This window comes from Artibeus jamaicensis, unplaced genomic scaffold, assembly GCF_021234435.1.
Source record: "Artibeus jamaicensis isolate MK-2021 breed Jamaican fruit bat unplaced genomic scaffold, CSHL_Jam_final contig_466, whole genome shotgun sequence".
Taxonomy (NCBI): domain Eukaryota; kingdom Metazoa; phylum Chordata; class Mammalia; order Chiroptera; family Phyllostomidae; genus Artibeus; species Artibeus jamaicensis.
The window spans coordinates 1,908,530-1,980,618 of record NW_026521844.1 but is presented as its reverse complement, the minus strand read 5'-3'; the positions used below and the strand labels follow the sequence as shown (position 1 = coordinate 1,980,618).

The 72,089-nt window shown below is 34.9% G+C and overlaps 1 non-coding gene and 1 pseudogene across 1 annotated transcript; both read right to left on the bottom strand.

The window, feature by feature from the left end:
* Window positions 1-20,122: 20,122 nt before the first annotated feature.
* Window positions 20,123-21,131, bottom strand: LOC119034559 (glyceraldehyde-3-phosphate dehydrogenase-like; annotated as a pseudogene).
* Window positions 21,132-52,864: 31,733 nt separating this feature from the next.
* Window positions 52,865-52,971, bottom strand: LOC119034563 (U6 spliceosomal RNA). Its single transcript, XR_005079583.2, has one exon. It is a non-coding gene; the product is annotated as a U6 spliceosomal RNA (small nuclear RNA).
* Window positions 52,972-72,089: the final 19,118 nt, after the last annotated feature.

Sequence of the window (72,089 nt, the reverse complement as noted above, 5' to 3'; positions counted from 1 at the left end):
ATTTTTCCCAATTTCATTATTCTGGAATGCTCATCAAACACACAGAATAAATTAAAAATGAATTAGGCTGTCCTCATTAGTATAATGGTGAGTAACCCCGCCTGTCATGTGGGAGACCAGGGTTCAATTTCCCCACAGGAAGGCAACATTAGCCTTTGTCCTGGCTGGTATAGCTCAGTGGATTGAGCATGGGCTGTGAACCAAAGGGTGGCTGGTTCGATTCCCAGTCAGGGCACATGCCTGGGTTGCAGGCCAGGTCCCCAGTGGGGGCTACAGAAGAGGCAACCACACACGGATGTTTCTCCCCTCTCTTTCTACCTCCCTTCCCCTCTCTCTAAATGAAAATAAATTTTAAAAATTTTAAAAAAGAAAAAAATGAGTTAAAAACTTAAAAATTAGACAAGAAACATAAGAAGCTTGGAGGAAAATATAGGCAGTAAAATATCAGACATTTGCTATAGCAATATTTTTTCTCCTATATTGCTATGGGCAAGGGAAACAAAAGAAAATAAATAAAAATGTAATACATCAATTAAACTGTTTAATTTGATGTACAGCTAAGGAGACCATCAACAAAATGAAAAACAACTCACCGAATAAGGGAATATATTTGCCAATGATACATCTGATAAGGGGTTAATAGACAAAATTTATGAAGAACTTAAAAACCTCAATAGCAAAAAACCCAAAGCCACTCAACTAAAAAATGGGCAATGGACCTGAATAGACGTTCCTCCAAAGAGGACATATGGATGGCCAATAGACATATAAAAAGATGTTCACTGTCACAAAGCATCAAAGAAATAAAAAGTGAACCACAGTAAAGCATTGCCTCACCTTTCAGAGTGGCTATCATCAATAAATCAACAAACAAGTGTGGTGAGGTTGTGGAGAAAGGGGAACCCTATTGTGCTGTTGGTGAGAATGTAGATTGTTGTAGCCACTGTGGAAAGCAGTATGGAGTTATCTCAAAAATTGAAAATGGAACTGCCTTTTGACCCAGCAATTTTACTTCTGGGAATATATCCATAGAAACCTGAAGTTCTAAAGTACATACATATCCTTATGTTTACTGCAGTAGTATTTACAACAGTCAAGACTTGGAAGCAGCCCAACTGTCCACCAGTAGATGAGAGGATAAAAAAGTTGTGGCGTATTTACACAATTGACTCCCTCTCATCTGTAAAAAATAATGAAATGTTATTCTTTGAGACAGGATGGCTGGACCTAAAGATTATTCTGCTAAGTAAAATAAGCCATATCAGAGAAAATTAATACTGTATAATTTTATTTACATGTGGAATATAATGAATAAAGTAACAAACAAAATGGAAACAGATTCATAGACATAAACAACAGACTGGCAGCTGTTAGAGGGGAGGGGTGTAGGGAGCTAGGTAAAAATGTGATGAAGAAAAAACATCATGGACAACAGTATGGTGATTACCAGAGGGACAGGTGGTGTGGGGAGGTAGAAGAGGGTTAAGAAGGGGTAAATGGTGATGGATGGAGATGACTTGTGGTGAACACTCAATACAGTTTATACAGAGAAGATGTATTATGGAATTTTACCCCTGAAACTAATATAATTTTACTAATTAATGCCACTACAATAAATTCAATGAAATAAAGTAATGAATTTAAAATCAATCTTTTATTAATGTATGGATTTATTTCTGGACTCTCTTACCTATTCCATTTAACAGTATTTCTGTTCTTACTCCACCATCACACTTTCTTGAGTACTATAAAAAAATTTTACTACGGGCCTGCAAACCACACTATCGCAGTTCGATTCCCAGTCAGGGCACATGTCTGGGTTGCAGGCCTGTCCCCTGCAGGCCAGTTCCCAGCAGGGGATGCACGAAAGGCAACCATACATTGATGTGTCTCTCCCTCTCTCCTTCCCTTCCCTTCTAAAGAAATAAATAAAATCTTAAAAAAAATTTTTACTATGTAATAAAATTTGAAATCAGATGTGAGAGTTTTCCAAATTTTGGGTTTTTTGAGATTATTTATTTGACTGTTTTCTGTCCCCACTATTTCTTTATACAATTTAGGGTCAGCTTGCCACTTCTATAAATAATTAACTTTGATAGAGAATGCATTGAATCTGTAGATTAGTTTGGACAGTGTTGTCATCTTAACAACATTAAGTTTCCTGATCTAAGAACATGTGACATTTTTCATTTACTAGGTGTTCTCTAAATTCTCTCAACAATGTACTGTCTTCAGCATACAAATTTTATACTTATTTTAATTTATTTCTAAGTATTTTATCCTTTTGCAAATGGAATTGACTTTATTTCTGGATTATCCTTTGCTAGTATACAGAATTGCAATTGATTTTTAAAGTTTAATATATAGCTAATAAACTTTCTGAATTCATTTACTAGTTTTAAAAAATAGTGAATTAAATTGAATTCTTGTACAGATTATAATATATGCAAAATGTGAATGTTTTACTTACTTGTTTCCCAAGTGGACTTTTTTTTTCTTTTCCTTGAGCAACTTACCTGGCTAGATATTCTAATACAATGCTATGAGAAGTGGTAAGGGTGGGCATCCTTTTAATTTTGTCTCTTGTGTTAAAAAGAAAGCATTTAGTTATTTATCATTCTGTATGACATTATCCTTTTTTGCTTCATATGTCTACCCCCCTTAACTTCCCTGACTTCAGAGTTGTCAGCCAGCTCTCTGTCTATAGTCCTGTCTCTATGTTGCTTCTTAATTCAGTTTGTTCATTAGATTCCACACACCAGTAAAATCATATGGTACTTGTCTTTCTCTGACTGGCTTCTTTCACTTAGCATAATATTCTTCAGATCCACCCATACTGTTCCTAAGGGTAAAATTTTCTTCTTTTTTATGGCCATGAATTATTCCACTGTGAAAGTATACCATAGCTGCTTTATCCACTCCTCTGCTGATGGACACTTGAGCTGCTTCCATATCTTGGCTATTGTAAATAATGCTGCAATCAAATAGGGGTGTATATATTATTTGTAATTAGTGTTTGGGGTTTTTAAGATGCATTCCCAAGAGTGGAATTGCTGAGTCATAAGGCAGTTCCATTTTCAATTTTAAGGAATGCTTTCCACAGTGACTGCGGTAATCCGCATTCCTAACAACAGTGCAGAAGGGTTCTCCTTTCTCCACACGTCCCCCACACTTTGTTGATTTACAATAGTCTTTCTGATAGATGTGGGGTGATATCTCATTGTGGTTTTAATTTGCATTTCTCTGATGATTAGGGCCATTGAGCGACTTTTCATATGTTTATTTACCATCTTTTTGTCTCCTTTGGAAAAGTGTCAATTCAGGTCTTTTGTCCACTTTTAATTGGATTATTCATGTTTTTTTGGTGTTGAGTTTTGCAAGTTCTTCATAAATTTTGGATATTAACCCCTTATTAGATATATAGGCAAATATGTTTTCCCTTTCAGTGGGTTGTCCTTTCATTTTGTTGATGGTTTATGCTGTAAAATGAGAACCGTTCCTTCTTCTTCTAATTTTTAGAAGAGTGTGGTTGTGAAGAATTGGTATTAATTCTTCTTAAATATTTGATAAGATTTACCAGTGAAGCCATCTTGGATAGGTATTCTTTAGGGGCTTTTAAAATTATTAATTTAGTCTCCCGTTACATTAAAGTTTATTCAGATTTTCCATTTCTTCTTGAGTCAATTATATTAGTTCGTGGTTTTAAAGAAATCTGTCTATTTCACTGAAGTTATCTACCTTTTTCTCATCTACTTGTTCATATTGTACTCATATCCCTTTAAAAAGAAGACTGTAATATCTGTAGTAGTGTGTCCTGTTCCTTTCATGGTTTCAGTAATCTAGTATACTCTTTCATTTGTCTTGGCAAATCAAGTTAAACTTTTTGTCAAACTGGCTTTTGTAAAACACCATAATTCAGTTTAGTTGATTTCTCTATTGTTTTTCATTATTTTTTGTTTTAACTTCTTTCTGATTTTTATTATGCCTCAGCTTCTGTCTGCTTTATTTTTAATTTGTTCTTCTTTTACCAGTGCTTTAAAGTAAAAGAGTAAGATAATAATTTGAGATATTTCTCATTTTTAACATAAACATTAACAGGTACACACTTTTCTCTAATCACTTTTATAACAATATCTTATATTTCTGTACATATTAAATTTATTTTCATTCAAGTCAAAGTATTTATAATTCCCTTGTTATTTTTGGTTGGCACCTTAATTTCCACATATTTATAAATATCTCTCTCTCTCTCTCTCTATATATATATATATCCATTCACTAGGCTATACTCTATAGATCTATCTTGGGTATCTACTATACTGAGACTCCTTTGGAGAGAAAACATCATATATCTTTTTTAGAGTAAACAAGAGCAGTGAAAATGAGCCTTCAGAGAGGTCTTCCAGTTACAAGAGCACTCAAAATATGTAATAAGTCCCTACTGCTTTCCACACTGTGAAAACTCCTGGACTAGGGCTGCCAGTACTCTATACTTACCTGTAAAGCCATCAAGAAAGAGAGCTTGTGAAGTTACACAGATTTTTTTTCACTGAAACAATTATAATAGTTCTGAACAAATTTCTGAGATGCTCTCTTTAAATAAAATGTGGTTTTGAGGGGTGAGATCATTGATAATGCAGTTTGCAGGCACAAGAAGAAATATTTTATACATACTAATTATTATCTGCATATCTCTAATAAATGGTTTAGGTATTGGTACTTTTGAAAATAGTGGGTGGTGCTTGAATATAACTTTCAAGTCCCAGAAAGTTTGATCTAAAAGACATGTAGAGAGACCTTAAACTGCCGATGAAATGGTAGTTGATAACAGAGATTACTGTAACACTTTACTAACTTTGCTGACTAGAAAAATCTATCCCTTATGGAAGAAGTTGCCAAAGAGGGGAAAGAGTTAAAAGGAAAGACTTTAAAAATGTGCCATTTCGTAGTAATATTAATGCTGACTACTTTGGTCTTAGGAATGGAAAGGCCTGCCTGTAGAGGTGGCAGATAAACTACAGCTGTAAGAAACTTGATTGCTTAGAGACTTCAGGTGTCAGACACTGTTAAGAAGGAGAAGGAAGATGAGTATGAGAAGAAGGAGTAAGTGGAGTCATTATCAGGAATGGGCACAGACACATGAAGAAACTAAGAATGTAGAGAAGGAATTTGGGTTTTTTACATCTGATACATTTTTTCCGTTTTAAAGGCCAAGCTTGTCACTTTCCCATATTTAGTTAGTTCTGAATCGTAAGAATCAGATGAAGTTTAAACTTCTCTGTCATCATTCCAAGGTTAGTTGTCTTGTCAGGACAGGGTACTCATCCATTTGCCATCATCTACGATTAAGCACTGCTAGTTTTACCTGTTTCCTACTGTCAGAATTAGTGGTAATGGCATAAGTATTATTTAACATTTGAGAAGTGTTTTCTTTTTTTTTTCTTTCCTGGAGAAATAAAATCTTGCTTGTTAAAGATTTTATTTTTAAAATTTGAGTTACTATGGTAATTTTATATCTTCCTACAGTTTCAACTCAATTTTAGTTTAAAATTGACATGAAGTAATTTAAGGAAAGATTTTAGAGCTGATTACATGAAAAAGAGTGTATCAAATTTTATACCCTTCTGAGGTTCATGTAAAGTATGTTAGGGGTGACTGGATAGTTTTAGTGTTCAAGTGAATTAATTTCTTTCATATATATATATACACATATATATATACATAAAATTATATATACACATAAAATTATATATACACATATATCATTTTAAGTCTTAATTTTTGAGATAGATTTTTTGCTATATTTTTTGCTTAATTTTTGCTATATTTAACTTTTTAAAATATACTTAATAAGGTATATTTAATGGTGCCAGTAGCATGAACATAGAAGTGCATAACATTTTTTTCATTAAAGGGAATATATAAAAGAGATATTACTTGGTCAAATAGTCTCACTATATTACCCTCCCCTTAAGATAGAGAATCATCCTCTGTATAAAATTTTTTCAGATATGTGAGTTAACTATTCTTGTGCAAAAATATCTATGTATTGATTTTTCCTTTTGTCTACAAACTTGCTTCAATTAGTAATCATATATTAAAAATATTAGATAACTCACTAAATTTTAAATCATATACACAGTTGGGCAAAATAGGTTTGCAGTTGTGAGCACATGAAACAGTTTATTTCTGCATTATTGTTTATTAATTATTGTATTCCTTTTATGCAAACTACTATAAACCTACTTTTGCCCCACCCAGTACATGTATATAGACATTTTCAAAGACAACTCTATGAATCAGTAAAGTATATACGTCATTACTACAAGTATTTCTGTGTGATTCACCTAATTATTATATGAAAGTTTGCATGTAAATGAACATGGGGTATACCTGAGTGTTTAAAGATTTAAAGGTTGTTTCATCAGAAGCAATGTGGCCAAGAAGTCAGAAAGTAGAGATGAGGCAGGAAACCAGGATTTTCAGCTCAGAGTATAATCGTTTCTTGTATTTCTAATAGTGGCTATCAGAAATATTTTAACCATAAACCTACCTGTCAAAAGAACACAAAATGAAAGCCTAATAAATAAAAGTAGAACTTTTCTAGCTAAAAGTATAGTGATTATTTTACTTATTCTTTCCACATATCCACAACACTCTTGTGGCATCTGGAGTTCCTTTAGGCTCCCTGAAGAACTTTCGAAATATTTTATTGCACCAGTTGATGATTCAGGAAGGATGAATTTTCAATTTATGTTGATCACAAATGTAATGCTTTAAAAATTAGTAATTCAGACTTCTCATAATTAATACACATATATAAGTGGATTCAGCAATCAGAATTTTTTTCATCAGTAAATAACAGAAACCAGACTAACACTGTTTTAAAAGAATAGAGGATTATTACTCTCTTCATATAGCAGAAGAACTGAAAATAGGTAGCTGATGATATTAGTTCAGTGGCCCAAGATTTCAAATGATTTCTTTAGCTCTTTTCCATGGTCACAAAATTTTCTCTGAATCTAAAACTTTTGTAACCATTTTGTAAGACAGAAAGAAACTTCCTTTATCAGAAAAAAGTCTTCCCCAGATGTCCCCCCAAAACTTCCACTTAAAACTGTGAATAAATGAAGTTAACTGAGTAAATTTAAAATCTAATTGGTTTTATTAAATGACTCATGAAACAGGCAGCATCTTATCTAGCAAGCAGAGATTCTCTGAAGGATTATATAAGGTGGAAGGCTTTTCTAGGAAGAAGGGTGAGACAAGGGAGTAATCAGCAAAAAAAGTTCATTGGAGCAAAGTAAGAAGATTTCAGGTGACAATGGCTTTTCAAAGGCTGAGCTGTTGCAATTCAAATGGGTGGGCTTGGTGTGGGCAAGAGGAAAATCTATCTCCACCCTCAGGTGGTTAAGTAGATGTGCTTTCTGTGTGGGACTGCAAGTATTTCTTTTCCTATTTGTGTTTGTAAATGAACTCTTCCTGTTTGGAGTAATTGACTTCAAGTGGTGGAGAGTGCGAGCTCCCTATACAAGCCCTCTACTCTCAAATTTTAGTTGAGATGTCCTTATTAATTTCGACATATAACATAAGTCCTATATGTTTTATATGGCAACAGGTATCTGAAAAATAGCACTTGACAACGTGCATACTTTGTTTTACCAGTACTGTAGGGGGCATTAAGCAGGGATGAGAAGTTAAAAACATGGGATTGAACAATGATATGCACACAATTCTGTCTTACACAGTGATATTCAAAACCAAATTAAAACTTAGCAGATAAGGTACTGGGGAGTGGGTGGGACTGTGGAGGGTGAGGGAGAAAAGTTGGAACAACTGTAATAGAACAACAAATAAAAACACTTACTAGATAATATAGACTTTTTCATTTAGAAGTTATTAATTTTTCTAGTTTTATAATGGTGAAAATGTTATTGGTGATTTCATTCCTATAATAATTTAAAATTGCTAAGATTTCTGAAAGTAAACTTTAAAACCTCAGAAACTTATTTATAGATGTTATTTCTTTTTTTCTCAGTTTTAAGGAAATCCAGAATTTTATTTCTGAAGAATAAATATGACCCTCATTTTAAAATTCAAATCATTTCTATAGTCTATCTACTTTTAGAAAATATATTTATACATTGTTTACAAATTCTCTATAGACAGATTTGTCAGACCCTGAAGGTTCCAAATCTCTGGAAATATAATTTTCTTACAGTTATTTTCCCCTTAGGTTGTTATGCAGCTTTCAAATCTGATAAGTGATAATGTCTCATAAGATATGTATATCTAAGACATATGTACAAATCTAAACTATTGTGCTGAAGAAAATAATAAATTTAACAGACAACTCCAGACGTCAGCCTAGTTTAGTATTTTAAAATTACATTACCTCTTCAGCACAAGATGATCTATAATCCCATTTCTTAGTCTTTATTTGTCTGATTAATATAGATTAAATAATGTAACTATGACATATACTTTCTCATAGAGCACACCAACCATATCTGAAATGCAGCAAACTCTAAATAATACTTTGGATAGCATCTAAACATAATCAATTCATTTTTGGCAAGCTGAAAAAAGTAATATTGTGAGACTCTCTTGGGTCTAGAAAAGGTTTTAAAAAGGCACAAAGCCAAGTGTACATTAACGGTCATTATGAGTGGCATAGTCAGCATACCAAATAAGTGGCCAGTGGTCAACCCAAGTGTTGCATTAAATCTTTGAAAGTTTTGAAGGAAGTTCAGCTGTATTAATGTTGTTGTTCTTAACAATGGCATAGAATGAACTGATCCTTTACTAAGAAGTCAAAAATCAATTTTTATAATAGTATATGTGTGGTGGGGGGCAGCAAAGCTGGTCCTCATAAAATGTTAATGACATATACTCGTGGAATAGTGAATCATAAACCAGGATATAAAAGGAAGTGCTGAAATTTTTTAATTGGAAGTTCAAACATCTAGTTGAATAATCAGAATTATCTTCTATAATATAAATATCAGTCAAATCTTTTATCAATTTTGGCATAATTGCATAGTGGTAAGATTTGTGTACATCTGAACAAGTGTTTTCTTAGATTTAAAATACCTAAACTTATACAAACGAGTCAATTAGAAATTAATGACAACTTTATAATTTGTTCACTACCTGGCGTGTAGTACATTTATGTCTTTGTAATTTGATATTGATAAATAAATATTTAACAAAAGTTTGGTTGTCTGCAATTTGGTGGATTACAGTGTCTAAGAGAATTTACCCTGAATCCTGGATTTGGAACTAAGGTACCTTCCTCCTTTTGTACTAATATTTTTGAGTATCCGCTGGGGTGTGAAGTAATAACCCTGTGTTTGCTGTTTTGTCTTCCACAGTTTTAGTTACTTGTGGTCAACCATGATCAGAAAATATTATATGGAAATTCAAGAAATAAAATTTACATATATATATTATAAATTATATGCTGTGCTGAGTAGCATGATGAAATCTTTTTTATTTCAACAGAAAAATATATTTTATTAGGAAATGGGGAAGAGCTCTGAAGAAAAGCCATATTAGATGGCAAATAAGCACATGAAAAGATCTTCAACATCATTAGTCATTCATGAAAAATAAAACAGTGATAACAGCATGATGAAATCTTGTATAGCCTGACTCTGTCTTGCAGAGACTCGAATCGTCCCTGTGTCCAGCATCTCTGTGCTGTACACATGCCACTCCTGTTGGTCATTTGGTAGCCATCTCAGTTATCAAATTGACTGTCATGATCATGGTGCTTGTTTTTAAGTAGCCCTTACTTTACTTAATAATGACTACAAAGCACAAGTGTAGTGATGCTGGCATTTTGAATATGCCAAGCAGAAGCTGTTAAGTGTTTTCTTTAAAAACAAAAGCTGAATGTTCTCTGCTTAATAAGAAAAGAAACAAATATATGCTGAGGATACTAAGAGCTACAATGAGAAACAAGCTTCTATCTGTGCAATGTCCTCATTTATATATTAAATTTTGTCATAGGTATGTATGCATAGGGAAAAGAACAGTGTACCAATTGGGTTTAGTACTATCCATAGTTTTAAGTATCCACTGGGGATCTCAGAATGTATCCTGTGTGGATAAGGGGGAGCTACTGTACACAGTTTAGGTACAGTATTCAGTACTATCCTCACAACAATATTGGGCATATTGGAATTGCTATTGTATAATCACTTAATAAATGAGTAAATTAAGGGCCACAGATTTTAAAGAACCTGCCAAATGGCACAAAGCTTATAAGCAGCAGAACTGGGATCTGAGCCTGTGTTCATCAGCTTCCAGAAATTGCAGCTATTTTCACTAGATGCCAGGGGAGGAAGAATAAGAAACCAAATGAGCATTCACCTTTTGTGAAATAAATAACTAAAAAACTAAATTAGATGAAAGCAGCATAGTATACATCAACCTCCCCCAAAGGTATACAGAAGGCATTAGAAATGATAAGGAGATTTCATTTGGCAAGGGGATCAGAACGTTGACAAGAAACAAAAAGACAAGATAGCTCACTAATATGTAGCTCCACTTCAGCAGCAGATCCTTAACACTAACGCATTTTTGTGCTATGGTTACTTTTGCTCCTCTCACTGTTTTAAGAAGAATGCTGGTTGATCTTGACATAATTGCTCATAACTAATGATTCTTGCAAGTAACATGACTTGAGTGTGAGCATGAGGAGCAGACTGAGATATTTTCAAAATGATAAAAAGATAAAATAATACTTTAGGTGTTATTGCATATTTAAAAATCATAACTCTTTTGCAAAAAGTAATTAGTTTTTAAAATGATGGAAAATATATTTCTCTTCACTGCATTAATTTTGGAGGAAAGAACACCATTATATGTAAAGCTCAGAAATCACCAACTATTTATTGTTCTTACTTTTTACTTCAGAAAACAGGGGTATAGAGAAATTTTTTTGTTTGCTCAATATTTAGCGGGTTCTTATCAGGAAGTATTTACTTTATAATAAAATGTTTTAAAGTGTTTCACCTTAAGCAACTATTTTAATTATGACTTTAATGTTATTAATTCAACATGAGTAATCCAATATGATACATAATTTATCAAACATCAATGTCCAAAAGATCTGAAACAAGACCTTTTAACCCCCAGTGCAGACTCCATAAAACATGCTGAAAGTTAAGCTGTACATCCCTGTTTTCCAAAAGATATGCCTCACGCATATTTGGCATGAAAATATCAAAAGCTTGACCTATTCACTGTTTATATAAAAGCTAATATTTAAGGTATATCTGTAAGGATTTTATAGTAGAATTAAAACAAGGGTACACATATGAGGAATATGAAGTAATACAAGTTGTAGGAAAATAAAATAGTTTAAAACGTAGGAAAATAAAATAGATAGTTTAAAATGTCACGGGCTAGGGTAGGTGTGAGGAATAATCAGTGTTTAATGAAAATAGAGTTTCAATTTTATAAGAGTAAAAAGTTCTAGAGATTCGTTGTATGGTATGGTGATATATTAAGTGTTACTGATCTACATACTTTAAAATGTTGAAGGTGGTAAATGCAGTATTATGTGTTTGTTACTAAAATTGAAAAGAAAATTTTAAAAATGGGGTCTAAAAAGGTAGAAAATATTTGATAAAAGAATATTATCATACCATCAAAATTCATACAAACAATATAGTCTTATTGAAACACAACATTGTTTGGGAAAAATGGAACACATTTTTTCTTTATTAAAATGACTAGACTAGCCCTGGCTGGTGTGATTCAGTGGATTGAGTGCCAGCCTGTGAACCAAAGCATGGCTGGTTTGATTCCCAGGGCGCATGCCTGGCTTGTGGGCCAGGTCCCCAGTAGGAAGCATGTGAGAGGCAAACAGACATTGATGTTTCTCTCCTTCCCTTTCTTCTCCCTCCCTTCTCCTCTCTCTAAAAATAAGTGAATAAAATCTTAAACAGATAAAGTAAAATAAAACAAAATGGCTAGAATAATTTAATTAATTATCTAAAATCAGCTTAACATTAAAGATCACATTATGAAAGCTATTATTTAATACTTCAAGTCACTATCAGTTATAAAGCCAAGTGTAGCTAATAAGACTGGAACTTGGTTCAACTGTACAAATGTCTTAAGAATAGCAAATTCCACTCTCAAAGGGAGCTAACAATTACCTATCTCCGATGATTGCATCCCACAAGATTTGATGCCTAATATACTTGGTTGATGAGAAATATGCAGCTAATATAAATCAATGAACCCATTTTTATTAACCTAAATGTACATGCTTGTAAGGTTAAATAATGGAGTTTTAAGATACCAGCAAATAAATGGACTATATGGTAAATAAAGGACTAAAAACAGACACTAAATCACATAAGCAAATGCCACTTTATAAAAACTGTGTTAACCATGCTAAACATTCAAATCATAGTAAAAATATCTTGTGAAACATAAGTTGACTTTCAGCATTAATCAGCCTGTCATTATTTGTTTCACTTCATAAATATTGCATGGGAAGACCTGCTTTTTATTTCATCAATTCACTCCTCAATTCAGTTACAGTTATACAATCTAGACTTTCACTGAAAGTGAGGACGATATTACCAACAATGCTGTGGCCATAAAAGGTTGAAAGTCCCTCTCATTGTATTTCTATTTTCCAAGAATGTCATGCTATATTTTAACAACCAATCACTAAACAGTTCAGAAACACTCTGTGAACTTACACATTAAATTGCTTAAAATAAAATTTAAAAGTGATAAGCATCCCTTCATTCATTGCATTATTTAAAAGGGCTAAGATTTGGAAGTAACCTAAGTGTTCAACAATAGAGAATGGATAAAGGTAGTACAATGAAATATTACTAAGGCATGAAAAACAGTGTACTCTTACCATTTCCAATAACATGGGTGTACCTGGAGGATATTATGCTAAGTGAAATACATCAAAGAAAGACAAATACCATATGATTTAATTTACATGTGAAATTTAAAAAAAGATAAAAAATTAAAAGATAAGAAATTAAAAAAAGATAAATCACAAACAAACTTATGGTCACCAGATGGGAGGGGAGTTGGAAGGACAGGCAAAAAAGATGAAGGGGATTAAGTACAAATTGCTAGTTATAAAAATAGTCCTGGAGTAGAACATATAGAATATAGTCAATAATATTGTAATAACTATGCATGATATCATATGGGTACTAGACTTACTGGGGTAAACATTTCATAAAGTCTATAAATGTCTAATCACTATGTTGTACACCTGAAACTAATATTGTATGTCAACCATAATTAAAAGTAAATTGTAAAATATATTATAAAGACATGTAAATCATTTTGTATCACAAGAGCAGACATAGTAGTCCATGATATAAAGAACTATAACTGTAGTTTCCTATGACTCCATTAAAAAGTACCACAAACCTGGTGGCTTAAAACAATATGCATTTATTTCCTCAGAGCTCTGGAAACTAATAGTCTGAATCAAGGTATCAGCAGCCCAAATCCTCTCTAATGGTTCTAGGGAGAATGTTTCTGTGCCTCTTCTAGCAGTTAAACGTATACTAACCTTACTACTTTGTAAAAACTGTATATCCAAATACAGTCACATTCTGAGGTATTAATGGTTATAACTTAAATATCTCTTTTTTTGTGGGGCACATATCAAATCATAACAATGTTTTTTCACTTAAACACTATAGTTATAGGATGTTGGAGCACAACCTCCCTGGAGGGAGCCTCCCAGGTGTAATCTAAAGTTGGCCCCGACTTCCGCCAAGATGGAGGTTTAAGGTGGATGTGCCTGCCTCCTCTCACAACCAAGTTTAAGGACAACTAAATATTAGCATCGGAGAACACAACCAGAACACGGAAAACTGAACTTTTCGGAAGTCCGCAAACAACAAATTCTTCACCCAGCGACCTGGGACTCCAAGGCACCGCTTCTCTCACTTAAAGGGCCAGAACAGACCAAAAATGTCGCAGGGGGTCCTCAAAGTCCCGGAGATAAATCTAAGTGACGAAGAAATAGCAAATCTCTCAGACGCACAGTTTAAAACACTGGTCGTCAGCTTCCTCACAGATCTGGTGGACTATAGCCACAAATTAGAGAAACATATGAAGGCTAAATTAAGGGAAATGAATGGAATTCCACAGGAAACCCATAGAGATGAAAAAAAAACTGGGACTCAACTCAATGGAGTGAACCAGAAGGAAGAAAAAAATGATCAATCAGAAAGGAATGAAGAAATAAGAATTCAGAAAAATGAGGAGAAGCTTAGGAACTTCCAGGACATCTATAAACGCTCCAATATCCGAATTATAGGGGTACCAGAAGGGGGAAAGACACAACCACCAGTGGAAAAACTATTTGAACAAATAATAAAAGAAAATTTCCCCAATCTGGCAAAGGAAACAGACTACCAAGAAATCCAAGAAGCCCAGAGAGTACCAAAAAAGTTGGACTCAAGAAGAAACACACCAAGGCATATCATAATTACATTAGCCAAAATTAAAACGAAGGAGAGAATCCTGGAAGCAGCAAGAGCTAAGGGGACAATCACCTACAAAGGAGTCCCCATCAGGCTGTCAGCAGATTTCTCAAAAGAGACCTTACAGGCAAGAAGGGGCTGGAAAGAAATATTCCAAGTCATGAAAACTAAAGACCTACAACGAAGATTGCTCTACCCAGCAAAACTTTCATTTAGAACGGAAGGACAGATAAGGTGCTTCTCAGATAAGACCAAATTCAAGGAGTTCATCATCACCAAGCCCTTATTATATGAAATGTTAAAGGGACTTATCTAAGAAAAAGAAGTTAAAGAAACATGAACAGTGAAAGGACAACTAGCTCACAGTTATTAACAACCACACCTAAAACGAAAGCAAACTAAAAGGACAGCTAGATCAGGAGTGGAAACATAGAAATGAAGATCTCAAGTAGGGTTAGCAACAGGGGAGTGGGAGGAGAAGACGGGGAGAGAAGGTACAGAAAACAAGTAGCATAGACAGTAGATAGAAAATAGATGGGGGGGGCAAGAATAGTATAGGAAATACAGAACCTAAAGGACTTGAGACACATGGACACAAGCTAAAGGGGGGGTAATGGGGGGTTGGGGGGGCAGGGTGGAGGGGAATGAAGGGGGGAATAGAACAACTGTAACAGCATAAACAATTCAAAAATAAATAAATAAATTTATTTAATTAAAAAAAATAAATAAAGTTGGCCCCCATACACAGATGGCAGAGAGAAAAACAAAGAAAAGGGCAGATCACTCAGGAATGGTAGATTGCAGGTGTAACAGCAAGGGAACTTGGGAGGTTTATGTTGAGTGACTGCAAGATAAATAGTTTTTACACTCATTCTCTGATATCTTGACTGGGGTCAGTCACATACCCAGAAAGCTTAATAGGGTTTAGTCACATATTCAGTGCAAGTGGTCTCATTACTACATTACTATCTCAATTCTATGTTTTGGAGTAGGTTCTAGTATTTGGAAGTTTAATGGAGATCACATTCCAAGAATAAGGGAGGGAATGTGTAGCCTCCCGTTGTCCAAGTCCCACTTACAAGTCAAATGAGCAGTCACATATGCTTGATAACCTACCCCAACAAAGGATTTTCAGTATTAAAATTATTTTTAAAAGCTTTTATAATTTGTTAAAACAGCCTTATTGAAGAAACTATGAGTGCACACAAAACCTTTAACTTGTATCAATAACAATTAAATGATTTACACACTGTATATCTTCTAAAATTATAGGTGTTCCTTTAAATAAATAAAATTCTTAAAATTTACATTTTGAAACTTTAAAATGAGTCTATCAGAGAGACAGAAAAATCAACTGTCAATCATAAAATATAGTTTAGTACCTTGTGGCATCTTGAATGGTTCCCAACAACATACGTATCTACCCAAAATCTTAGGGTGTAATTTTATTTAGAAATAGTCTTTGAAGATTACAGGAAAGATCCTATTGAGATGACGCTGTAATAAGACAAGCCTAACTTCAATAAAAGTGTCCTCATAAGAGATAAAAAGTACACTGACCTAGAGAAGGCATGGAGCACTGAGACAGGAATTGGAGTTAAGCTGCCACAAACTAAGTGACACTAAGGAGTCACCAGAAGGTGAAACAGACAAGGAACAATTCTCCCTCCAAAGCCTTTGGGGAAAAAGTGACCCTGCCAAAACCTTGAATTGGACTTTCATTCTCTACGGTGGTGAGAGAATGCATTTTTGTTGTCCTAAGCCACTAAGTTTATGGCACTTTTTTATGACCACCCTAATAATCTAGTAAATCCCATATGTCCTGATGCAAAAATGTCCTGATGCTATATGTATATATATGATGAGCGGTCAGGTTCTACTCATATGCTAGGAGTTGTTTCTCAAACGGTGACTCTATTTTTTCCCACAGAAATCATAATCTTGCTCTAGAATCTTAAACATCTATACTGACAAAAAATCTCCTATGGGAGTTTCCAAAGATGCCATATCACTAATATTTCTAGAACCATCATATCCTTTGCCCTAAAACTTGAGCAAGCTGTTCAGTTTGAACTACTGAACTGAATACAGCATATCAGTTTGAACAGCTTGATATGCTGTAGCATTTTGGGACACCCAAGAAGAAAGTAAGAGCAGTATTTGGAAATTTATATACATATTGCCTTCAGAATCTAAAATCAGTCTCCAAGCATGGTGACTATTTTTTAAAGGTAAAGGGTGTAAAATGTAATATCCTGCCTTTATTAAAGGGGAAGTTCCAAGAAATATCTAATATTTAGACTCCTTAAAGAATTTAAAATTTACTGGTACAACAAGCCCCTAAATTTGTAAAATACATATGTCCCTCCTTGTGTCACCTATATATCTTATGGAATACTCAAAATACTTGCCATTTTTCCCAAATTGTCCAATTAGCATGATGTCATTAAAATAGTCCAACATGATGTCCTTTTCTCTGTAATGTCAAGATTATCAAAGTCCCTGCAAGCTGTATTGTGACATATAAGTGAGTGACATCCCCTTGAGAAATGATTGTTTCATTGACTTGCACCCAAATGCAAGTGACTCGTGATTCTCTCTACTAGTAGAAATCGAGAAGAATTCATCCACCAGATCAGTAGTATCATAAAAAATATCAGGTGCAGTGTTGGCCTGTTCATGTAAATATGCATCATGTGGCATAACAGCTGTTAGGATTAAAACTACCCCTTATTATATCTACACTAGTCCATAAGCATCTACCATGCTCCACAATTTTTGCAGGAAACAAAGAGAGGAAGTAAATGGGGTTAGGATAGGGACAACCATTGCTACACTACATCTTTTAAGTTTTGATGTGGTACATTCCTCTCAAGATAATATATCGCATTTGGTTTACTATCTTGGCTGGAGAAGTAGGAAGTTTCAAGAGTTCCTCCTAGTCCCTCTTAGCACAATGGTTCTGCCATCATCCCACACGCAAACTTTAACTGAATATCCCAACAGCATATCAAAACTAGCATCAGGTCCATGAAAATACATAAATTGCTAAATCACAAGGAGTCAACAGTATCTCTACTATCCAGCCTTATATTCTACATTCTCTTGTACCTAACTTATACCCTGCAGTACTTCATAAATAACCTCCCAGATCAACTCCTATGTATTTTCACTCAAGACCTACCAGGGACATGCTGAGAAGGTTATGGAATTTGCTGGAATTGTACTACATTTCATGCTGTATTTTGATTTGACCCTAATTATTGATCTGGAGGCAACGAGCAGAAGTAAAGGAGAAACTTGAGGTGAACAAGCATCCATGTGTGAGCCCTTACAAGGTTCCTAGACAAATGAGGTATATATGAGGTGAGAGACTTCACTGTTTCAGTGATCAGGGGTTTATTCTATTACACAGAGGAAAATTAGGGACTCGTGGATCTTATGTCCATAATTCAAATATCCTCATCCCAGACAAATGTCAGTCTTAATTTCTTTTATATTGGGGAGCTGAATTAAATTAAGATACCTGTAAAGGTATTCATTCAGTATCCTATGTAACTCCACTACCCTTATAATTAATTCCTGGGCCCAATTTTCAGCCTAGTTAAGCCTGTAGGATATAATGTCTTTAAATACTGCTGTGGAAGCATTTTGACGTTTATATTATGCCCTGAATTTTAACTTCCATTATCTAAATGTGCCCTTTGCTTTTAAAAGGCTTTCAAGCCATTAACAAAAAATCATCTATATTCACAACCTTATAATTACCATCACCCAAATTTCCTTCAACAGCCCACTAAAACATATGCATATACTTTGAATAACACCTTCCTCTAAAGCCAAATCACTTCCAGGTGAAATATTGCTAATTGTGACACTAATATATTCCAGGAGTATCATCTCCCTAATTATCACTAATAATATGACCCATCTATAAATCTTGATTAAATCCTGGGGGTGGAGGGACAGATGGAAATGACATTATTGCTATAATTAGCCAAATTTAAATAAATACCTTATTTTAGTTGATATTATTGTACATATGATGATGGTATGTGATCATATAGGAGAATGCTCTTATTCTATACTCTTTATGCTGAAATGCCATTGGAGAAATGCCATGACATTTTAATTTACTTTTAGATATTTAGCACACAAATAATAGAAACTATGTATAAAGATGAATAGGCAAATTTTAAAAAGATTGGCAAATTTGGTGAAGGATATTTCATGGTTATTATATCACCCCTTCAATTTCCTATAGATTGGAATCTTTGAAAATAAAATAAATCAGGAAAAATATAACATCAAATAAATCCTAGAAATATTCTGAAAGTATTCAAAGAAGTGAGAGATAATTCCTAGAATGAGAAATTGAAGGAAATTTCAACAAAACTGACACATTTGTACTGGGTCTTGAAAACTGTAAAATTTTTGACAGGCAAACATGGAAAAGAAAGGCACTCCAAGTGGATAATGATATAAGCCAAACATAAAAAAGATAAGGTTCAATATTATTATTACTATTTATTATTAGCACTAATAGCTATACCTCATGACTATGAGGTATAAGACACCAAAGAATTCAAAGAAATTGAGATAAATTGGTCTATACCTTGAAAGAATTAGTAACCACTTTCTAAATTTCATTATGTGGAAATACTATGTAATTTAAAAACAGAAAAATAATTTAAACATCATCCAGGTAAACTATTTAACCCTCAAAAAACCCAAATATTTTATATATTAAGCCTGTGAAACTAGAAATAGTCTTGAAGATGTCAATTAGTACTATACCAATGAGACAAGAATTGTGTAGCTACCAGTGAAATATACTTTCTCAATTTTTAAAGCAGTAATGCTCCATCAAAATGTATACATTCTAATAAAAGCCTTTCAAATGTATTAGTGATAAGATCCTGAGGATCTTAAATCTTAGTTTTGAGGCCAAAGATGTTTAGTTCATTTTAAAGGACAGAAAAGCATAGTACTTGAAAATCCAAGTTCTAGAGTCCAGTGTATGTCAAATTCCTAGCTCAGCAAGATTTGTGCTATCTTATAAAGATGATTTCCATCTTTAAGATAAGGAAAACTCACACTAAATTCATGTAGTCATATAAACATTAAATATAATAAGACATAATTGCCATCTCAGAGCAAATACCCAATAAGTATTAGCAGTGTTTTATCATGTTTTATCAGCTAGTTAAATATATTGAGGGTAAAAAAAGCAGTGCTAAATTTAGTGACTTAAGAAGTAATTGTTAATTATTATAGCTCATATGTGATGAGGCTAGAAGTTGTCAAATCTCAAGTGGGTTTTGTTGATAATATATGAACTCATCTGGGGTGACTTGAGCAACTTGGCTCCATTCCTCACATCTTATCCTTCCATTGGGACCAGTGAGAAAAGAGCGGTATGTCTTCTTTTGTTTTGGCTGAGTACACTGAACTTTATATGTGCACAACAAGGTAGGGCTCCCTAAGTCCCTCTTTTTTTCAGGAGGTATAGGATAGAAACTGGAGGTCAAGATTTTCAGTGTGTTGGGGGATTAGTTTGGGGCAAGGTCTCCCCAGCAGCTGAGGGTCTCTCTTCCTGTCACTGGGGCTGATGGTGGAGGGGCCTTTTACTCCTTGGAGGCCATGTGGACCATGAGGTCCACCATCCTGTTGCTGTAGCCAAATTCATTGTCATACTGGGAAATGAGCTTCACAAAGTGGTCATTGAGGGCAATGCCAGCCCCATCATCAAAGGTGGAGGAGTGGGTGTCACTGTTAAAGTCACAGTAGACAACCTGGTCCTCAGTATAGCCCAGGATGCTCTTGAGGGAGACCTCTAATACCTGTTTTACTACCTTCTTGAGTCACGGTATTTGGTAGCTTTGTCCAGGCAACAGGTCAGATCCACAACTGACACACTGGGGGTGGGGACACAGAAGGACATGCCAGTGAGCTTCCCATTCAGCTTGGGGATGACCTTGCCCACAGCCTTGGCAGTGCCAGTAGAAGCAAGAATGGTGTCCTGGGCAGCCCCTTGGCCATCATGCCATAGATTCCCAGAGAGGCCATCCATGGTCTCCTAGGTGGCAGTGATGGCATGGACTGTGGTCATGAGCCCCTCCATGATTCCAAATTTGTCATTATTGTCATGCCCATGGATGATCTTGGCTGGGGGGCCAAACAGCTGGTGGTGCAGGAGGCATTTCTGACAATCTTCAGGGAGTTGTTACACTTGTCATGGTTTATACCTAGCACAAACTTGGAGGAATCCACAGAAGGGGCAGAGATGATCCTCTTGGTTCCACCCTTCAAATGAGCCCCAGCCTTCTCCATGGTAGTGAAGACACCAGTGGACTCCACAGGATATTCAGCACCAGCATCACCCCATTTGAAATTGGCAGAATCTCCTACTGGAAGATAGAAATGGACTTTCCATTGATGACAAGCTTCCTGTTCTCAGCCTTGACTGTGCCTTTGAACATGCCATGAGTAGAATCATATTGGAACACGTAGACCATGTATCTAGGTCAAAGAAACAATCACTGATGGTGACAAATCTACTTTGCCAGAGTAAAAAGCAGCCCTGGTGACCAGGCACCCAATTCGGCCAAATTCATTCACTCTGATCTTCACCATCATGTCTCAGGCTTGAAGCTGGAACTGTGAACAAAGATGTGGTTTTGTGTCAAACAGGAGGAGCAGAGAGCCAAGGTATGTCTTTTTTTAATAGAGATTAAAAAAAATCACAGAAGAAAAATCTAATTACATAAGCATTTTTCAAGCTTCTTTTTGAATCATGCTTGCTAGCATCCCAATGGCCAAATGAGATCACATGACTGAAATTAATCTATTGTCTAAATTAAATAACAAAGGTTAATAATATTGGGAGAAATATGAAATTGAGGGCATTTTTACAATCTACCAAAGAAAATAGAGACCTATTTATCTTGGGAGAACAGAACATTTTATGATAGAGTTGAAGTTTTTAAGTATATTAAAACCCCTCCCATAAGATTCCCAAAAGAATCACTATATGGTGATAAATATTAACTAGACTCATTGTTGTGATCTTTTGCAATACATGCAAATATCAAATCAATATATTGTATACCTGAAACAAACATAATGTTATATGAAAATTATACCTCAATAAAAATACATACATACATACATACATACATATGTAATGTTTTTACACCCCCCTAAAAATTATAAAGAGAGCTTAGCATAACAGTTCAGAGTCATGAAATAATGACATACTAATTTATTCTTAGCTGTTGTTTCATACTTCCATCAACACGGTATGTACTCTGAGAACCCTTTTGAAATATGTGCATCAAGTGCAAGAAAAGAATCTTCTAACAGTTGGTGAAGTTGTCTAATGCATGTCTCCAGCTCCTGCATGTGGTGGACACGGGGCTATTCTTCATCTCACTACATTAGCCTTTTGGTGGTGCAATTGTTCAGCTCTTAAAATTTCTAAAGAAAATTGTATTAGTCAACTTGGACTGCCATAAATACTAAAGGCTGGATAGCTTAAAAACAGAAATTTATTCTCTCACAGTCCTGGAAGTTCAAGTTCCATGATTAAGGGGCCAGAAAATTTCTTTTCTGGTAAGGGTTTTCCTTCTGTCTTACAGTGTGGTCTCATTCTTACTGTTTGTTTTTTAATCTAAAGAAAAAGGAGCAAGTCATCTATTTTTATTTTCATTCCAAAAGCATAAAATTTTGAAGTGTCCAAAACTGAATGGAATTGAACCACAATATTTCTTTCATGATAATTACTTTAAAAACAAAAAAAGTGTCACAGCCTCAGTAATAGCTAAAACTACTTCCCAGAAAATAATCAAATGACTATTTTTAATCTCTTTTTTAAAGCATTTTTATTTCATTATTGTTCAAGTACAGTTTTCTGTCTTTTACTCCCATCCCACTGTGTTCTCAAATGGCCCTTTCTCAGTGCATGCTTGGGAAGAGAGAGAGAGAGCCCTCTGGTGTCTCTTCACATGAGGAATCTATTTTATTGCATCAGGGCTCTACCTTTATGACCTCATTTAATCTGAATTATTTCTTCCTGGGCCCTATCTATAAATAAAGCTACACTGAGAGGTCATCAATACATGAGTTTTAGGGGACACAAACATTAAGTCTATAACAAAAATGAAATGGATAGTAGTGAAAATGGAGCAAGCCATTCATTAAATTTAAAGGATAATGAAGCACTAAACAATTCTCAGAAGAATGCAGACAGATGGATCTGCAACCAGACTGAGTAAAAGGAATCTGAATGTCAGCCTGCTTTTGCACAACCAGCAATCTAATGACGGTTTTGACATTTTTTTTAAGTTTTTAAAAACTGAAAGAAGAATACCATGTTGTGACATGTGATAGTTAAAATTTGAGTGTTCATAAATAAAGTTTTATTGTAGTACAGTAACTATTTGTAAATTTTATTTACAGTAAGTACAGGAAATATTTGTTCCCATATTGTCTCTGACTGTTTTGGCAGTGTAGCAGGGTTGAGTGATTTCAACAGGGATTATACGTGGGGCTCTCATCATTCCACATCGCTGCTCAGCTCACAACAAACTGCGGGGACACTGTTGTAAATGTACAATCTCAAGTGCCATGAAGAACACCATGCCACAATATTTTATTAGTAGTATTTTATCAGAATATGCCCATTATGTCAAAACAAAAAAAATAGAAAACTTAACTTTGAATGTCACATTTTTATAACTTTTTTTTAATATTTTAGAGAGAGAAAGGGAGGGAGAGAGGGAGATAAACATCAATGTGTGGTTTCTTCTCACGCACCCCTCACCCGGGACTTGGCCCACAATCCAGGCATGTACCCTACACTGGAATTCAAACCAGTGACCCTTTTGTTCACAGGCTGGCACTCAACCCACCGAGCCACATCACCCAGGACTAAATGTCACCTTTTTAAAGGAATGGTGCAGTGTGCCTTATTTTATCAAATTTGGCAGCATTAGATTCCTGAAGGATTACAATAATCCATATAAGATAGGTAAGTATTATTAAGTACTCCACACCAATTTTTGCTGTTGAAATAAGACCAAACAGCATTGTATTTATTACAAAATGATAGGGTAGCTGTGCTAAAAGTCAACATTACTAGACTAAACATCCATTACAATATCATCAATAGAAAAATAAATGGTCAGATAAATTAGAAAATTTAATATGGAATAGGTTAGCACTGCATAATTTCTTTACTGAAAAAAAGGAGAGGAGGAAGAAAATAAAGAAAAACAGGAAAAAAAGAGCAAAAGAGGGAAAGCAAAGAGAAGCACAAAACAAGAGGAAAAAGAAAATGAAGCTGCAAATGTTTCCAAGTGGCTCTCATAATTAATTAAGCCAGCTCCAACACACAATTGTTAATCCCATTAAAGATTATCAGCAGCAGAAACCTAAGAGTTGTAAATTATCTTTGAACTGGTAGGCTGGAGTTATAGCTAACTAGTATATATTTTCAAATTTGACTCGAAAAAACATCTATTTATTTTAGAGTCTGAAAAGAAAATATCAAAATATCACAATGATTTTCCCTTTGAAAATAATAACTAATATATTAGCAAATGATTCATCAAATATTAGATATTTTAGTTCTAAGGTATAAACCAGTATATAACATACCAAATTGAAGTCTTTGTAATTCTTGTTATATATACTGCACCTTTAAAATATATTATATTTAGCCATAGTTTTTTTCTTAGAAATATATTATTTATAGTGTGAATTTTCAAAAATGGATGTGTCGATAACCTTATTGTTTGTCTATGGTTGTGCAGAAGGTTTAGCATATTCTCTAAATAAATTCAAATGTGTTTTTAAGAGTGCTGTCTTGCATCATCACTAAGTATGTTATTTACATAAGAAAGACTGTATCATTGCACAGAAAAGCTGTTGCTTTTAGGCCTAGCTATAGGTGATGTCAAATGCAATGCCTAGGAATTTTGTTTGAATCATGAGGAATAAAGTACAGTATTAAAGGTAAGCACTAATTTTAGCAGACAGAAAGACAAAGGCAAACTATTGGAATAATTAACTGGAGGGTCTGAGTCAGCATCTGCCCCCTTTGATTACTTTGTCTGGGCTGATAGATTGCAGTCAAACATAATGTATGAAAAGTCTGAGGCTATGATTCTGAAAGTTTTCAATGATGATAATAATCTTAGGTGATCAGAAAGCAATTAAAATTAGTTAAATGTTTTCTTAAAAGTAAATATTTGTTATATATGGAGGACAAGGTCACAGAAAAGATTCTCTACAAAATCAAGACACAGAGAAGGTTAACAACAAGGCAAATCCAAGCAACCTTCATTACAAAATAATAATAAGAAGAAGAAGAATAAAAACAGAGAGTCTTCTTTACTCTTCTGAAACTTAAAACATTGTGTTCCCAAAATTTTATGCATTTATTACTTGAAATAATAAGCCCTACTAGCCTTCAGACTACCTATCTCCCTGACCTGATTTTAAAACTTGTGAGTGCAGTTTTATCAACATCAGAGTCCAAGACCTTAGCATAGGAACTAACACCAAATAGTACCTGAGTGTATTCAATTTATTCAGTCATACAATAAATATTTGATAGTCTCCCATGTTCCAAGAGCTGTGTCATGTGATGCAAATAAGACAATGAACAAAGGAGAGAAGATGTATGCTTATATTCTAGTTTAAGAAAACAGATCATGAAAAGTTAATGAACAATGTCTTGGCATCCCATAGTAAGTTCCAGAAGGCTGATAGGATACAGAATAATGCAGGTAGGCTGAGACTTGACTCGGTATTAGCAGTATACTCAAAGAATTGTTTTCTGAGGAATTAGAATATTCCATGCAAAGCAAGTAGGAATTAGTACCCCCCCCATTTATTCATCAAGGAAACAGGCCCAAAACCCCAATGGTAAAGTTCTGAAGAAGTTTCTGTTTTGAATGCTTTTGAAAAAGTTTCAGTCTTAGTTTAGCCCTTAGTTTATGCCAGTGCATATATTGGCATAAACTTTGGAAAGTATGATTAAAAACTGAAATTGAACTTGTAAAGTAAACAGAATTTATCAAATAAAATAGTACATGCACATACATGCATTAGAAAAAGTTCTGAGCTGTAATTCAGACACAGATGATGCCTTCTTTTGTCTACCAGGAAGTACATTTCTTATTACTGTAGGTAAATTCAATGATATCATTAGGCCCAGAAGAATATACAGGATTTATACTGCTGGAAGCTCCAACTATTTGGGAAATCATCTTTAAGAGAAGTAATTAAAAATTGCATGTATAAGATTACTACATATTGTCCCAGGGCCTCAGAAAAAATATTTCAAATTAGACGCACCAAACAATATGCTTTATTGGTTTCATGTGGAATTAAGATTATAACAACTAAATATAACAGATATAACAACTAAAATACATAATGCCCAGTTAAATTTGAATTTTATATAAGCAAGGAATACATTTTTAGTGCTTTTTATACAGCATGAGACATACCTCTACCAAAAAAAAAAGGGATGTACATCTGAAATTCAAGTTTAATTGGGTATCTAGTGTTTTATCTGCCAAACTTACAGTTAGATGATAAGTCTAATACTTCTTATTGGAAAGAGGACTGTACATAGAAAAGCAATATCCAAACCAGCTGAGTGGAAATAAAAGAGATTAAATCACTTTGTTTTGAGAGGCCATTCTCCAAGGGTCTCTCACCTTTCTGTACATCTACGCATTAACAACTAGTATCCTCCAGACTATGGTTTCAAAGTTGTTTGTGTGAACAAACAGTTTTGAAAGAGAGATGTTTCTTTCCCTGGAGCTTATTGACTTACATTCCCAGGCAATAAAGATGTATTTTTCTAGAAGGGGATAATGAGTAGGTTTTGATGGCATTCTCTTAGATAATATTGGACTTCCCAATTTCTAAGTTCCTCTTCTGCCACATACCCTTATTTACTAGCTACTGTTACTAGAGTCCTGAATGGATTCTGTTCGGCATAACAGGCAAAAGCCACTTAGCTCAACCTTTTAATTTTTTTTCTTAATACATTAATTTGTAATAAAAACAAACTGTGCAACACTAACATTACAAGCAAGCACAGCACACACACACATCACTGCTGCTAAGAATCATCTTGCCTCTGCTGCTGTTGTAGTCACTTGGTTTTATTGACCAGTCTAGCACAATAAAATGCCCACAACTTAAACAGTAAAAAATCAGAAGTTTGACTTCAGGTATTGACAGTTGAGCAGCTGGATTAGGTTATTCTAGATTTTTATTTGCTTTTTGGTTTAAGGCTTGTGCTTCTTACTAGATAAATAGCACAAGGTCATACACATACAATGAATTCTTGAAGTTGCAGTGCTAGCACTGTGAATTACATTTGATAGATGTTACTGCTTATATATTTGAATGAGATCTTTTCCTTCACTATATTATTTGGCAATTTGCTACACAGTTGAGATCTTGTTTCATACCTCCCAAAGTGTATTGTCTCAAGCACCACAACATAACAGCACTCATTTTAAAAAGGCTTATCAAAATTGGTGAATTTTATGCAGCCATTTTAATATTGAAGATGAAGAATATATGCAACATTTTGGTATATTATGCATTAGTATTTCAAGAAAGGTAAAAATCCAATTGAAATGCAAAAGAAAAAGATTTGTGCAGTGTATAAAAGTGCTGTGACTGATTGAACATGTCAACAGTGGTTTGCAAAATCTCTTGGTACTATTGACACTTTGGCCAAATAATTCTTTGCTGAGGGACTGCCTTGTGCATTGGAAGATGTTTAGCATCACTTTTGACTTCTACCCGCTAGAAGTTAGTAGTGGAGGGTATCCGGCATACTCAAAATTTCCAAATCAATAAAGTTATTGGTGAAAATAAAAAATGTGTCTTTTATTTTATGGAAAAAACTAAATGGACTTTTTAGCCAATTAACACTAGGCTATTAAATGTATTAAACTAAACTTAGTGGTTATAAATCAAAAATTTTTTTCTTAATCTTTATAAGGCACACTTACAACTGAGCCCAGTCCAAATCCAGTTCTCTACAGCTTTCATATCCTGCCTTCAGCTCCTTACAGTTGCTAAAAACAACAACAATAAGAATGAAATTCTTGACTACGCTAAACTAAAAGCAAAGTTCAAACCCTGTCACCCAACAGCTCATTTGACATATATGGCTCTACATTGTCTTTAACATTCTAATATATGTGGCTCTTTTTGTCACCCAAAAATTCATTCTCAAGCATCCTCACCCAAGGATTTATGCCTTGTGTCAAAACCCACAAATTAGGCTGCAATACCCAGTAACCACCTCCTACCCAACCAAAAGATTTCAATAACTAGGTAAGTGGGTAAGTAAATAAACAAATACTTCACTTATGATTGCAATTCTGGTTGTGCATGAGCAGGAAATATTCATTAGCTTACAGAGTTGAGATAGAAAACAAAATACCAGAAACTTCAAAATAAACAATGTAGAGTGGAGATAGACCTAATATAATTCCTATAAAAGCAAATTCTGCAAATAAAAAACTTTCTCATTTATTATGCCCTGAAATAAAAACAATAATGCATGATTTCTAAAAATGATCACAAGTGTCTTTAGTTTCACCTCATGCTGATCCATATTAGAATTTATTTCTTAATTTTATATGATGCATTTTCCTTCAGAATTGTACAATCATGGTTCACGAAAACAGAGTGACATGTATTCCCTTTGGTATAATCATTAACTTGTGGTGCTTTAAAAAAAACAGGTATCATCTATTTTTTTATGATTTTTATTACTAGGTTCCAATAAAAATCAAACAATTTAAGATAATGCATTTTTATGCTTTGAAGAATGTTGTTTTCAAACTTTAAGTTCACACCAGAAGAAAAGGGTTATATTTCTGGTTATTTCTAAAAGTATTTATACCTGTTCCAATTATTTCAAAAACTGTGGCAGAAACATGATTGCTTATTTCAGCATCTTTCTACTTATTCTCCTAGAAAATACCAAAAAAGCAAAAAAAAAAAGAGAGAGAGAGAGAGAGAATAGGAAAAACAACAACCAAAAAGAAAAAACCCAAGAAATCAATTTTAAAACAAAAACAAAAATACATATACAAACTTATACAAACTTAAAATTCCATGAAAAACATGAGCTACCCAAAACAATGACATCTGGTGCTAGTCTAGAGAAGAGAAGTGAAGGTTTAGAAGCAAATAGAAGGGTAAGAGAGCTCAGCTTCATCACATCTGACAAAGTTATCAGGAAATAAATGCCTTCTCAAGGTCAGGACATCTTCCCATTGCATGAATCATGTCTGTCTTTTGCAATAATGCATGCAGGTACTGAGATAGGCAGGGCTGATGTAAGAAATACTTTCTCACCAGATTTACTCTGGAAAGGAAAAATCAGAGGCCATACCAAAGTATCACGCAGAAGACATAAATCTACCTGTGGAAGCAAAGAAGTAGCAAGCAAGACCACTAGGCCTTTCATTTACTCATACAGGCACAGAAACCTCTTGAAAATTGCTAGTTTGTGAAAATAGTTTTTATTTAATTGTGGATAAGGAAAAATTAATGTGGATATAATCAACTAAAGTATTATAAGAAAAAATATGTGAATGTGAACAAGACTCAAATCTTACCATTAAATGAAGAACATTTACTATAAAGCTATTACCAAGTAGCAAGTGAAAACTGTCAAACATTTACAATTAAGTAAACAGTCAAACAAAACAGATGTCAATGAAACACCATAATTCAGAAATATCACAGGAAATTAATAAGAATAGTATAGAAAAAGGTGAAATATACAAAGCACTCAATAAAGAAGGAGAGGGAAAATCTTCTACCTGATTGACTTTGAAGAAGCACAAAGGAAAAAAATGCGTGAGACAGAAAAAAGCTATAACCAGATATATTACATATAATACCGATGTGATCATTCACTAACCACTCTAATAAAGAAAAACGGGAAGCAAGCTCAAAATCACAAGCTTAAAAATTATTGGGAGGAAATAATCATGAAAATCTATTTTTGCAACTATGCAAATATATTTCTTCCTGAATATCTAGACTAGTAACTTATCAAAATATACCACATAAATTCTAGGAGAAACAAACATCAATTTTGGGGGCAGAATTAGAGAACATTGTCAAAAACCATACAATCCCCCAAAACATAAAGCCCAGGTGAATTCACAGAAAAATATTATACAGTCTTGTCAGGAACTGCCCTGCCTGGTTTCAGAAGCTGTAACCCCCCTCCCCAGGGCTCAGGCTAAGTGAGTGACCTTAGGACCATAAGCCACTAAGGAGACAAAGCTTATCTCTCTGGCAGGAGCCCTGCTTCTCCTTTTACTTCATCCATAACTGGCCTCCAGTGCGTGATTGGTTAGCCAATAATGGGTAAGATTCCCCAAGGAGGGAATGACCTAAGACAGGCACGATCATGTGGAAGCTCCAGGGAAGGACTAGGGGGCTATAGCAGAAGGGAGTGATGCATTCTCGCCCCTCTGCTTTAAAATAGCCTGAGTCCTCATTCTGTCTGCCAGAAGTCTCCTAATCTCTTGGCTGCCTTACTTCCTCTGCATGACTTAAGCCGGAAACAATGACAGAGCACAGTGCAGCCCTGTGCTGGAAATGGCGGCTTCCCCAGGGTGATCAAGCCTAGGAAAAACATATAAAATCTTGTGAAACCTGCTTTGCTAAAAATGCTCTCAATTAAATGGTAAGAGTCCAAGCAGAAAATTAGTTTGTTTACCAAAGTTTCGTAGCCTTTTAGCTAACAGACCCTGACTCTGAATAAGCCCTCAGAGTTCTTTGTATGTCAGCTATTGTTTGATCCTTACTGCCTGACATGATTAATGAACTTTACCTGTATTCCTGTGCAAATTGAAATCCAATAAATGCCTGTCAAGGCAAGAGTCAGGGCACTCTCTCTTGAGAGAGTGGCTAAGGCACTCTGAGATGCTCCCCCCTTGAGGGAGTAGCTGTGCCATCTCTTTTCCTCCACAGGACTCGGTAGTTTGTGTGAATGTATCTTATCTCATCCATAACACCGCAGGCACTGTGGGCCAGTGTCCATATCACATCCTAGTCAATTAATAAATTATAATGATATGTAAATTGTTAAGACCATATAAAAATAAGAAAGGGTATCAAATGATGTGTAAGAACAACATCTTTCATCAATCATTGTTTTTATGCCTCACAAATATTACACAAAAATAAAACTACAGATCAAATTATTAATAAATGGATTTTTAAAGTCTTAAGTTTTATGAAAGAAATTTAAGGCCACCTTAAAAAATACAATATATTGTGTTAAATGCGGGTTATGCCTGGAATTAGTTGTGGCTTAATACATAGGTTACTAATGCAGGGGTTGATGAGTGTGTACTAATAAAATGGGAGACTAAAACAGAAAATATTTTTCCTTCTATATTTTATATTAAATATATCTTAATATATCTTAATTCATAATTCCATTATTTCCATATCCATTAGTCAGTATTCTTTACCAAGGAAGAGTTCTTTTGTCATTATAACTATTATTCATTTTTTAGTTTCATGATGGACTCATAATTTCAATTTCTAAATGTATTGTTTATTACCATTACTGTATACTTTACATATGTAAAATATATTAATGCATTTTTACATTTTTTAAGAAATTGAAAGTATATGGACTAAAATAATGAAGAAAAATAACAATTGAATACAGTTAAATTTATTATTTTGTAAATCTAACAAATAAGTATAAGAATGGTATATTTTAGTCCTGGCTAGAGTAGCTCAGTGGGTTGAGTGCTTTCCTGTAAACCTAAAGATCACTAGTTTGATCCCCAGTCAGGGAAAATGCTTGGGTCGTGAGCCAGGTCCCCAGTTAGGGGGGTGAAAGGCAACCAATTGATGTTTCTCTTGTGCATTGATGTTTCTCTCCCTCTCTTTCTCCCTCCCTTCCCCTCTCTCTAAAAATGAAATAAAATATTTTCTTAAAAAGAATCATATATTTTATTTTAAAGAAAGAAATTAAGAACCATTTCAAAATAATTACTATGCATCTTCCAAGTAACTGAAGAATTTATTCTCTAATATTTGAATTTATTTTGTTATGCACATTGGTGTTTTTCTGAAAAAATAATGAATAAAAAAGTTTTTATTATTATTTAAAGCTACACATGCTTAAATGTCATTTTGAAACCTGAATGAAAAATTAGAAAGTGATTAATTACAAGGCAAGTAATTTTTTGTTTTAATGGGTATACATCTAAAAACATTAACATTTTTACAAATTATGCAAACTAATTCGATATCCATTAACACCAGTTATCATGCAAATATTTTTAAGAAATGAAATTCAGGAGATTAAATGTCATAGTTTCTTTTTATTTGGTTTATGATAAATATATCAATACAGAATTTTTATGCATTTTTTCCTATTTTTATTGTTGTTCAAGTACGATTGTCTCTAATCCCCCCCCCATGACTTTCCTTCACCCCAGCTATCCCCTCCTCCCACCTTCTATCCTACCCACCTTTGGCTTTGTCCGTGGGTCCTTTACTCATGTTCCCGCCAGTTTTATGGTAAAAATTCTGGTGGTAAATTCTGAGGGACCACAATGTGCCCTAGTTGGAGTATTGTTTTGTACTTCTCAGTGGTCTTCATATTGATGTTTTACAATTTTCTTATCCAATGTGTATCATTGGTTTTGTTTTTTTTCTGTTTTTCTTATTTTGATTTTTCTATTTTTTATTGATTATGCCATTACAGTTGTTCTATTCCCCCCCTTCATTCCCCTCCACCCTGCACCCCCCACCCCCACCATTCCCCCCCTTTAGTTTATGACCACGTGTCTCAAGTTCTTTAGATTCTATATTTCCCATACTATTCTTGCCCCCCCCCTATCTATTTTCTACCTACCATCTATGCTACTTATTCTCTGTATCTTCTCTCCGTTCTGCTCCTCCCACTCCCCTGTTGCTAACCCTCCTTGAGATCTTCATTTCTGTGGCTCCCCTCCTGATCTAGCTGTTCGTTTAGTTTGCTTTCGTTTTAGGTGTGGTTGTTAATGACTGTGACTTTGCTGTCCTTTCACTGTTCATATTTTTATCTTCTTTTTCTTAGATAAGTCCCTTTAACATTTCATATAATAAGGGGTTGGTGATGATGAACTCCTTGGATTTGATCTTATCTGTGAAGCACTTTATCTGCCCTTCCATTCTAAATGAAAGTTTTGCTGGATAGAGTAATCTTGGTTGTAGGTCTTTGGATTTCATGACTTGGAATACTTCTTTCTAGCCCCTTCTCTGCCTGTAAGGTCTCTTTTAAGAAATCCGCTGACAGTCTGATGGGAACTCCTTTGTAGGTGACTGTCCCCTTATCTCTTGCTGCTTCTAGGATTCTCTCCTTCATTTTAATCTTGGCTAATATAATTCTGACATACCTTGGTGTGTTCTTTCTTAGGTCCAACTTCTTTGGGACTCTCTGAGCTTCATGGATTTCCTGGAAGTCTATTTCCTTTGCCAGATTGGGGAAATTCTCCTTTATTATTTGTTCAAATAAGTTTTCCACCTGTGGCTGTTCCTTTCCCCCTTCTGGTACCCCTATAATTTGGATGTTGGAGCATTTAAAGATGTCCTGGAGGTTCTTAAGTCTCTCCTCATTTTTTTGAATTCTTGTTTCTTCATATTTTCCTGTTTGGTCATTTTTTCCTTCCTTCTGGTTCACTCCCTTGATCTGAGTCCCAGTTTTCTTTTCATCAGTACTGGTTTCCTGTGCAATTCCCTTCATTTCAATTAGTTTAGCCTTCATATATTCCTCTGATTTGTGACTAAAATCAACCAGTTCTGCGAGCATCCTGATCACCAGTGTTTTGAACTGTGCATCTGAAAGTTTTGCTATTTCTTCATTGCTTAGAGTTATGGGCTCTGGGGCTTTGAGATCTTCCTGAGTCATTTTTGGTCTGTTCGTGCCCCATTAAGTATGAGTGGAGCCTTATATGTTCACCAGGGCAGGGCCGCCCAGGTTGCTAGGTTGTGACGCTGTATGTGGAGGCAGGGTCAGAGCGGGGAAATGGCAGCCCCCTCTGCTGCCTGTCACTACTGGGGCCCGCTAGGTCCCATTTCACTGCCCACTCCCTTGCCAATCTATCTGCACAGGAATGCGCCACCACAGTCAACCTGCCGCCCTGAGCCTTCCCTGGGTCCGCCGGTTGCTCACGGGGTCGTTCACTGGGTCGGCCCTTTGCAACCCCACTCCTGGGATCCACACGCCTGAGTCCGTCTGATAGAGTTTTCCTGTGCAACCCTGCTCTGCCAGCTGCTAGCTTCGCCCCTCTTACCAGTCAGGCTGAAGAATTCGTTGTTATCAGACTTCTGAAAAGTTCAATTTTCTGTGTTCTGACTATGTTTTCTGTTGCTAATATTTTGCTGTCTCTAAAGGTGGTTGTGTGAGAAAGCACAGTGTCCACCTATGCCTCCATCTTGGCAGAAGTCCCCCTTATTTTGATTTTTTATATTTAAAAATTAAAATGTTTTTCACATTTATATTTGAAAAAGGTGAAACCAAAATAAAGCTGAAAAAAATTTAAAAACCCTTCAACTGGATTCACCAATGTCTGAGTATAATTTTTCCACTCATGGCATGTCTCACTCAATTCAGACTTACCTTGTTTCAAGTGCTCAACAGACACATGTGGCTCGTCACTACCAAATTAAACAGCATACTTCTAGAATCTTGCTATGGTCCAGGCAGAGAAGGACAAAATGAATAGCTTGACAATTTTCTACCAAACATTTTCACTTGGGCTACAATGCAGCCTTCTCTTTAATCCTAGTGGTCTAAAATATGAAATGGCCTTCAACAGCCTTACAAAATTAATGAAAATACATAAAATAAAAGTATTAATATACAAGCCGTCCTGTGACTGGAGATGTGTAGTTCAATACAGAAAGGCAGACAGAGAAACACTGATTTGTCCTTCATTGTCTCTACATTTCATATATGTAATATTTTTTTCTCCCAAAGTAACTCAGAGCATCAAAATATGTCATCCACTACCTTAGGGCCATCTGTTTTTTTTAAACAATAAATGTTCGCTTATGCATAACTAAAATTGCCATTGATAAATTTCATTTCTCAGCTTGAGTGCCCTAAAAATAAGCCTGAGGAAAAATACTTGTTTGCAACAGTTAATTTGGAAATGCTGTCCTGGAGAGCAGGAATATGTAGCAGGGAGAGTAAAGAGAGCTGGAGATACAATCAGTTCAAAGATGTGACACAGAATTTGCAAACCTGTGAATGAATGAATGGCTTTCCTTCTGCCAGTCCTGATAAGCAGTTTAATGAAACATATCTCACAACTGTCCATCCAAAAAAGTAAAGCAGAAACATTTACCCCTCGGTCCTCATCAGCCATTTATCAAGGATGTTAACCCCTTTGTGGGGGTTACTGGTCTTCCCTTTCTGCCTGTAAATGTATACACTTCTGTGCAGAACAGAGTACCCTTGGCATCCTATTCTTACCTCAGCGGCCCAAAGGGAAAGTGGCCTATCTGAAGAAACTGTCCAATTTTACTTGCATTATGCTGGGCAAAGTTTGTATAAAACTAGCTCCTACCGAGTTGGCTAGAGTAAATAATTGGAAAGAGAATTTTCAAATTGTATACAGGCACATCTAAGAGATGTTGCAGGTTTGATTCCAGGCCACCACAGTAGAGTGAATTTTTAAATAAAGTGAGTCACATGAATTTTTGGGTATGCTAGTGAATATAACATTTATGTTTACATTATAGCCCATGAAGTGTTCAGTAACATTATATATTTAAAACAACATGTACATACCTGAATCAAAAACACTTCATTGCTAAAATGCTCACCATCATCAGCACTTTCTCTACGCCCTAATCTCTTTGCTGGTGGAGGGACTTGCCTTAAAGTTGATGGCTGCTGGGTGGTAGTTGCTGAAAATGTGATTCAGAGACATACATAAGCAAATGCTGTTGGAGAAATGGTGTCAGTAGACTTGCTGTATGCAGGGCTGTCACAAACATTCAATGAGTAAAAAACATAAAATCAGCAAAATACAGTAAAGTGAAGGGCAATAAAATGAAATATACCTGTATAAATGTTTTAGTTTAGTTTTGTTTTTCTGGAATGAGGATTGTTTCAAAGCAGGGGAACCATTCTGTAACATACATGACTGTCTACCCACTTTGCTGTACATCTGAAAATAATACAGGATAATATTGAATGTAAACTGTAGTTGAAAATATAAATAAAGTATTGCTACATGAAAATATGTTTCAAGTTCTTACAAAAAGAAGACCTATAAGTTTCAACCTCCACATGAATATCTTAAGACTGCAGGGCAAAATATATTAAAAACACAAGTAAACACCCTACTCCTACCAACTATTGACATCTGTCCAGCACCACCATCTGTAATATACACGAGTAATTAAATGACGCTTCACACCAGGCTTGTGAAGCTTTGCAGTCAGGGTAGCTGTTGGTGCGTGTCTTCTGATCTTTATTTAAAAAATAAAAACACTTAGTTTTTATCATAATATACAATGAAAAGCAATTAGTTCCTTAGTTAATTCAGAGGGCTTGAGCTATTCTTTAATACCCATTTCCGTTTTTGTTCCATTCAATATTCTTTCAAGAACTGATCTAGATGAAATGTTTCTCAATCACTTTCACAACCTCAATTATTATGACTATTTAACAGTTAACTTTTAACAATATATTCATTTTTAAATCTAGTAGTGCAGAGTTGAGCTTTCATTAAGGAGGCACCCATATTTTTTTATAATTTAATGGAAGAACCTGATGTCAAAGGATTTCAGGAGTTTAGAATTCCAGGAATAAATGGAAGATTGTGTTGAAGTCTACCATGGTGCTTTCTTACTTATCCTACTTATTTTTTTTTAAGTACAGTTGTTTGTGCCTGTGGACAATGCTATTTTGCACTCTGCTTAATAAGTTAAACAATTATCAGAGTTGGAAGAATACTGATATAGAGTTCATGCTACCATATTTCTCATTTAAAAACCATATTCTTGATTCAGTGTATTTTTCTATTTAAATTCAAAACTTGAATAATTGAAATAACGTTTATTTCAATAGTGCTACCCCCATCCACTTGCCAAGAGATCAATGTTAAGACTTTTATTCTGCTTCTTTTAAGCTCTATCCTGATTGAGGAGACAGATATTGCTCATCTAAGCACAGAGCTTTTGACATTTAAAGTAATTGGAGCAAATGAATGTAATTTTTTTTCAAATGCTACATGTATATTATCTTTACTTTAAAACCTAAATTGCTTATGCAGTGAAGAGGCTAAATCTCTTATGAATATCAGTGCAATAATATAGTGAAAGTATTAGCAAGTAGATAATGAAGATAAAATAGTCTGAAAGTTAGTTATCTTTGAATTACTCAAAGTATACTAAATGGCACTTAAATTTTAGGCCAAGATGAAACTTTTTCTATTTTTTCACTTTAGTTAACTCAAAACAAATGAAAAAAGTGACAAATTTCTTGAGTATGACTCAATTTTAACTCAGTGGGAATGTGTGTGTGTGTGTGTGTGTTTCAAGGTTAAACTTGTAGACCTCATTGAACACTGAGCTTTAATAGAAGAGAAATATTCAGAAATACACGAGGTTTGGAGTGAGGGAGAAATCCACAGGCCAGAAGTTCCATGTAAAGCAGATATTCTTGCTCTATGTGACTTGATATTCACAGGGCCTCTTAGAGTATTACAAATGTGATGGGTACTTTGCACATATTTATTAAAGAAATTAATGAATTATTTCCTTCTTGTCTCATTCATCCATTAAATCACTGATTTGCACAAATATATTGAAGTGCTATTCTTTGATACTGAGAGAGATCCTAGAAATACAAAGATAAAAATTTCTCTAGACTCTGTTTTCAATAATCTTACTGTTTTGAAAACAGATCAGCATAGAATATAAATATGGTAATGTGGTCATAGAATTCTGGCCAAGAAGCCATTCTCTGAGTTCTTACAATGTACTTATTGTGGTATTATGAAAAGGAAATACTTGCAATGTGTTCAAATATTGCAGTTATAAGAATCTTTATTCTAGTAGGTCATTGGTAAAAACAGTAAAACAGCTGAATGGGGGAGAGGGAGGTGGTACAATATTAAAGAAATTCAACCACCTGAGGTCTTTACAATAGAAAACATTTATAATGAAAATTTCCTGGTGTGTCATACAAAATGATGTGCCTGCAGGGGGACCCAAAATAACCCAGAATTATTTTCTGGAGGGTGGGTCCCTTGTAGTACAGGTTTCTGTAGCCACGTGCGTGTTCCAGGAAGCCCTCTGTATCGGTGTACCCGCTGGCGTTGTTGTGAAAAGCTGCATTCTGCTTCAGCGGATTTTTCCTGAAGACTCTTCAGAGTATTTGCCCATTTCATGATGGATGATTTATGAGCACAGCTGCCCACACCACGCTGAGTGTTCAGCAGTTTTTGACCAAAAATGGCATGACCCCCGTGCTGCGCCCTCCCTATTCATCCAGTCTCTCTGAGTGACTTTTTTTGTTTCCTAGATGAAGAAAATCCTCAAAGGCAAACATTTTTCCAATGTGGAGAATGTAAAACAAAAAAATGGCAGAAGCACTAAAATATCAAAATTGACAAGTTCAAAAACCCTTCTGAGTAGCAGATAAATGTTTCAATAGGTATATTGCAACAAATACAGAATAATTTGAAGGTGACTGAAGTTTAAACATGAAATACTAAATATACAATTTTTTATAAATAATTTTTAGGTTTTATTGGGTCATCCTTTCTACATTAATACTCCTTGGTATAGAAATCAGATTTACTTTATCTCCTGTTTATATTTTCCAATTAATGAAAAAGTATAGCATTGTTTCCCAAGGAATAAAATCTATTTATATATTGAATAGTTTGGATAAATATTTATAAATAAAATAAAGATCTCTAGGAAAATTGCAGCTATAAATGTGGAATTTTCTTTTCAATATGATGCGATACAAATTTATAAATTATAGAAAAACATCATATTTTGAACAATAGCAGATCATTGAAATAGTCATTGTGGGAAAATGTGTTAAAATTTAATAGTTGGTTATTTATCTCCTCTAAATAGTAAAGTTTACTTATATTTTTGGAGTAATGAAAGTAATTAAAGTTAGGGATAAAAACATACTATTTTTCAATTTAATGTATTGGCCTGATATCAGTTAAGAAGAACATATAGGTTTCAGGTGTACATTTCTAGATCTATATATTGTACTGTGTGCCCGCTGCATGAAGTCAATCCATCACCACATATTAGTCCCCCCTCCCCTCTCTACCCCTACTCTTTCCCCTCTGGAAACCACCACATTGCTCTCTGTGTCCATGAGTTTCACATATGAGTGAAATCATGTTTTTAGCTCTTTCTGACTGATTTCTCTTAGAATAACATTCTGAAGATTCGTCCATGTTGTCACAAATGGTAGCGTTTCATCTTTTGTATTGCTGAGCAGTATTCCATGGCATTCAGGTACCACATCTCCTTTATTTAATTGTCTATGAAAAGACACTTTGGTTGCCTCTTTCTTTGTCTTGGCCACCATGAATACTGCTGCAATGAACATAGGGATGCATATATCTGTAAATACATGTTTTCAAGTTTTCCTGGTAGATACCGAGAAAAGGCATTGCTTGGCCATATTGAGAACTCTACTAATTTTCTGAGGAATCTCCATACTGTTTTCCATAGTGGCTACACCAGTCTACGTTGCCATGAGCAGTGAATCAGGGTTTCCTTTTCTCTACAACCTCTCCAGCACTTGTTATTACTTATCGTCTTGATAATAGCCATTCTAACAGGTATAAGGTAATATCTCATGGTAGTTTTGATTTGCATCTCCCCAATAACTAATGAGTTTGAATATCTTTTTATATACCAATATCTATTTGCTATTTGTGTATCTTTATGAGAGGGATGTCTGTTCAGTTCCTTTGTCCATTTTTCAATTGGATTGTTTATTGGTGTTGAGTTTTATATGTCCTTTAAATATTGAATATGAAACCTTCATTGGAGCTGTTGTTTGCAAATACCATCTCCTATTTGGTTGCTCTCCTCTTTGTTTTGTTGTTAGTTTCTTTCACTGTGCAGAAGCTTTTTAGTTTACTATAGTCTCATTCATTTACTTTTGCCTTAACTTCTCTTGCCTTTGTGGTCAAATTTACAAAATGTACTCCACAATCCAAGGCCCATTATTTTTGTCTATTTTATATTATTATGGAAGTATTTACCATTATTATAATATCAGATATTAAAATGTGATCAGATAATTTCAATGTTAAAGTGTAAAGTTAAATTAACAAATATACAATTCATCCAAGATTGTGCCAGAGTAGTTGGCAGCTCCATTCATTTGCTCTCAGATATGAACCAAATTTGAAGTCAGAACACAGAGCAGAGAGTGAGTGAAAGCATCTGTGAGTAAGCATGTACTAGGACGAGAGCATGGAGAGTACACAAGAGTGTGCAGAAACTGGCCCACCTGCAGCGCTCCCTGGAGCTGATGGCCTGGGTTTTCTACAGTCCAGGAGCTGATGGCTGGGATGTTCTAGGAGAACTGCCACCACTGCCAAGCCCAGCAATGCTGAATAAATAGAATCTGGCTGCTTGTAGATCAGTTCAGAACTCACACACTACTAGGGTGTCAAGACAGGGCCTGGAAGGTGTGGGCTCCCGAATAGCATGGCGCGAGCAGGTGTGCCTGAGGCTGCAGATCTCTGGAAGGAGTGGGATCAACATGACACCACCACCATGTGTAATAGCATAGCTGCAAGACACTTCTCAACACCACCTGGAAAAAATACAGAGAGAAACTTTGCCTAAAATTGTCAGAGTCTCTGAAAGGAGGTGGCCAACCCTGACCATGAGAGACTGTGTTTTTTGGGGGGTGGGGGTTTTGTGGAGAACAGGACCCCCAGGGATCATGCTACAGCATGGGAACCATAGAGATATGGTTTCTAAAGGGGGAGCTTGGCAGGGACCCAGGCTCACATGCTTGTGCACATGGATAGGGTGCAGTGGCTTTGCGAACAAAATACTGGAGTCACAGAATGTGCTAAAGAAAAAGGAAGACCTGACCCAGCATGGCTGGTTAATAGAGGGAAACTCAGAGTGCAGAATTTGGGGCAAACCTCCTATGAGAGAGGAGCAGGGTCATGTCTGGAAGGTAGAAGTTAAATGCCTGAGAGTTGCTGCAGTCAACTAGAGCCTTTCACAAACAGGTGAACCTAATCCCCCCCACTGCTGGATTACAGCCTGGGTGGACTGGCCAGGCCAGGCCAGGCTAAGGAGTTTCGTGCTGCATACATTTCCCCAGAGGGAAGAAGAAAAAGCGTTGATAGGGCCTTTCACCAGACACTACATGCTATACAGCTCCTCAGGCCCTGATTTACTAAACCCAGCAAAATAGAGAACATAGAGATGAGTGCAGCAACCCACTGTCTTCTGTCCTGCATAGTTGTTTATCATTCAGCCGATGTCCTTCAAGTTTGGGCATAATATGGCACCAGATTTTATAACACAGTTTATTTATAATCTCATATATTGCTCTTCCTTTCTCTTACTCCATAGTACCTCGTTCCTCCTTCTTTGCATTTTTGTTTTAAATTTCATTTTCTTTCTTACTATGACCTGATTCCACTCTGCACTGTTACTAGTGCTCCATACTCCACCCTCTTAAAACCATTTGTGATTGTCATTAGTCATTTCACATTCCTTCTCCCATTATTCTCTTTCCATCTTTATCATTTTTTGTTCATAGGTTATGGATGAGGTGGTGGTTGTTACAGTTCTTCAATCTGATTTCTAGATAGTGACTATCTTCATGTTTCAAGTCTCAAATTTCACTGTTTCCCCACACCAGTTTCATTTTGCCTTTCCTCTGCCTTTTCCTTTCTTTTCATTTTAAATATTATTTTCCCCTGTCTTAGCCAGGTTTTCATCCTGTCCTCTTACTATTCCTTCTCCCTCTATCCTCTCAGAATAACTTCCCTATCTTGTAGCATTTGTTAAACTCTTCTGTCTTTCCTTTTGCCCTCTTATTCCCATTCCACCTACATAAATCTTACTTCATTGGTTGTCGATATTTCAGTGGTGGAGCTTTTTTACAATTAGGTATGTATGTGTGTGTATTTGTTGTTGTTGCTTATTTTCTTTCTCTCACTATATATATATATATATATATATATATATATATATATGTATATATATGTATATATATATATAGTTTTTCTTTATATTCTGATTTAACCTAATATTATACACTTCCCCTCTCTTCCTCCATCCCACATTCTCTCCACCTCTTTTTTAATAACAAATTAAATTTTCTTCCCCATTTTGCCTTATCTCTATCCCCTACTATTGCCTTATTGCCCCTTCCTCTATGCTCGCAAAACATCTTTTCCTCAGTCATCTCATAATCATTTTTCCTTTCTTATAATAGTCTTAACCTCTTCACACCATTATTAACATTAGCTTGTTTGCTATTGATATTGTAATTGTAGGTGGGTGTTATTTTTCTGGGTGTGGGTCTGTTTCCTGGGCTGTTTGGTTTTTGTTCTGACAGCACTTGTACAATAATATACAATACATGAAGGACAGAGTAACTTTCAGTCAATCAGCTGGAAAGAAGAACCCACCAAAGAACAATCCAACAACAAACAAAAGGCAATTAAAACCAGAGAGCCAGCATAAAGGGCTTAAAGTACAATGCAAGAGCATCGAGTTCAGGTGATCAAGGAGACTGCATCACTGAGTCCCACTAGCCTCCTAATATAGAATATCATACCACAAAAACAGAGAGTCCAAGTAGACCAATCTAGCATACAGAAAAAAGCAAGAAGTGTTACCTAAAATGGGGAGACAAAGAAACAACCCCCAATCAATACAAAAGGAGAAATCCCCAGAAAAACTGCTAAATGAAATTGAAGCAAACACACTCTCAGATATCAAATTCAAAATAATGGTTTTAAGGATGTTGAAGATGCTCAGTGATAAATTCCAAGAACTCCAAGAAACTTACTGTGAGCTACATCAGCATGTAAAGGACATAGAAACTATCAGTAAGAGCCAGAATAAAATGAAAAACACAGGAAGGATATAAAAACAGGTTACATGAACCAGAGGATTGAATCAGCAAGCTGGAGGACAAGGTAGAAAAAAATTACCCAGACAGAGCAGCAAAATAAACAAACAAAAAGACTCAAAAAGAACAAGGAAGGGTTAAATTATCCATATAATAAGGATTCCATAAGGAGAAGAAGAACAAGAGATAGAAAACCTGTTTGAAAAACTAATGATGGAATACTTACATAATTTGATGAGACATACAGTCACGAGTCCAGGAAGCACAGAGGATCCTAATCAGGATGAATCCACATAGGCCTAATCCAAGAGACATCACAATTAAAATGTCAAAACTCAAAGGGAAAAAGAGAATCTTAAGAGTATCAAGGGAGAAACAGGCAACAACATACAAGGGAGCTTCAATAAGTCTAGCAGCTGACTTCTCAATAGAAACACTATAAGCCAGAAGGAAATGGCAAGAAATACTCCAAGTAATGAAAAGCAAAGGACTGCAACCAAGACTACTGAACCCAGTCAGTCTCTCATTTAAAATGGAAGGTGAAATAAGGGAAGTTTACCAGACAAAAGAAGGCTAAAAATATACTTCCATCAAACCAGCATTGCAAGACCTTTTAAAGAGACTGCTTTAAGAAGATGAAGAAAAAGAATAAAAAAGAGAGGAACATAGCTTCAAAAAAGAAAAATGTCACTGAATAAGTGCCTATCAATAATAACCTTAAATGTAAATGCATTAAATGTTCCAATCAAAAGACATGGAATAGCTGAATGGATAAGAAAACATAATCCACATATATGTTGCCTACAAAAGACTCACCTCAGAACAAAAGATATACACAAACTGAAACTGAAGGGTTACAAAAACTATTCCAAGCAAATAGACATGAAAAGAAAGCTGGGTATGAATATTTCAAAACAAAGGCTATGAAAAGAGATGGAGAAGGAAATATCATAATACTCAAGGGTACAATCCATCAAGAAGGTATAACCATTTTAAACATATATGCACCCAACATAGGAGCACCCAAATATATAAGGTAAATCTTGGAGGACTTCAAGAAAGACATAGACATCGACACACTTACACTAGGGGATTTCAACACCCCACTGTCCACAATGAATAGATCTTGCAAACAGAATCAATAGGGATATGGTGGGGCTAAACTACACTCTAGATCAAATGGACTTAACTGATATATGCAGAACCTGTCACCCCAAAGAAGCAAAATATACATTCTTTTCAAATATGCATGAAACATTTTCAAAGATAAACCACATGATAGGGCACAAAACAAGCCTGAACAATTCAGGAAAATTGAAATCATATCAAGGATTTTCTCCAACCACAATGTTTTGAAACTAGAAACAACCTCGTGAAAAAAACTCAAAAGCAGTCAAATTCATGGAGACCAAATAAAATGTTATTAAACAATGAATGGGTTAATAATGAGATAAGGGAAGAAATCAAAAAGTTTTTAAAAACAAATGAAAATGAATACACAACACCCCAAAACCTATGGGACATAGCTAAGGCGGTACTGAGATAAAAGTTCATAGCAACATAGGCCTACCTAAGTAGAAAAATGTCAAGTAAACAACCTAACCCTACATTTACAAGAACTAGAGAGACAACAGCAAAGCCCAGAGTGAGAAGAAGGAAGGAAATAATCAATATCAGAGCAGAATTAAATGACATAGAGACTAAAAGAAGAATTCAAAGGATCAATAAATTCAGGAGCTGGTTCTTTGAAAATAAAACAAAAGCAACAAGCCTTTAACCACATTCGTCAAGAAAAAAGAGAGGATCAAATAAATAAAATCATAAATGAAAAAGGAGAAATTACAACTGATACCACAGGAATACAAGGGATTGTAAGAAATTACTATGAACAATAGTATGCCAAGAAATTTGATAATCTTAGTGAAATAGAAACATTTCTAGAAACATAATCCTCCAAAACTGAATCAAGAAGCAGAAAGCCTGAACAAACTGATAACAGCTAGTGATATTGAAGCAGTAATCAAAAAACTCCTGGCACACAAAGCCCTGGACCGGATGGCTACACAGGAGATATTTATAAAATATTTAGTGAATAGCTAGCCTCTGTCCTTCTCAGACTTTTCAAAAAAAAATACAAGAAGACAGAAGACTTCCAAACCCTTCATATGAGACCAGCATCATCCTAATTCCAAAACCAAATAAAGACATAACAAAGAACAAAAACTACAGGCCAATATCACCAATGAGTATAGATGCTATAATCCTCAACTAAATATTGGCTAACTGGATCCAGCAATACATTAAAGAGATCATACACCATGATCAAAGGGGATTCACCCCAGGTATACAAGGATAGTAAAATATTTGCAAATCAGTAAGTATAATAAATCACATAAATAAAAAGAAAAACAAAAATCACATGATCCTATCACCAGATGCTAAAAAATCACTTGATAAAATACAGAGCCCATTTATGTTAAAACACTCAGCAGAGTGGAAGAAGAGGAAGCACACCTCAACATAATAAAGGACATAAATGAGAAGCCTAAAGCCAACATTGTACTCAGTGAACTATTAAAAATCCCATTTACTATAGCAACAAGAAAAATAAAATACCTAGGAACAAAGAAATTATTCCAAAGAGTTAATACACCTGCGATCAGAAAACTATACAACACTGAAGAAAGAAATTAGGAAGATATAAATAAATGGAAGCATACTGTATTCATGAATTGGAAGAATTAACATAAATAAAATGTTCATACTACCCCCCAAAATTTATAGATTCAATGCAACCTCTATCAAAATAACAATAACTTACTTCACAGATACAGAACAACATTTCACAATGGTATATGGAACCATAAATAACCCTGAACAGCTTCAGCAATTTTGAGAGAGAAGAAGAAAGTAGGAGCAATTACAATACCTGATATTAAGCTCTATTACAGGGCCACTGAAATCAAAACAATCTGGTACTGGTGTAAGAACAGACACATAGAAATAAACCTGTCTCTGTATGTTTAATTAATAGTTGACAAAGAGGGCAGTAACATAAAATGGAAGAAAAATAGCATCTTCAATAAATGGTGTTGGGAAATCTGGACAGATGCATGCAAAAAAGTGAAACTAGACTTATTATATATGCCAAAATAAACTCAAGATGGATAAAAGACTTAAATATGAGTTGTGACACCATAAAAGTCCTAGAGGAGAACATAGGGAGGAAAATCTCAGATATTTCACACAGCAACATTTTCACTGATATGTCCCCTCGGGCAAGGGTACAAAGAAAATAATAAACAAATGAGACTATATAAAATTTAAAAGGTTCTGCACAGCTTAAGAAAAAAATCAGCAAAATGAACAGGGAATCAACCATTGGGAAAACATATTTGCCTATGATACCTTGGACAAGGGTTTGATCTCCAAAATAGATAATTCACATGACTCAACACCAGGAAGACAAACAATCCAATTAAAAGATAGACAAAGGATCTGAACAAACACTTCTTCAAGGAGGACATACAGAGAGCCTAGAGACATATGAAAGGGTGTTCAACATCACTAGTCATCAGGGAGATGCAATCTAAAACCACAATAAGATACCACTTTACACCAGTTAGAATGTCCGTCATTAACAAATCAACAAACAACAAAGGCTGGTGAGGTTGGAGAAAAAAGAACCCTAGTGCACTGTTGGTGGGAATATAGACTGGTGCAGCCATTGTAGAAAATAATATGAAATATCTCAGAAAACTAAAAATGGAACTGCTTTTTTACCCAGCAATTTCACTGCTTGGGTTATACCCTAAGAATTGTGAAACACCAATTCAAAAGAACCTGCGTGCCCCAATAATCGTAGCAGCACTTACAATCACATGACAGGAAACAGCCTAAGTGCCCACCGGTAAATGATTGGATAAAAAAACTGTGGCACATTTACACAATGGAATACTACACAGCAGAAAGAAAGAAGGAACTCCTACCCTTCATGACAGTATAAATGGAACTGGAGATCATTATACCAAGTGAAATAAGCCAGGCATTGAAAAACAAATACCATATGACATCACCTATGAATGAAACTTAACCAACAAAACAAGCAAGCAAAATACAGCCATAGCCATGGAAATAAAGTACCACCTGACAGTAACCAGAGGGGAGGGTGGAGGGAGATAACAGGGTTAAGAAGGGGAAAGGTCAAGTCAAGGAACATGTATAAAGGATCCATGCACAAAAATAACAGGGTAGTGCATGAGTGAGGGAGGCAGTGGGGTAAAGGGAGCGGGTGTGGCAGGGTAGAATGATGGGGGAAATTGGGACATCTGTAATTAAACAATAATGTGAATATTTTAAATGTATAAATATAATTATTCAAATTAAACATGTATTAAAATTTCCATGAGTGTTTCATATTTTACAGTAATATACTTCTTATAATGTCTGAGGAATTGAAATTAAAATGTTTATTATAGAGTGACACCGTTTTTTGAATTACAAAAAAAATATTTTATAATTTTCCTATGGACTTCTTTGTTTTGTCATTTATTTTGGTTTTTTTTAGGGGGATATTATTTAAACTTAGGTATCACTACAAAATTAGTAAATATGATTTACTATAAAAAGTAAAAGCTTAAAGAAATTACTTTTTACCAGTGTGTTTTAAAATCTTAAATAAACTTTTTAAAGTGATATAGTGTTGCCTTTATCAGTGCCTAATTTCAGTAGGTAGACTATTAAACACTTCCTTTAAAAATTGTACCATTGTTACCTTGAGGTGATAATATTTCATATTTTTAATTATATGGAAAAACATTTAATTAAGCTTGGTCATCAAATGCAGTATGATACAAGAGCAAATCAAATTATCCTGCAATTCCTCAAATACAAAAATTACCCAGAATTATCTTTAAGTGATAAAATAATATAGTTGGATCCTGTGTAGGTAATAGACCATTATAAATTTGGATTCATGAGAGATTTTAAAAAATGAAGAGTTCTTGAATGTTTTACTTTTACTAATGAAAAATTTCTGATTAGAAGAATATTGCCATAAAAATAATGAATAGAAGAAATATTTTAGTATTATTACTTTTTATCAAATTAATGTGTCAAATAACTAATAAATTTACAATAAGTAAATTTATGTTAAGTAAAATTAAGGTAAAAGTTTAACATTTATAGTATATACAATGTGTTTGACAACATTTTAAGGGACTTTTTTTTCTTTGACACTAGGGATAGGAGAAGGGACGGAAAAAGAGAGGGAGAGAAATACTAATCAGCCACCTCCTGCATGCACACTACCAGGGACCAGACTCAAAACCCAAGCATGTGTCCTGACCGGCAATTGAACCCACAACCCTTCAGCCTGTAGAATGATGCCCAACCAACTGAGCCACACCGTTCAAGGCAAGATATATATATATTTTTTTTACATTGATTCCATTAAATTAGTATGTACATTATTTTCAGGTATAGGCAACATTACTGAGACAGAGATAGTTTTAAGAAACTTGTCAAAGGTTGCCCAGCTAGTAGAGGGCAGAGCCAGATTTAATATCCAGGAACTTGGCTCAAAAGTGTATGAATATTAACAATGCATAGCAGAAATAAAGTCCTTAAACTGAAAACAGCTTGTGGGGTGCAAGAAAAAGTAATCTCGGAAGTGAATATTATAACTTTGTTAGATTTAAAATATATGTTAATTATGAATAAAAGATAAAAGTAGATATCACAGTTACATAAACTAATTAATAATAATCTAAGCAGTAGAATACACTTATTGACAAAATTGTATTATTTGAGTGATATAAATTTAAATAGGGTATCTGTTAGCTAATTTATTATATTAGAAAAGAGACAGGAGGACCAAATTGGAAAAAATTTAAGTTAGAGTTTCAAAGCAAAGAAAATGGCCTTTAAATCATAAATGACTCATCTACTTTCTTTTCCTGAATACTATATATTTTACTTAATCTTGAAGGAGGAGAGAAAACACATCTTACTGAAAAGCAGAGAAGAAAATCTATCTGCTATCACACATTATATTCTTTACACAACTGTGAATTATAAGCTAAAGGATTTACTTTACATCTCTACACATCTTTAATGTGGATTTGCTCCTTTTTGTTTGCTTATTTTTCCTTTCCTTTATTTCATTATGCTTTGGTTCTTTGGAAAACGCAAATGCTTATATGATTTTAATCAATATAATAAGAATTCTAAGTCTCTCCCATCCTTCTTTGCAGTAGTACTAAATTCTCTTTTTCTACACGTCTGCAAATATTGCTGATTTCACTATTTTATTACATTAAAAACAAAAAGTGATTTTCAGTTATTTACATTTAATTTCTTAGGTAGGGATATAGGCTTTCTAAATGGTCAAAATCAATCTGCATTCTCTGTATCCCAGATATTTCTATCAAGTAGTATAAAGTTGGACCTCTTCAAGCGACATTACAAAATATTATGCTGCTATTACAACTTACTTAAAAATTAATTGCTGATACATACATGTATTTTATATAAACCAGAAATGTTTAACCTTTTGAAATCTTATGGCACACATTAACTAATTATTAAAATTCTGCAGCCAATCAAAAATATATTACTTTTTGCCCATCTGACAAAAAATGTATATATAATTTTGATTCATTCACACTAGATGGCTATTACTGTGTCGACAATAAAAGAACAGGAGAATAAGGGAGAAGAAGTCAGTGCTCTTGAATAAATAGTCAGGAATTGCATGTTTTAAAAAATGTTGTGGCATACCATTTGAAAATTGCTGCTATATACACATGGAAATGTATTCCTATAATAGAAAACATCATAGTGTTAGGTTTAAGATATTTTGTGATCTTTAGACATTTAAAGAGTTAACTATGGGTGTTGGTTTCAAAACGTATTACATTAATATATCTAATTCATAAGTCTAAGCAAACATTCTAATAAATTTTTATTAAATATTTGTTATAACATTGCTAAAACAGAATGTTAGCTTTCTTTAGTACATGGTAAGAACTCATTAAATAGTGGAATCAACAAAAGAGAGTATCAATAAATGTAAATAGAATGTATTTTAAAATTTTCATTCTTAAAAAAACAGTACCTCATAACTTCAAAACCTAGTTATGAAATCATAACACATTTGAATTTTAGGATGTTCCATGGGGCCATCATACATTAAAATAGCAAAAATAAAGGTGGTTAAATATGGCATTTCATTTAAAATCATGCTAGGCACTTAAGCTTAAATAACTTTTACATTGACGTAACATTTTAGATAAAATAATGTCTATGGGGCTCATAGGTGTTTATAAACTCCATCAATCATATTCAGAGAAAATTTGTTTACTGCCACTGATAAAGTCAATTGCATCTTGCAATATTACAATGATTTTACCTGTTCAGAAATTTTACATTTGTATGTTTGCTATTACTGAAGTTTCAAGTTCAGTTCGAAGTTTCAAAAACTAGGGCAAGGAATAGCCAATCCTTCAAAGGAATCTCTAGGGCATAACCCTTCTCAACTGCATGCTTTTATTCTGATGATCAGAGACACAACTGAATCAGCACGTGCTGACAAGTGTGCTTACACAGGCCTCACAGACACTACCCAGAACTAGGCTGCGAGATGCTGACATAGGACATGTAGGCTTTTCCCTTTAACTACTTTGCTTCATGTTTGTCCATTTTGCCTTTCTTGTTTGATCATTAGTCTTTGTTCAAGAATGCTAGATAATCAATGAAGGTAGAAGGGCCAGGAGCCCATAGTTAGTCAGTCAAGAAAAATACTGTATTATACAACATCAGCACAAATTGACTTTTTAAGTAGCCTCTCTGAAAAGAACTCATGGGAAGAATAACCACTGTCAATGACAGACCTGGGCTTCACACACAGTAAGAGCTTGATAGTCATGCATGCAGAGTGAAGGCAGAAGGACAACACGTGATGACCCAGAAATGAAATTTACTTCTGGGACTTGAATTGGGCACATACAAATGACTTAACTGGTCGCTATATAATGGCTCTGTGGACAAAGACAGGCTGTCATATTCCAGCATTTCACATGTAAGCATATACAAGTAGAAATTAAATATGTAAGAAAAAGTTCATCTTTTGTATTATCTTTCCCCAAAGTACCCACTATTCTAACTTGTAATACCACAGATAAATTTTTTGTTTTAAAATTTTGTGTAAATAGAAACTTGTATTCATAGCATTTTGTTTGTCTGCTTTTTTGTAACATTCTATATGTGAGACTCATATTGATAGCGGTAATTCTGTTTATAGGTAATAGGTAAAGTTTATAACTTTACACATTCTGTTCCTGATATACAGTTAGATTGTTTGCAGTCTGGAACCATGACAAATGATGATGCTTTGAGAAGTTGTGTACATCTCTCATAGTGTGCAAATGTACACATTTTGATTTGGTTCATACCTAGAAGTAAAATTCTGATTCATGGGGCACCTACACTTTAACATTTAGTATACTCTGCAAAATATATTCCCAATATAGTTACCACAGTTCTTACTGCTTCAGGAAGCTAAGAAAACTACCATTTCATAACCTTACTATCACTTGGAATTGTTCAGTCTTATAATTTTATCCATTTTCATGTGTATAAAGTCACATTGAATAGGGTATTATTTGTGTATGTTTCATATGCTAATGAGCATGATGTTTTTATGGTTATTGGTCATTGTGTGTAGTTAATTGTGAAGTCACTGCTCAAGTACTTTACATTTAAAATAACCAATTTTTAAATCTTTTTTCTTGATGTTTATATATAACTTATTAAGCAATGTGTATAAAATTGTCCCACTATCATAGTGTATTTACTTCATTTTCCTTTTAATTCTGTTGTTTTCATTCTTTATATATTTTTAGGTTAAGTTACTAGAAGCTTATATATTTAGGGTTGCTGCATCTATCATCTACCAATTTATCATCAGGAAATGTTCTTCTTTTCTATTGTATATACTTTTAAACTTTAAATCTGCTTTATGTTTACATATTGCATCATCTCTGTTGCTTAATGTTTTGTAATATAAGGCTTCCATCCCTGTGTGTGTTTTGTCTCTGTTGCTTTGTTCTTTGTTTTGTTTTGATGTGTTTTTATTCGGTTTGCTTATCCTTGATTTAGTTGTAGTTCATCACTTTTTTAACATGAAGACAGCTTTTGTTTTGATGTCATAATTTATCAAATGTGTTAATTTTTAAAAAGTTATTTGAGAACATGGTACCATGTGATTATTTCCTTTAATGATCTATATTTTATTTTATGCTTTCAAAATCATTGTTGTCAAAAGAAATCTAATACTTCACCAGATTGAAAAATAAATAGCCCTGGCTGGTGTAGCTCAGTGGATTGAGCGCGGGCCTGCGAACCACACGATCGCGGTTCCATTCCCAGTCAGGGCACATGCCTGGGTTGCAGGCCGGTTCCCTGCAGGCCAGTTCCCAGCAGGGGACGCACAAAAGGCAACCACACATTGATGTTTCTCTCCCTCTCTCCTTCCCCCCTCCCCTCTAAAGACAAGTAAATAAAAAGAAAAAAGAAAAATAAATAAAGTTCTCCAAGCATCCCCAAATGCTTAGCTTATCTCAATGGATTTCCTTTCCCTATACCTATAATTCTTCACTATTTTGTTAGTTCTCTGCTACCTTCAATCACATATCCCCTTCTTTTTTTAAGTTTTAGTAGTTGTTTTTAACTTGAGATTGATCTGACCTACTGTGTCCAATGTCACCAGGAACTAAACAATGTCATTCCATTTTCACATTGCTCACTCACTATACGTGCATGAGTCACTGACTTTGGAATCTCATCCATATTCCTGAATTCTTACAGTTTTCAAAAATATTCAGCTGGGCATGGGGAAGGGTAAATAAAGGTAAATAAAGGATAAATAGTTATAAAAGGAGACTTGAACTGGGGTGATAAACACAATACTATGTAAAGAAGATGTGTGGTAGCATTGTGTACCTGAAATTTGTATAATTTTATTAACCAATGTCATCCCAACAAACTCAATTAAAAAGTTTCAAGTGATTCTTTTAAACATTACAGGGACAGAATTGTATGATATCTAAACAATAATATTTTTCTTATAGCCCCATTATATTCTATATTTCAACATTTTTTATTTTCTTTTTTTTAAAATGTGGAATGCTTCACGAATTTGAGAGTCATCCTTGCGCAGGGGCCATGCTAATCTTCTCTGTATCGTTCCAATTTTAGTATATGTTCTGCAGAAGCGAGCACAACATTTTTTCTTATATGGAATTGCTTTGCCTAGCATTTTTTGTATTTTACATAAAAATTTATTTGACCAAAATGTAGAAAAAGTGGTACTGTTACATATGATACAGTTGCAAGAATCTAAATGAAAAGTATAAGGCTTATTCCATTGCACAATTTGCTAGTGCATCTCCTGGGTGGTGTGATGCGTAATAAATAGGAGTGAGGGCAGAGGAGCAGGGTAAGCTAGCAGCAGGCGATTTTAGTCAGAACTACAATCTTGAGTTGCCCCACATACTGCTGGGGAATATAGAGTGTTTCAGCTGAGATGTCAACTGAAGAAGCGAAAATATAACAAAGCCAGATGTGCAGCCATGTCTATAAAATACTCCATATAGTTGAATCAGCAGTTTCCTGGTCTTTCACTAACTTGGTCCTGACAAAGGAATTAAAGTCCTAGCTAAGTAAATATTCAATTTACCATTCTCTAATGTATAGAGGAGATGAAGTTAGGACAGTTACTGTATCTCTGCTGCCACAGAGCCTCCACTTCTGTTCAATACTTAATTGAAAAAATGCTCTTGTTATCTGTACATGGCCAGCAGGCCTTTGTGGTATGGCTTCCTGAACAGGACTGAATTCTACCATATTCTACCATACTGGCTTCTGTTTGCCCTCATCTTGCAACAAGATAACATAATAAAATTTCTCATAAAAAGCTGTTGTTCTGAAAACAAATCAAAGGCAATGTTTTAAATACTTGAGCTTTTCTTTTGCACCATTGTTCCTTTCTTTGATTGCTGAAGGGAGAGGGTATAAGGGGACTAAATGGTAATTGAAAACATACAATAAATATTAAATTAAAGAAAGAAAGTTTTTTCATTATTGTTAAATCACATTATCTTTCAATATCCAGTAAGATTTTATTCCACACAAAACTTCACCTTCAAACGACATGCTGTTGGTTTTATTACCTATAAATGCTGCTATCTCTCAAAATAAAATTAACAGGTTTAATAAATCTTTAATGATTGTATAAGATATAAACAACAAGACTGCACCTGATTTCCTCTTGTACCATCTGCTGAGTCCTTTCACTTAAGGATTAGTTTATACTTATATCACATTTTCTTGATATTTATTTGAGATGGGAATTTCCTTCAAGAAAAAAGGAAGGTATATCAATAAAGAGTCAAATAAATGTATTCTCAGTCATTACTCAAAACAGTTCCCACAATTATTAAGTGAATTAACAAGAAATAGAATGACTTTTTAACTATGACAGATATTTTAAATTTAAAAAATGCTACATATTAAATTAAGAAAAAAGTAAATAATAATAATAATAATAAAGAAAATAAATACTATAAAATATAAAAGAGGACTCCATTAGAAGATTTCTGTATTCCTTATATCTCAAAGCATGATTTCTATTATAATACAAGTAAAAAACTATTTCCTTTAAATAAGTTTAAAGAACTCTGAAGTCATGAAAAAATAAAAAAATGACAGAGAGATTCTAGGCAAGTAGATATAAATAAACCACAACAGGAATTTTGAAAATGCAGGCAGAAACGCAAACAAAATTAGTGGACTTGGCTATGAAAGAAAATACAGTTCTCTACTAATTCAGGTGTTCCCTCCATTTGGTTATATAATTTATCCTTCTTCTAAGAATAAAATTAAATGAGATAAAGTGGCTGATAATTATATAATTTCCAGATAATAAATGTTTTTATCTAGATTTTGCACTTTTAAAGGAATGCTATGCCATTCCCTCACAACTAATGAAAATGAATTCTGAAGTAAAATAAAAAGCTCAATACTGCACAGCTATTCAGATTAACATCAGTTTGTACGTAAGCAAGCCTAGGTCTTATATGTCCAGTCCACAAGAGGCATGGGCAGGGAAGTCTTGGTGTTGTTGTGCAGTATAGGAGGAAGCAAAACGAGAGATTCTCTGACACATTAGCCATCGTATTGGCACATTGATTTCTATTAGTGTTGAACTGAGCATAGATCTGTTCCTCTCAGTACTTGTTAAGGTATTTCATTGAATACTTAAAGGAGTAAGCAGAAGAAATGAGGCAGGGAGGGAGGGAAGAAGTGTGAGGGTTGGAAGGAGGGAGACACACAGAGAAGGATTACCCGAAAGTTCACATATTTTTTTGTCTATTTAGAGCCATTTATTTATTTATTTACTTACTTATTTATAGTAATTTATTTTTTTAAATTATTGTTCGAGTACAGTTTTCTGTCTTTTACTCCCATCCCAGCCCACCCACCCAGTCCTCACATATTCGTAGATGGTAGATGAGTATCATAAATAAAAAGAAAAATGACTTTTAGAAGGAAGCAATTCTTGAAATCATATACTCTTGCCCTACATGACATTAAGTTCACAAGGCTAGAATAGATATTTGATGTACAGTGTCATTACATCATGGACAGATAGAGAAGCTATTAGAAGATGAATTAATAGGGACTTTTAATACAGTATGAACTGAGAGGCTGAGGCACATAAGCTTTAACAATTGCAGAGAATTACTACTTTCCTAGCTCTGAAAGAGCAAAGACAAGAAGGGATGTCACTGACCACAGTGAACACTGGTGTACAGAGAGGAAGATTACTTAAGAGAGGCCAGTGTTGAAGAGTGTGTTGGATCCTCTAAAACACAGAATAGAAGTGAGTGAAGAAGTGTCTGTCTCTGTTCTCCTCCTGCCTTTAATCTTCTGCCATTTCTGCTCTTTGGTCAAATCATTCTTGGAGCCAGAAAGTAAGGGCAACCGTTTGATGCAGTTCATAAGTCAGTCTCCCAAGACATACAGCATAGTAGAGAAGGGCAGGAAGGTTAAGTAGACATTTTCCAGTTCACCATCATTTTGTATTGTGAGGTAAAAAATCCAGATAAAGCTCATAGAGAGAAGAACTGGTTTGTTCAAGTACTGACGTGCTTATATACAAGAGTATATATCTTTGGAAAAGGTAAGTTCTCATTAAGTCACTTATTTTTAATGCATTGCAGAAAGAGAAGTCTTCATGTTGGGAGCCAGTGGTAAGAAGCAGCTCTTACTCTCCAAAGCAATTTTGAAGGAAGGTTTTAGAGAACAGAGTGAGTATGTTTTCTGCGTTAATGTGCTAACAAGTAACTATATTATATCACATGCTTGTATTACTCTTTTCCCTGCCTGCTACTGTTCACTTGTTTTAAGCCTTGAAGCACATCATGAATTATTGTTCCTATAAGTTATTGATGGCTGCATTTGGAGGACAACTTCAACCCTTTTCATTAGCCAAAAGTGAGCTATTGACTGCTTGTTCACTGCTATAAGTTTATGCAGGTTATCACCCAGTTTTTCACTGTGGAAACAGCCTACATTATGCCTCTGGCTTTACTCCCTATAGGTTTATCATGGGGCAGTTTTGTTATTTCTACTATTACTCATTATTCTAAAAACTGCCACACTAGATACCAACATTCTTATAGAAATCATTTAATTTCATCAAATAATCTCACCTTATGATTGGTTGATTTATTGAAAGACCTGAAAACCACCTTAAGTCTTCCAAAACTTAAGTAAAATGCAGTTAGCCATGATAGATTTGAGTTTACTTAAAATATGTGACATTTAAGCAAGACATATTTGTCATCTATTCTGAATCTCTAGTATTTCCAATTAAGAAATTATTCCCAAATTCTTTCTTTTTTCTCTACTACCAAGTTCACTTCTCAGTTTTCTTCTCTCAATTTTTTTCTCATTCACCCTTCCTATTTCTCTCTATTCTTATTTGCTTACTTTTTGTATAAACCATTCCTCCTCCCGTCTTTTCTGTTTTATCTCCTGCCCTCCCTTCCATCCTTCCTTCTTTTTCATCTTGTTTTGTATTTTTCTTTTCCTTTTCTATCATTTTAGTATCCTTTCTTTTTCCACTGTATTTTTCTCTTTACTTTCCATATTTATAAAATAATGTTTTATGTACAATCAGAGAATAATAAAATAAAAAGGAATGTCAAATATAGGATGGGACAAAAGTAGGTTTACAGTTGTGAGTACACAAAACACCAAATTTATTCATTATTATTATTTATTTATTTAGTGTATTTTATTCCTATTTTTATAAAGCTGACTTTTGCTCCACCCTATATTTGTAAGAATTAAAACAAAGAAGATAAGAGCAATGATATCATGATGTCCAAAATAAACTCAACTGGTGCTCTTTATTTTCTATTCATATAAAACTATCTGACCTTTAACCTCCTAATTCTCAAAGAAAGAAGTTATTTTGTAAGACCTATAGGGTGTATGATATAAAATAAAAAGCCAGTTGAGATCAGGGAGGATGTGTTATTGACCTATTCATTCTTCCTACAAATGTATGTTGAGCACTTATCATTTGCAAGGAAGTGGTCTAGGTTCCAAGACTTAGAATTTGACATGGTAAACAAAGTCCATTCCTTCATTAAGGTTAAATTTTAAAACAGTAGACAAAACAATAAATGAAATAATAAGAATAAAGTATGCTGGATTCCAAAATATATATATAGAGAGAGAAATATAAAATATGAAAACAATCATTTGGCTTAATTAAGAATAATATTTGAATAAGAATAAGAATTCTTTCTCTAAAGAATGTCATTTTAGATTTTCTCTAAATATTTTTAAACAGTTTATTGCTAAGAATTGAACTTCAGCCCCTCACATGCCAATGTTATTTGTTAATAATTAAGAAGAGGGTTTCAAACAGAAATTCTGGAGATGTGGTTTAGCTGTTCTTAAGGAAAATTTAAAATCTAACCAAAATCTAACCTTATATTAATGGCTACTCAAGTTTTTAAGGGTATGGGTGGTTATCTTTATTTATGTTTTAGATTTTTACCTGATTTTTATCCATTGCAAATACATAGATATAGTTACTATTTTTCTAGCATATTTTAATGTTTCTTACATACACTATTTTGCAAAGACTAAAAGTCAGCAACGTCCACAAATACACAGAAAGTAAAATGTGCTGAGATCAATGCCAATCAGTAAATGAAATAATTTTCCATAAGTTTCTAATAAAGTGATTTTTTCCAGACAAGAAGCTAATGCTTGTTTTAGTTTTCTATTATAAAAATATCAATTGATCCACATTATTAAAAACTCTGGTAAATATATATGTGTATATATACACACATACATATATTTTAAAGAGTACAATTTCTGGCACTTAAAAGATATGTTAGAAAAAACACACATGAGGCACTTTGTGCCAGTCTCTTCTGATTGTTGAAAACAAACAGGAATCAGGAAACACACACCCATTTACTTTATATGTTTTAACTTTTGTGGAAGGATGTTCACATTTTTCTTTATTATCCAATATGGGGTTGGGATTTGGGCGATGTGTTATCACTTCATCAAATGTTCAAAACCAGATGCACAGTTATCATGAACAGTGAACTCTATTTTAGTATACGTCAATGTGGAATAATAGTTTGTTCACGTGGCCAGAGGGATAGCACGTGTCTGACATCTTCCCTGGCTTTCTTCCAATTTAGAGCTGGTATACAGCTCTATTAGGCTGTCATTTCCACCTACACACCTCCATGGTTCTAGTGAAAGGACATCAAAGATGCAGGCACTAATGTACAGAAAAGTTATTCATATTCCCATTAGTCTTATTATGTTCTGAACTGTCTAATTTCATATATGTGACAATGTAGACACATTGACTCTGCTGGAAACCCTTTGTAGAAGTCACTTGACAGAATTTCAGGACAAAGGCAAGAAGAATTACAGGATATGAGAATGAGGCAGAACACAGTGTTAGCCACTCTCCTTGTTCTGATGGTGGAAATTATCCACTCTGGGCGTTGAGTTTAATTGCTCCAAACAGCTCCAGAAGACTGCACTTTCATCCCTATTGTAGGTCAATGAGCATATTTGCATGGTAGAAATTATTAGCAAGTAGGCCTGTCCCCAGGAGAGTATCCATGATGCTATTCACAGACCATTAACAGCAGAGTTCACCCATGACCAGCAGAGGCCGTGAAGAAGTGCTCTCTCCTTGGGAACAACCATTAGTGAACAACTGCCATTCTCTTAGGAAATATTTCTTTACTTGTGTAACTCTTAGAGATTGTTATGAAACTCATAATAAAGCTAACCAGGCATGTTATTGTAATATTCCCTATTTTTTTAAATAAAGCTGTTTCATTATCCTTGTGATATAGAAATGTATTCGGTCTTCTTTGGTTTATTTTTTTCTTATTTTTTAAGTAAAATTGCTGACTGGAAACATTTGAAGAATTTTAAGACACCCACAAAAGACTTGTCTTTTAAGGAGGAAATTTCTCCTAAAAATAATAAACTCAAAACCAACAGTGAAGTACATTAAATAGATGAAATAGAAGAAAATGTATACTCCTAAGGAAAGATATTGATCAATGCCTAATATCCACAATGTAGCATAAGGTTTATATGCTACATTGGTTTACTTCCCAAATTGGTTCTTCGCAAATGAATATGATGCCTTTTGCAATTCAGATACTACACATCCAACTAGGGAACATAATCTGCGTCCTGCAGTATCAAATTAATATTTGAAGTGAAAATTCATTTAAAAGGAATTGTCACTTTAATCAAAGTTTGTTGAATACATACAGAAAGAAAAAGCAGAATGACAGTTACCTGAGGAAAAAATGGAGAGAATTTACTCATAACTAAATTTTGACAATCATGTAGCTGGAATTAACATTCATAATCAGTTGGTTTTTGCCCAGACATCAGAAGGAGGGAGAGTGCACCACCTCACATACATACAGAATATTTTTTTACAACACTGCCTTACTCTCACTTGAGTCTTTACTTAGTATGTTGAAAATCTTCTCATTGAGGCTCATTGTCTTTCTTATTTGTTGCTGGACTCCTTTGCAGTAAGCCATGATTTGTAAGGTGACAAGATATCATTAGTGAACATGTTGACTTGCCTTGTGTCAGAATATAGTTCAGAGCTTAAAATGTTTAATAATTTTAAAGGTACTTTATTCTAAACTAACAATATTGAAGGACCTATATTCTCACTTAGCCTGACTGTAAAAAAGTTATAATGCTCCTTTTTCTGTTATCACTGGGCAGGGTACTAAGATGACATTATTACACTCTTGAGCATCCTCTGGTCCCACCTGTGTCCCTCCCTGACTGTGCTGCATAGCCACAATCCCAAACCCCCTTGGTAGTTAAAAAAACTTTCTTAAATAATACCATAGCTGCATTATTCTTTTCTCCATTCACAAGTGGTGTGAGAATTAAAAATGGTGAGATGGCTATAACTAAAAATTCTACAGAAAGATTATTGTGGATCGTGTGCACAACCATGGTTTCCTAATTTACTAACATCTAATTTACAGACTCAAGACTCATGAGCCTGTGAAGTATATCCTCATATATAAAAAGAATTGATTCTTGTTCTTCCATCACTTGGATACAGGGCCTACTTGCTATGTCTAAGGGTAAAATATATTCAGAGGAATGAAATCCATTTTATAGACTACCCCAAACTCAATGTCTTCTATCCCTCACCTGTGTTGTAGGCCTCTCTGCCTGATTTTAGGAATTGTATCTCCACCCCTTGTGGCTCAGGGTGAGAGACAACCTTTGGAATGCCAGCCACAGGAGACAAAGCTTGTCTCTGGTAGTGAACGCTTCCTCAGTTCCTCGCCCCCAAAGCTTGGTCAGAAGTCAATGATGGGTAAGACCCCTCACTTCGGGGGGCAATCTAAGCCAGACTCGATCACTTGGAAGGCCATTGTGGAAGGACTGGGTGGGGGGGGGCTGCAACAAAGAGCAATGGACTCTGCCCCACCCCCCTGTTTTGACATAGCCTGAGTCCCCCTGATCTCTGGGAGAAGCGCTTCCTAGCTCTAATCCCCTTAAGCCTGAATACCTGTTGGGGAGAGGTACAGCTCCTTGCCTTGCTAGAGAGTGTCCTGGGGGAAAATCTGGCATCACAAAGACTTGCTGATAAACCTGTGAAATCTGCTCTGCTAAGATGCTTTCATTCATATGATAAGGGTCCTAGTGGAAATGAGTATGTCTCCCAAAGTTTCTGCAACTCTCTTCCTGACAGACACTCACTCAGACTCTGAAAGCCCTTAGATTTCTTTGAAATGTTATCTACTGTTTGATCCTTGCTACCCTGTATTCCTGTGTATTACAACCCAATAAAAGGCTATGGAAGAGGGCGCTCGGGGCCTTTGTCTTCCCTAAGAAACTGGCCACAGCCCACTCCTCATTCCCCAAACAGATACAGCATGTCTCACCATATTCATCCATTTTCGTCCGTGGCACTCAGGGGGACTTGCGAAGAAGTCGCCCCCATATACCTGACCATATTTGAGACCCAAAAAGCAATGTTAAGTGATAACACAAGAGTGAAGAAGATACTGAAAGTACCAACAAAGTGGTAAAGCAGAAGTAAGGTAGTCAGAAAAAAAATAATAATGGTCTCATTGTAAAGTGTAGGCAGCAACTAGGTGGCTTGCTTGTTTCTATAAGACAAGGTAATATGTCAAAGACACATGAATGCTGCCATTGACAAGTTGGATGCTCCGTCATAGCAACAGCCAGAACTTATCTAATTAAATCAAATATGTTGATGTATGGAATTAATTAAATCTTTGCTCTCTGGGACCATTAATTTTTCAGAGCAGGATTGTGTGCTTCTAATAAAAGAGATTTCTTGATCCTATGGCTTGATGTTTGCATGCTATCAAAATTTACATGTTTGAAATTGTAATGCCCATTGTGGTATATTAGAAGGTAGGGTATTCAGGAAGTATTCAGGTCAAGAGAGGGAGGGGGCTCATGAGTGGGATACTGCTTTTATAAAAGAGAGCTCACAGAGATCCCAGCCCCTTCCACCATATGAAGACCCAGTGAGAAGTTAGCAGTCCAATCTGAAGGAGGGACTTCCCAGAACTTAACTGACTGACATCCTGATCTTGGACTTTTAGCCTCTAGGACTATGTGTGAAATAAATTTCTGTCCTTTATAAGCTCCCCCGTCAGGGTTACTTTGTTATAGCAGCCTGAACAGACTAAGATAATGTACATTCACAAAGTGGGTCTTTCTCCTTCATGTGGTTATTCAGGGTTCCTTCTCAAAAGCAGCTGCATCTAATATTCAGAATATAAAATGATTTTTCATGGTCTACCTACTCACTCCCAAATAATCTATTTTGCTTGTTATTCTTCTAGTACTACTAGACTCATCATCAAGTATCTTACCCAGGCACATGCTATTTTATGACAAGAGCTAGTCACCATCACTCCAGGGTAAATTGTAATATAGAGCTAGATAATTTGACATCTAGAGTTAATTCTGAGGAAGGATTGTAAACATATTGTTTTTGTCACTATAATAACTGTTTAGATTGGGTGTTCTCAAAATTAAAACGTTTGAGTCAAAAGACAGAAAGAACAAAATGACCTGTTTATTGCAATAGATTTTATATTTTATAAGTAACTAAAAGTTAACCTGGGCTTATATGAAATCTAATATGTTCTTGGTCTATTCTAATTCATATCATTTCCTCCAACTCTCCTTATTTATATAAACTTTTTATAATAAAAAATCTTGGCCTAATTCTTATGAGAGAGTAATCATCCTCTCTCTCTCCTCTAGAGGCTTACCAGCCTCTACAGTAAGTGAAGTTGACTTTCTTCATATGAAGTGTTAAGATTAAAGTCATAGATATGACACTTTCTTGTATTTGAAATTTAAATTACATTAAAGAAAATAGAAATTTTTATACACAGTGAGATGGACAAAGACGACAACTGAAACAAAATGTAACCATTGCAATCAAAGCATTTTATCTAAGTAACACCAGTCAAGACTATTTTGCTAAATAATATCTTCTTAAATATTGTACCGATACCTTAATAACTATGTAGTACAAAAGTTGATATCATAAATACATTGAATATCTATACATTTTGTACATGATACATATATAATTAAATGTATTGTTTGTATACATATTATATATATATATCAGCTAAAATTTGTTTGGTCAATTATGCTTTCAAGTAGAAATAACAGAGAATTTTTGTTATCATTATTGTTCTATAGATACTCTGATGGGCTAGTAAAAAGTAAATTGAATCACTCACCAAATCCATCTTACTTACTACTTACTCCAGGATAAGGTGGAGAGTAGAAGATGGTATAGGGGAGATAAATGGTAATAGAGAAAATAAAAAATTTTAAATGTTAAAATAAAACAAAAGGAAAAGAGAAAAATATTTTTGTGTAAAATATTAATCATACCTACAGTTTTACATGTGGAAATTCTTCACAATAGCTGTAGATTTGAATATTTTGTATTTGAAGGAAGACATACATGGCACATAAATAAACTTATGAGAATGAAAGGAGATAAGAAAATGAGCTGTCTAAGATGACAAAAAGATAGAGGGGATAATTGGTGTGATGTAGAGATATAGATGTTTCAAGAATGGGAAGAATTTAAAGTTGTGTTACTTCTTGTATTACACCCAGAAACATTCGATATATTTCATACATAAAAGTACACTATAGAGGGGTGAGGGAAAGCGACACACCTAGAACATGAATGAGGAGATAAGAAATAAGAGGAGATGACATCCTTGGAGAGGGAATACTGAAACCAAATTACTACTGATCATTGGCATCAAAGGAGAGGTGGCTGAATGACCAATTAGGAGGAATTTATCCCTATTTTGTTATCTTAAGAATTTTATAAACATGGAGATGGCATGTATTCTGATTGTATAAAATAAAGGCTTGTGATAGTCTATCTAAAAGCTGAGGAAAATATGTTCTTAAAAACCAGGTATTTGATGACATACATGTGTGTGCACATGGGCTATGGGCACATATGTGTTTGTACTGATGTTATTTCAAGCAACCAAAGCTATTTATCATTGGCTTATTTATCTAATGCTCTTATTTGCATTCACACATACTATTTTGAATTAAAATTGATGGCGGCCTTCAAAGCTGTCTGGAATAAGAAAACTGTGAACAACTATTAAAGTATTATTAAGTGCAGGATTATCACTAATACTTTATGATTCAGTTCTCATAGAAATCTAAATTTTCAAGCCCTTCCAAAAAAATTAGGCTATATGTTAGTGCCATTTGTATTAAATAATTATGGTCACAATAATTATAAGAAAAAACTCTCAGTGGCCTACAATGAAAGCATTCATTGCTCATGAATCTAGGGTCACTGGACATGTGGCTCTGCTAATATTAACAGCACTGACCTACACTGGCTCATATAGCAGGTCTTCAGTGAGATCATGAAAGAAACCTGACAGCTCTTTGTGGATCTCAACCCTTAAGCTATCCAGTTGGTAACTTATCATTTTCATGGTGATTGCAGGGGGAAAAGCACAAGCAAAAAGCACCTCACTAGCAGAAGTTGCCTCGGTGCCACCACAGATGAAAATAAAGAGTCTTCCTGGATGCAATCTTGTTGCTCCACTGGGAAAAGAGGTGGCATTCTCCATTCCCTCTAGTGGAGAATGCCCCAAGCCCTTCTCTGACACAGCTTTTATTGGGGTTGGGAGTGCAGGGGCATAATGCACATGTACATAGCTTATCAATCAATGTCCAACAGGCTATAGTCATAAAAAACTAACACTATCTCTAGATAACAATTAAAGAAACACAGAAATCTTTTCAGGTGGGGGTCTGTGGGACATGAAGGTACCAGATGGCTGTAAAGGTGTATATCATGAAGTAGGGAGTTTCACTCCTTATGCCTTGACCTCAAGCTTCTAAGTTATACTATCAGAGCTCATTGCTAAGGAGAACCAGCTCCAGAGGACAAAAATGTACATTTCAGGCCTGATTCCCTTGGGTCCCTCAGTGTTAGAATTGATTCATGCCTGCCACCTGTGTTATGGCCTGGTTTTTCGGGGAGACCTCCCAGCCCCATTCAGTGCTTGCACTCGTGGGACTACAATCACCAAAACCACACAGAGTGGTCCCCAACACCTTTATATCCTCATTTCCCCTTTGTCAAATATTAACTGACCATAGAAACTTGGGTTTATTTCTGGGCTCCATTGGTGTATGTGTCTGTTCTTATGCCATTCCAGACAGTTTTGAATATAGTCACCTTGAAGTATACTTTGATATGTATTGTGATCCCTCCTACCTTGTTCTTCTTTCTCAAGATTGCTTAGGCTATCTGGAATGTTTTTTGGTTTCATATAAATTTTTAAAATATTTTTCTAGACCAGGGAAAAATGTTACTGGTATTTAAAAAGAAATTGTGTTGAATCTATAGATTGTTTGGGGTAGTATGGACATTTGAATGACAATAATTCTTCTAATCCATTAACAAAGTATATATTTAAATTTTTTGTATATTCCTTAATTTGTTTTGTGTTCTACAGTTTTCTGAATACAGGACTTTTACCTTGTTGGTTAAATTTATTGCTAGATACTTTATTTTTTTTTTGCTATTGTAAATAGGATTTTTTCCCTAGTTTCTCTTTTTCTGATATTTAATTCTTGGCATATAAAAATGCCATCAATTTCTGAATATTGACTTTATATCCCACTATTTTGCCAAATTCACTTACTAGATTGAATAGGTTTTTTTTAGTGGAGACAATAAAGTTTTCTATATAAACTATTATGCCTTCTACAAATTATGACAATTTTACTTCCTCCTTTCCAATTTGAATGCCTTTTATTTTTTTCTTGTCTAATCACAGTGGCTAGAACTTCCAGTACTATTGAATAAGAGTCTTTAAGTGGGCACACTTGTCTTATTTCTGATCTTAGTAGGGAACTTTTTAGTTTTTGTCCATTGAGTATAATGTCAGCTATAGGTTTCTCATATATGGCTTTTATTACACTAAGGTATGCTCCCTCCATTTCCACTTTGCTGAGCATTTTTATCATAAATGGGTGATGGATTTTATCAAGTGTTCTTCAGTGTCTGCTGATATGATCATGTAGTTTTTGTCCATTTTATGTGTTGTGCTACATTTATTGATTTATGAATATTGTACCATCCTTGCCACCCTGGAATGAATCCCACTTGATCATGATGTGTGATCTTTTTAACACATTTCTAAGACCAGTATTTTGTTGAGGATTACCAGTATTTTGCAAGTATTTTGTTGAGGATTTTGCCAGCATTTTGTTGAGGATTTTGGCACCTATATTCATTAGAGATATTGGCCTGTATTATCCTTTTTTGTTGTAGATTTATCTGGTTTTGGAACTATGGTGATACTGGCCTCATTAAAGAAACTTTTAGAGTCTTTTCTATTCTTTAATTTTTTGTAATAGTATGGGAAGTATAGGAGTTAGTTCTTCTTTAAATGTTTGATAAAATTCACCTATAAAGCCATTCAGTTCAGGGCTTTTGTGTGCTGGGAGTTTTTTTATTACTATTTCAGTTTCACTCATTGTTATAGATCTATTTAGGATTTCTGATTCTTCTTGATTCAGTTTTGGCAGATTACATATTTTTAGACAGTCATCCATTTTACCCAGGTTGTCCAGTTTCTTGGCATATAGCTATTCATAGTAATTTCTTACAATCTTTTGTATTTCTGTGGTATTGGTTGTAACTTTTCCTCTTTCATTTCTAATTTTATTTTTTGTGTTCCTCTCTTTTATTTTTACTTGAAGAATCTGATTAAAGTTTTGTCAATTTTTTATCTTTTCAAAGAGATAGTTTTCTAATTTATTGCACCTTTGAGTTATTCTTTTATTCTCTGTCATTTAATTCTGCCCTGATCGCGATTATTCCCTTCCTTCTATTAACTCTGGGCATTGTGTATTGTTGTTCCTCTAGAACTTTTAGATGTGGGGTTAGTTTATTTATTTGAGACTTTTCTCTTATTTAGGTAGGCCTGTACTGCTATGAACTTCCCTGTCAGTACTGCTTTCATTCTGCCCCATAGGCTTTAGGTTGCTTTGTGCTCATTTTCATTTGTTTCCAGATATTTTTTTATTTCTTCCTTGATCTCATTGTATTCATTTTTTAATAAAATGTTATTCATTCTCTGTGTATTTGAATGCTTTTGAATTTTTTCTTTCTGGTTGTTTTCCAATTTTGATCCATTGTGTTCTGAGCACATGCTCGATATGATTTCAATTTTCTTCAAATTGTTAAGAATCATTTTGTAGCCTATCATGTAGTCTATTTTTAAAAATGTTCCATGTGCATTTGAAAAGAATGTGCATTTTGTTTATTTTTGGTGAAAAGTTCTGTATACATCAGTTGAATCCATTTGTTCTAGAATGTCATTCAGTGCCAGAATAGCCTTGCTAATTTTTTGTTTGGAAGATCTGTACATCATTGTCAGTGGTGTATTAAAATCTTCCTTGATGACTTTGTGGTCGTCAATATATTTCTTGAAGTACTCTAAGATTTTCTTTATGTATTTACCTGCTCCTACATTAAGTGTATTTTTACAAGGGTTATATCATAATACTGGATTGTTCCTTTAAGTATTATGTAGTGATCTGGTTTGTCCATTTTTATGGCTTTTGTTTTGAAGTCTGTTTTGTCTGCTATAAATATTGGTACCACAGCTTTCTTTTCATATCCATTTGCTTGGAATATTTCTTCCCAACACTTTACTTTCAGTCTGTGAATGTCTTTTGTCCTGAGTAGAGTCTGTTGTAAATATACTTATGTGCTGGTCATGTTTTCTTATCCATTCTGCTACCCTATGTCTTTTGAAACATTTACTACATTTATGTTTAAGGTTATTATCGATCGGTAAGATTCATTGCCATGTTTTTTTACCTGCATCTTTCTCTCTCTCTCGCTGTCTCTCTCTTTCTTCTCCTTTTTATAGCAGTGCCTTCAGCATCTCTTATACTGTTGGATATGTACTATTTCAGGCTTTTTTTTTTGTCTGAGAAGCTCATTATTTCACCCTCCATTTTAAACGAAAGCCTTGCTGGATAGATTAGTATTGATTGTAGGTCATTGCTTTTTATTGCTAAGAATATTTCATGCCAATCCCTTCTGGTTTGTTGTGGTTCTGATGAAATATCAGGTGATAACCTTATTGGAGCCTACTTTTATGTTACTTGCTTTTTCTCGCTTGTCTTTAAGATTCTCTATTTGTCTTTAAAATTTGGCATTTTAATTATGATGTGTCTTAGAATAGACTTCTTTGGATTCATCTTGATTGGGACTTATTGTGCTTACTGAGCTTTTCTGACTTTTTCTATCATCGAGTTAGGAAAATTTTCTGTCATCATTTTTTCAAACACATTTCCTATCCCTTTTTCCTTTTCTCCTTCTGATATTCCTACGATGCAAACGCTATTACTTTTCATGTTATCCTCCAGCTTCCTCAAGCTACCCTCATTACTTTTGAGTCCTTTTTCATTCTTGTTGTTCTGACTGTATTTATTTCTACTTCATCTTTCAGCTCATTGATTCAGTATTTTGCTTCATCTAGTTTAATTTTAATTACTTCCAGTATATTTTTCATTTCACATATTGTATTTTTTATTTTTCCTGGTTCTCATTTATAGTTTTTATGTCCTTTTTTCCTGCTGCTATAGTTCCCACTAAATTTCTTGTAGTTGTCAGTAAGTTTCTTGAGAATCCTTATAACCATTATTTTATATTCTATGTTTGATAGATTATTTTAATTTCATTTAACTCTTTTTCTGGGGATTCATCCATACCTTTCCTTGGAGTTCTTGTCTTTGTCTTTCCATTTTTTGTGACTTTTTTTGTTTGTTTCTGCATATCATTGTTGTTATACTTTGCTTAACTATCTTTGTGGGGTGGACTTCAATGGTAGGAGTTTTGTGAGACTCAGTGGTTCAGTCTCTTGATTTCCTGATCTGGATGCTCTAGGGTTACCCTTTATTCAGTTTATGTGAGCTCTATTATTGTACTTGAGCTTTTGTTATCAGTGGCTCATTTGTTTGTGGGTTCTCCACTCTACCTATTGATGGGGAGTCACAACTCTCATGCTGTCTTGCATGCCATTTGTGCAGGTGCTGATTAACAAAGCAATATTACCAGGAAACAAAATCCACACCAACAAAACACTCCCCTACCACACCAGCAATATCAAGAGCAAGTGAGCAATGATTAATAAAGGTAGAGAGATTTAAGAACATTATAAGATAAGAAAAGGGGAATATGAGATGACTAAAGAGAAGACAAATTATTTTGAAGGGGAAGAAGGAAGGATCAGAGATGATAAGAGTAAGAAATAGAAACAAGATGGAGAAAGGGAGAGAATAACATTTAAAATATAAGTAAAACAAGGAAGGGTAATGGCAAAATGGAGTAAGAAAATTGAAGGGTATACTATGAGGTTTGCAATAAAAGTAAAAAGGTAGTGAACTAAAGGGAATAAAACTGCTGAAAAACCACAGCAGTGTCAATATCAATGACAGCTGAGCAAGATGAATAAAGGTGGAGAGAAAATAAGATTATACAAAACATAAAAGACAATATGCGATGTCTAAAGTAAAGAACATTTATTGTGAGAGGATGGGGGAGAAAAATAACAAGAGTAAGGAATAGAATCCAGGCTAAGAAAGGAAAAAAATAAATTTAAATTCCTAACTCAAATAAGCCATGGCAGGAGGAAGGCAAAATGGAAGAAGATAGGAGGAGAGTAATATTTGAGATTTGAAGTATAAAAATAGTGAACAAATAGGAATGCCAGTGAAGAACAGCACTAACCATAATATCCATGACCAACAAGCCACAGATTTTAAAGGTGGAAAGGAAATAAGAATATTATGGGGGGGGAAGAATGTAAGCTTACTAACAGATCAAAGAATGCTTTTAAGAGGACAGAGGGAGGAGAAATAGTAAGAGTAAAGAATAGGAACAAAGTGTAGCATGGGACAAAATAAAATTCACAGTGAAAATAAGAAAGGACAGGTAAAGTGGAATAAGACAAGGGAAGGGTATAATGTGAGATTTGAAATAACAATAAAATAAATGTAATACAAAATCTGAATAAAAAGAAAAGACAAAAAATAGTAAATTAGTTGGAATACAGCTGAAGCAAAAGAAGAAATATTAAAAGGCTATGTGACAGGAAGAAAAATGCTAATTCTGAAAAAGAGCGAGGTGAAATTTGTCTCAGCTGTTTGATGTCCACTTTCTGACTTCTCTTTCTGGATCCTCCACTGGTATTTTATCAGCTCAGGGTCCTAGGGTGGGTCATTCAGTCTCTGGCAACACCACCTCCATCATCTTCACCTGCTTCTAGAGGGAGCTTCTGTTGTGCACAGGAGAGTGGGATCTCTAGGTCTCCCCTACGAGCCACTGCTCAGTCTTCTGGTAAAATCGTGGGTGTGTTCTCATTCCCCCTGCACCACCTGTCTTGGTCTGTCCCAATTTATTATTTTTTAAAAAATATTTATTTATCTTTAGAGAAGAGGGGAAGGAGAGAGGGAGAGAAATATCAATGTATGGTTGCCTCTCATGTGTCCCCTGCTGGGAACTGGACTGCAGTCCAGGCATGTGCCCTGACTGGGAAATGAACCGTGGTAGTTTGGTTCACAGGCCTGCGCTCAATCCACTGAGCTACACCAGTCTGGGCCCAATTTATTTTTTATAATGTATAGTTTCTGATTAATTAGCTGTCCTTTTCATGGGGGAGGGGACATTCTGTGTAAAAAGGCCACCTCTCTCCTGCTTGGTGTGGATAGCAACCCTGGAAATGAGCCAAGACAGGGAGATCAGGGCCCTAACTGCCTCTTTCTGCACCACTTTCTGATCTCTCTGCTTTGCTGGCCTTAGTGAAATAGGCACTCTATGAATCAGTGTATTTTTTCTCCCCCAAAAAAGTTCAAAGAGGAACTTACGGTGTTGCTCTTGTTATCTTTGTCTTGTGTGAATGCACCCTGCAAAGATCTTGAGCCTCTCCTGCCTGTTTTGCAGATCTTCACTCCTGCAGGAAATGGAGTCTAGGGGTGATCTTCCTGGAGTTTCTGCCAGGGAAAGGGGTTCTGCCTGACTTTAAATAATCTCAAGTGAACAGTTTCCAGCCAGCTGTCCTCACTGCAGAGGCCTGCACTATCCACTCTGTGCAGCATCTCTCCTGCCAGCTGTTCCTGGCTCTGGCTGAGAAATCCTCTTGTTGTATACCTTTCTGACCTATTTGCCCAGCTACACAGAGTGGGAACAAACTACTCCTTCAATCCTCATGGCCTGGGAACAAACCACACCCTCAATCCTTTCCCCTTGCTGGCAGGGCAGCTGGGGGCAGCGTCCCTGCCAGCATTCCTCAGCTCCCCTTTTAAAACTCTCTAGGCATTCCCACTTAGCACTGAGTCACTGTCTGGGTTTCCTTACATTCCACCTCCCCCCAAAATGTCAAGAGTCTTTTGCAGTCATGGCTGCCCAAAATCAGCCTCCTCTGCCTGAACCAGGTGCAGACAGTATCTCTCTCTCTCTGCCACTCTCCCAGTTGGCATTTGCCATTACAGCTATCGGTGTCCTACTCACTGTGTGTGTGCGTGTAGCCTGGATCTCCCCAACATTGTGTATCCAAGTTGCTACCAGCCAAGGTCTGGGGGTTCCCTGACCTGGGAGGGGAAAGAGCTGCAAAGCTGCAATGTTGGACCAGGCTTTCTGCATCTACAGGTGACACACCTGGGGTATTTCCCCTTCTGCTTATACAATCTCCTTACTGCCTGTTGTGAAATGTCTTCTGTACTCCTTAGCCTTCAAACCCAGTTTGTATCAGCTAAAATTACATTGCATGTTCAATTTATTTTTCGGAAGATCAGCCAAGTGTTTGAGTTGGGTGCAAGAGCAAGTAGACTCGGCTTCTACCTACTTGGCCACCATCTTTGTCCCCGTCTATTTCAGATGATTTTTAAGTGTTTGATCAAGATTAAGTATTTGAGAAATTAGTGCAATAATAAATATAAGTTGGAAAATATAAGGATGAGAGCACAACTCTCATCTGTTCACAGTGCTTAGTATGATAATATGCTCAATATAAATAAATAAATAAGTTTTTAAATCTTGTCACTATTGTAAATTTAAGATGCTTAAGTTGTTCACTCTGAATGACTAAGATCCAGTATAGCCGAATACATTAAATATCAAATATTTTAAGCAACCCTGTAGG